We start from the raw sequence: 72,089 nt of genomic DNA on the forward strand, positions 1-72,089 counted from the left end.
TATGCTAAAAATATTACTTTTTATTGTGAATATCGGTAGAGTTGACCCGTCTCATAGATTAAGATCCGTGTGACTGTCTCACATAAAACCCACTCTTTTAAAAATATAAAGAGAGAGGATAATAATAAATTATAAAATAATTGTATGTTGGATAATTGGGTAATATATGTTAAATAAACCACGTTAAATTTAACATTTTGGCATGCTTTTTTACAAAATTATACTCATCAAATCTGTAACGTTCCGAAAATTTAAAGGTTCATATGAACCATATCCATGCAAGTTATCAAATTTCTTATATATTTTAATTAATTTATTTTAATTTATTTAGTAAATATGGTAGGCTCTTTTACATATTTAAAATAGAGTTTTCAACTAGAATGCATAAAACTGTGTTTTAAAGGTTATTCGAGATGCGATCGAGGAACGGAGACATGAGACTATATGAGGGAAAGATATTTCTATTAAATAATTATTTTAATTGTTTAATGTATAGTATATTTTAAATGATATTTTTGAAAATGGAAACTTTTGGGCTGTTTCTACATATCGAGTCGTATTTTAAATTGGTATTCGATTTTCGATCAAGATATGGACTTTTGAGAACTCAGCTAATATTTTCACAAAATTTTCTAAACAAAATATTTTAAATGTGTACAAATGTGCTTAATGAGCCTATTATACTAGACTAATGGGCTCAAGCTTTTGAGAGAAAAATCAACAAGGGTTCATCTCTGCCAACGTCCTTCGCATCGCAAGTCGTAATTCGAGCGTAATCTATGCAAAGGCACACCTTAACTTTCTTTCAAACATATTTCAGACCATATTACATGATTGAAGTATGTTTTCATGGAAAAATATGCGAGTCTTTTATTTATTTTCGTTTTTATGCCATATCATGCCAATAACTCAAGTTTTTGTGATCCAAACCTTAATGTATTATTGCTTGAAGGGATGCCACCTTAGGGTCAGCACAGGGATATTTCTAGGTGAAGGGTTGGGCTCGTTTGGGTCCTATCCTCGAGCCAAGACGGACCACACGAAGCTGGAAGGGGCTGGAGGAGAGTTGAACGCGGCTAGGACTCTTGAGATCCGCGACTGGGCGTTTGAAGATGAAACGTGCATGGGTAGCGTGGGCTGATCTAAGACGGTCCTAAATGGTTCGGTGAGGTTATAAGAGGGTCAACTAGGTTCTGGACTGAGTGGTTAAAGGCTGGAGTCGAAATAGCATAGGATTGAATCACACTAGAACTAGGACTCCATGTGCAGAAAAATTCAGTAGCTTCCTAGGTGTGTTCAAGGGACTTATTGGGCTTGAATGGGTTTTAATTATTTTTAGTTAGGTGTGTGAGGCTTGGGTTCAAGTTTGGTAAGTTTTGGTTAAGTTTCGAGTTTATACGAGTCAAAACCGAGATGTATGTCTAATTTAAAAAAAAACGTATTGAGAAATTAGTCAAGGAACTTAAGTTTATGACTAAGGAATATTTTAGGGATTTTTTTAAGATAATAGGTTAAGTTTGGAATGATTTGGGACGTCGTTTTGAGGTCTAGGGATAAATATAGAAAGTCATACTTCTGGGGTAAAACGGTCATTTTACACCTAAAAAATTGTTAGCATCCTGGTAGTGTCCTGAATGCTGTAAATAATGTTAATATGTTTATTTTAAATGTTTATGAAATTTTATGATGAAACGTTAACGCTAAAAGACTTGTTGCATGCTTGGTTTAAAAGAAAAATAATTTTTATATATATGCATGAATTTTTATAAGTGATGAAAATATGAAACGTTGGAGGAGGTGAATTGATTGTGACTAATACGATGATATGATTGGAGATATCCTGAGGGAAAAGGCATCAGAGGGAGCCCGTTGACAAAAGAAGGCCCCAGAGAACACCCGACAATCGTATTTCCATCGACATGATATGCTGATATGTAAGGCCAAGACTCAGTTGACGGGTGAGAGTGCCACTGAAGTCCCCGTCGTTCAGTACTGTGGTTATACGTAGATGGATCTATCGACCTTCAGTTGATACAAAAGTTACATTTAACGATCCGAATTCAATAAAAGGAAAACATATACGTATATGGTGAAAAAGAAAATATTTATGATGAAAAGAAAAATGTTTAAGCTATACATGTTCATGAAAAACTATTTTAAATAAAAGCATTTTCACTGTTGCGTGCGATTGTATATGTATGACTTGTTATATAAAATTAAACACAGAAAATGTTTAATAAAATTTAATAAAAACAGAACAACTTCTTAAAATATATTTATTTTACATAAATGTTTGTTGAGACACAAATTCTCGTACCCAAACACTGCAAAAGTTTAAAATTTTATGTTTAGACTTGCTTGAGACACGAATTCTCGTTCAGTTTAATTTATTTGTTGAGACACGAATTCTCGTTCAGTTTGTTTCTGTATACCCACTTTGTACCTATAATGGTTTTAGAAACTGGTCTTGGAACTAAGTTCCAGACATTGTTATGGGTAAACTGATTTAGCTCTTCTTGTATTGCATTTATCCAGTTAGGATCAGCAAGAGCTTCATCAGTTTTCTTAGGTTCCAGTTGGGAAACGAAAGCAGAATGAACAAATAAATTAAACATCTGCTTCCGAGTTCTTACCATATCATACGGATTACCTATCACCAATTCTAGTGGTTGTGATTTCTTCCATCTGTATTCAGTATTTGTTGCATCTATCTCAACAACTGCTTCAGTTGGCAAATGAATATTTTCTTTTGTTTCAGCAGTTGTTGTATCAGTTGGTAACTGATTTTTATCATTTTGCTTCACCAATTGATTATCAATAACAATTTCTTATTCAACTGATTGATCCAGCACTTCTGGTTATGATGTTTGAAGGATATTTCGATTGATCCTCCAAATTGATATCTGTAAAGTGATCAACTAGCTTAACTGGATCAATTGGCTTATCAGTTAGCACATATTCATCAAATACAACATGAATAGACTCGTCTACATTCAAAGTGCATTTGTTAAAAACTCTGTAGGCTTTACTAACTGAAGAATATCCCAAAAATATTTCCTCTGCATATTTAGCATCAAAAGCTTTTAAACGATTTTTGTCATTATCAAGAATAAAACATCTGCAGTCGAATATTTTGAAATAAGAAACCACATTTTTGCGTTCATTCCAGATCTCATACAGTGTTTTCATATGATTCTTATTAATTATTTATATGTTCTGAGTGTAACATGCAGTGTTTACAGCTTCTGACCAAAACCTTTGAGAAATACCAGAATCGGCAAGCATTGTCCTAGCAGCTTCTTTAAGGGTCCGATTTCTTCTCTAAGCTACACCATTTTGCTTTGGAGTTCTTGCTGCTGAGAGCTCATGCTTGATTCTAGCATTTTCCAAAATTGTGAAATATTTTGATTGATGAGTTCAGTCCCTCGATCAAACCTTATTCGATCAATCCAACTGATTTTTCATTTAATAGTCTTTTGAAAAGCTTAATCAGTTGTGCAGCAGTTTGGTCTTTGGATTTAAGAAAGATAACCCATGTAAATCTTGAAAAATCATCCACGAGTACTAAAGTGTATTTCATTTTCCCTAAGCTCATGACTGGTATAGGACCAAAAAGATCCATATGTAGCAGTTCTAAGTATCGGGAAGATGATTTACAACCCTTGTTTTTAAATGAAAATCTTATTTGCTTACCAAACTGGCATGCTAAACAAATTTTATCTTTTGAAAAATCTATTTTGGGCAAACCAGTTACAAGATCATGGTTACTCAGATAAGCAATAGATTTAAAGTTTAGGTGGTTCAATCTCTTATGCCACAACCGGTTTTTGGAAGCTTTAAGACAAATTGGTGCATAAGGTTGATCAGTCCAACTGACTTTGTAGGTATTTCCACAACGATTTTCAGTTAGGATGACCTCATCAGTTGAGTCTCTAACTGAACAAGTGTGTCTGTCGAACTGAACTGAGAATTTATTGTCCCATAACTGATTGATGTTAATCAAGTTATACTTCAAATTCTCAACTAGTAAAACATATTTAATAGTAAAGTTACCATGGATAATCTTAACCTTACTCAAAATTTTACCTTTGGAGTTGTCTCCAAAACCAATGTTTGGATAAGTGTATTTGATCAGTTGGGATAGCAAACTTGCATCTCCTATCATATGACGCGAACATCCACTGTCCAGATACCAGGTTGATTCTTTATTTGCACATGTCACCTGCAATCACACACAACATATAATCTTGGTACCCTCAACTATTTGGGTCCTAAACTGATTAGTTCTTTAGGAACCCAGACTTGGACTAGTCTAACTGACTTTTCAGTTGCTGTGTTCCAGATAGATTTTCTCGGATTGTGTGTGCTTGATGTGTAGTGCACAGATGAAGCAATATGAGTTTTATCCTTCTTGAACTGGTTGTTCAGCCGATATCTTTTCTGATTTGGCTTGCTGTTATAGTAATTGGAGTAGCCATTTGAATAGTTCAGGTAGTTATTGTTGAACATTTTTGATGACTGACTTTGTAGGTCAGTTGAAAATTTTGGGCTATAACCAATACCATACCTTCTAGTCTTGTTCTTATTTTCAATAGGTTGTATAACTGGTTTACTTTGCTCTGGTTGTTCTTGTACCATAACTGATTTTACAAAGTGAATATATTTCCCTTTGTTCATGTTCAGTTTTGGTTGAGTATCACTGGTGGAAGTTTCATCTATGTTGCTGAACCCTAAACCAGTTTTATCCGTAACTGATTTTTGCTTATCTTGTATTTTAGCTAGTGAAACAGATGATTTGTTCCATGCCTTAATAAGCTCCATTTTTCTTTGAATTCTCAAGCATCAACTGCTGAATCATAGATTGATTCTTGCTTCTTTCAGCATTCAGCTCAACAATCTCTCGTTTAAGACTCAACAGATCAACCGATTCATCAGTTTCAGCTTTATCGTCTTTGGGATCAGTTTTGCTTTGCTCTGGCCTTCTCAAAACATAGGGCAAGCTTGTGATACTCATTCACCATGTCATGAAGTGTAGAATAAGTTCATCTCGTGTGAAGTCAGTTGAACTAAAGTCAAATACATGTTGACTGGTTGACTCCAGTTCTGTGTCATCAGCCATTAGACACTTGACTTCTTCATCATCATCACTAGAGCAGCTCAAGCTCTCAGTTCTGAATCATCACTGTCAGATTCTGCCCATTTTGCTTTCCTCAACTAGAAGCACCTCATGCTTCTTCCTGTAAAATTTCTTTCATCTTTCGATCTTATCTTGTGCTCATAGGATTTCTTTCCATTTTCAGTTGAGCCTCGACTGTCCTTCTTAGGCTTGGGACAGTCAGCAATGAAATGACCAGTTTTGCCAGCATTAGGTTCTTTTTTGGAGTGATTTCTCTGATATTGTCTTTGAAAATTTCCTTTATTTCTTCTCATGAATCTTCCAAACTTTTTGACAAAAAATAACATAGCGTCATTACTTAACTGATTAGCATATTTGTCAACTGAACTAGTTGGTTTCAGTTTGACAGCAGTTAGGGAAGTTGTAGCAGCTGGTGTAGAAGGTTCCCCTTCTCTAGTTTGCAACTCAAACTCGTAGGCTTTTAAGTCAGCAAATAAATCATGAAGTTCGACCTTGTTCAGGTCCTTTGATTCTCGCACTGCCATGGTCTTAATGTCCCATTATTTGGGAAGGCCTCTGACTAGTTTCAGTGCTACCTCTTTATTTGAATACACCTTTCCGAGTGCATTCAGTTTGTTTACTATGCTGCTGATCTTTTCATCATATTCATGCATGGATTCTCCACTATTCATCTTAATATTTTCAAACTTTTTAACAGCAACAGATAGCTTATTCTCTTTGGTTTGCTCATTGCCTTCAAAGAACTGAATCAGTTTCTCCCAAATTTCCTTTGCAGTTTTGCACATTTTTATCTTGCTGAAAGTGACTTTATCCAGCAATTTGTATAATATGTCTTTAGCCACGTTGTCCAAGTTGGATTTTCTCTTGTCTTCAGCTGTCCATTCATCTCGGGGTTTTTCAATACGATGTGGTGCCCCATCAGTTATGGCAACAACAGTGTTTTCCTTCAATATCTTTCTGGGTCCGTCTGTAATAACATACCAAATGTCATCGTCTTGTGTAGCTAGATGATCCTGCATTCTGATATTCCAATCATCAAAATCTTCTCTGGTGAACATTGAAATTTTGTTGAATGAAGACATGTTGATTAGTTTGTATATAGAAATATTCAGGAACAAGATTCAACTACTATGATACCACTTGATAGGATCGGTTAAAGGTGAAAAAGTGTTTAGAAGGGGGGGTTGAATAAACATTTCCAATTTTCAAAATGTTTTCGACAGATGAGTTGGTTTAGTGATAAACTGATACTCGGGAATATTGTAAGTCAATATCAATCAGTTAACAAATAATATACGGAAATAAACTGACTGATAAATATAATAACAACTGAATAATAAGACACAAAATTTTATGGATATTCGGATATTTCAACCCTTCTATCTCAAGGATATGATATACACTAAAAGACTTTGATCGATACAAACAGTTGTACAGACCTACTTCATTTTTGGACTTAACAATTCCAAACTGAAACTCTTAGTTACAAACTTGTTTACAGTACTCAATAGAACTGAAGTAATCTAACACAACTGATCTCTTCAAAATCGAGTATTACAGTTTGTGCTTGAAGGCTCGAAGTATAGCGTGAAAGCTATGAATGTATACAACAATCGTGAGCTTTGATGTTTGCAATGATTTCAGGAGAGTAACTGAATAGTAAATCGATAGTTGTTCAGAGTTCAAAGATTCAAGAGTTTTTCAAAGTTTTTCTTCAGTTGCTCTTCTCTGCTATTTATAGGCTTCCCTCCAACGGTAATATTAAATACAATTTGAAGCTTTCTATTTGTTCCTTGCCACGTCCACATTCTTCTGACAGTAGTACACTGCAGCTTTTCTGAAATGCAGCGATTCCGCTACTTGTTGCAGTCAGCTTTTTTCGGTTAAATGTCCTTTTCTCTAACTGATGACGCGTAAAGCTAAGGGATCGGCTGATTGAATGTAGTTGATAAGCTCACAACTGTTTGTAGTAACTGATCAGTTCCAACTGATCAGTCAGTTGTCTGCGTAGTTCAGTTGCTGGTTCAGTTGCCTTCGAAAATCTGCGTATTATCCTTCAGTTATTGGCAACCAATAGTTTGCATATTTTATATCAGTTTCTATCATTCTTCTATATCAGTTAGACGCTCAATTTGTGAAACATCCGAAATTTAGTTTCCAACAGAACTAATCCTTCATGTATAACATTTAAATCTGAACTACTATCAGTCGTAGCAATAAAAATTTTCTTATAAGAATTATTAATTAATAAAGTAATATTAGCATACAATTTCTGATGTATAATCATACTTAAAACAGATAAATGTTTTTTATTAGGATCAGGAAATGAAATATCAAAACCTTCCGAAACTAGATCTTCTTTGTTATTTTTGATAACTGGAATACGATAATTTAAACTAGTATTATTTTGTTGTAAAATTTTTATTTGTTCTTTAAGATTATTAATCTCTTTAATTAGAGCTTGAATAGTAACTGGACTTTGGTTCCTATATTTTTTCTATAATATTTTTTTTACTTCTTTCATAGAATAAACTTGTTCTTGTTTAACAAGAGTATTATTAATATTGGTTGAAGCATTATTCTCCATTTGATCTATAATTGTATATTTTAAAATTGGATCCTTAATCATTTTAAGGAATTCTAGAATATTACTATTAGTTAAAACTTTGATATTAAATTCTGAAAATTGAGACATAAGTTCATAAAAATCATCAATTTTATCATCATTATTATCTATATGATTTATACAAGTTTTTCCTTGTATACAATTATCTCATTCTTCTTGATATGAGATATTTGATTCATTATCTAGAATTTCTTCTTAATCATATAATTTTGAAGAATTTTCAGATTCATTATTATAATCAGAATCCTTATTTGAATTCATTATTATTTTAAATAATGTTTCTTTAAAATTTTCATCTATATCTAATTTATTAATTTTTGTTTTAGCCCAACATTGATTATTATAATGTCCTGTCTTTTTTTGCTTTTTTTACAAATAATAAATTTATTTTTGTTATTATTATTATTTTTTTGCTTTCCATGATTAACAGCTTTCTTTTTCTTTTTTTTTTCTTTTTTCTATCAGAAAAATGTCTTTTTTTTTATTATAAAGTTTCTCTTTTTTTCCTTTAATTTTCTTTTTATTTTTATCAGGTAAATCCATATCAAATTGATCACAAAATTTTCCTAATTGTTTTTTTCTCAAGTAAGTTCTGTCTTTTAATTTAATTATTTAATTTTAATTCATTACAATGACCTAAACCTTCTTGTATACAAGTACTTATGAGATAGAAAAATATATTTATACCATCTAAAATCAGTCAGAGTTTTACATTTTAGATTACTTAATAAAATATGAATTTGTTCACCATTATCAGTGAATCTACTAGTTAAATGTTCAATCATTATCATTATAAGAGAATAAATTGTATTCTCTATAGGAATATTATTCTCAGTTTTAATTGAGTTTAAAATATAATATTTATGGGATTTATTTAAATAATTATCCCACCAACCTTTAAGTTGACCAGTAAAACCTGCTATAATCATTTTAGCAATATTTTTATCATTATTGCCTGAAGTTTTACACACAGTGCTATACATAAGAATTTTGTGAGTAGTATTATAAATTTTCTTATCACTAAACCATCAATAATTCATTCATAAATAAATTTCCCATTATACCTATTAGAGAAAATATATTCTTATAATCTTATTCTTAAAAAAGAACATCCATGAGAGTGGGTCTATCTTAATAATATTTAGTTTTTGTAGGTCTATATGCCCATTTTATTTTATTAATTTCTTCATCAAAAGAATTTTTACTATTTTCGAACTCTTCATTAAGGGTATTTAAATTGATATTTTTAAAATTTTCTTATAGTAATTTTTCTATATAAAAAACAGAAGACTTGAATTTAAAATCTTTTATTTCTGGAAGGGATTGAATAGAAGAAGATGTGAAGAATCGTGTGCTAGGCACCTTGAGGTGCTTTTAACACAATAAATTAATGAGCTGTAATAGGTCGTGTTCTGAGAATGTATTCACCGATGAATTAGCTTGAGTTTGGTTAGAAATCAAGCGGAAGACACTCGAAATAATCATTCCTTAAGAAAACTGATACATTTTTATAACTTGTGTAACTGAATAACTGAGAATTACATGGGATCAGTTCTGGCTTATACCAGTTCAGTTGTGGACAGAACTGAACTGATATCAGCTGAACTGATCAAATCAGTTAAGAAAACAGCAATTAAACAGAAATAACACAAGATATATTTATGGATGTTCGGAGACTTTGACTGCTCATACGTCACCCCCTTCTATTTCCTCGGATAAGATACACTATAAGACTGTGATTAATTACAACAAGTATAATAACCATACCCACTGCCTAACTGAACTCTTAGATTAGACTGAAAACATCATCTTTCAGCCAACACTTTTTTAACGTCTGTATGTCAAAGACTACATAGTTTATTGACTTTGTGAAAGACTGGTGGGGTGTGTGTGTGTGTGTGTGTGTGTGTGAGAGAGAGAACTGATATTTGAGTACAACACGAAAGTGTTCCCACACACTGAGGGAGTTGTGCTTGTGAGAACCCGGATTTTTCGAAGCAAAGCACCTCAAAAAGCTCGGAAAGTAGCTCAAAAAGAAGCCGAGGCGATGCAAAACCTTGAGAATTGAGGGTACGTCACTTGGAAAAGAAACCCTCAGCTCATAAGCTAAAACCCTCAGCTCAAGGAAACTCCAAGATTCTTGGAAAAGAAACCCTTAGCTCAAAATCTAAAACCCTTAGTTCAAGGAAGTTCATTCATTCTTGGGGAGTAAACCCCTAGCTCATGAGCTCGATCTTTCAGCTCGAAGAAGCTCATCCTTTCTTGTCCTAAAAGAACCAAAATGGAGCAAGGAGAAGAGCTAAAGGATTGGACAAGTTTAATGTGCAAGAAATGACCTTTGAGTTAACCAAGAAGAGGAGCTAAAGGTTTGGACAAATTAATTATGCAAGAAATAACCTTTGAGTAAACTCATGAAGGAGCTAAGGGAGGAGCTAAAGGACTAAGACATATTAATGATGCAGGAAATGACCCTTTAGAAAACCAAAGTGACAATTAAGGAATGCATGAGATTTTGAGCCATCATAATGATCACATTCAAACCTTTTGTTGGACCCCAAGTGTTGACCAAGGTGGCTAGGTGGAAAGCCTTTTTGGCACCTATAAATATGGCATCTAGGTTGAGAGAAAACACACCACCAAGCCTACAAGAAATTTCGGCTCTTTCCCCCTCACCCTAAACCATTCGGCCGAGCAAGCAAGAAGAAAGGAGGAAAGATTTTCATGCAGTTCAGAGTTGTTTTTCCGTGTCGAAATGCTGCTGAATCGAAGACATAAACTGCTCAAGTTTTACATCGAAGTGCTGCAGAAATTTCGAGGGACAAATTCGTGCCAAAGTTTGCATTTTCGAATCTACCTCCAAATCAGTAAGTGGGCTTTTGTTATATATTCGTTTGTATTTTTAAAACTTGAATATGTATTTCATGACATGCATGTATGAGTGTCTTCATTTTCGAAAATTTCTAAGCCATTCTGTTTAAAATTTCGATCGATTATGTGTTCTCTTCTATGCTTCGAAATTCGTTGATTCCGCTGTGTCCGTATGAAAACTCTGAAATCTGAAAATCTGAAAAGTTCTGTCTGTTACTTCTGAATTCTGTTTGCACTGTTACGATTCGAATTTGAAATGGGACGAGAATTGTGATTCTGTCTGGCCCCCATTGGTGGGTATAAAACCATGTTCTGTCTGGCCCCCATTGGTGGGTATAAAACCATGTTCTGGCCTCACCCCTTAGAGGACTAACATATTGGGGACAATTTGACCATGGAAATGAGATGAGTAACAGTGTTCTGTCTGTTCTGATATGTTCTGTTCCGAATATCTGTATTGCTTATGATTTGTTCTGAATCATTTGATAAGTCTATCCTTTGAATCGTTTCTGTCTAATTAAGTTAAAGATATTGATTTTGAAAGTTTGTTAAAGAAGAGTTCTAAGAAACTAAGTTCTATATGTATTTTTGGAATCGATCGACCCCCACTTGCTGAGTGTTTCCCAAAACACTCACCCCTTACAAATTTCAGATAAAAGTGAGGGACAACTGGATGAGGAAGAGCAAAACGCTTTCTGGGGATGGTGAATCGGAGATCAAGATCCGAACTCAACATTCTACTTTTCTTTCGTTTCCGCTAATTGAAACTCTGATGTATTTTATTCCTTTGTCATTGTAGGACAATATTTCATTTATGAAAAAGACTGGTTTGATTTGATACGAGGCTTTATTGTTTTCAATTTAATTGTTAAACAATGCCGGATGTCACCGATGCTTCGGACTCGGGGCGTGACATTTAAGTGGTATCAGAGCCGCCAGGTTCATAATCCAGCTGGGATTTTGACAGCCAAAATTTGACAAAGTCAAATTTTGGCAAAAGCCTAGTGCATTCCTATCTAAAGTAAACTCAACCATTGGATTCATTCATGTCTTATGTCGACGTCATTTCCTTCGAAATTCAAAGTCTAGCTCCTTCAATCATTCTGAAATTTCTAGTATAGAAAGTTCCACGAAAACTTTGTTTCAGTCCAAATTTTGTATCTTTCTATCCTTTACCTTGATACCATTCTGAAATTTTACCTCAATTTATGGTCCTGTACTCGTGCTCAAGCCGCACTTGGCATGCGTCAACTTACTAGAGGAAAACAAGATAAACAAGAACTCATGAAGATTAAGAATCTGATTCAAACTGATATACCGCATCTCAACCATCACCTTGATTGAGCAAAGAGCCAGCTCGCCCTAACACTACGTAACCCATCTCACGTGGTACGACTAGTTTCCCCTAATCTAAAGTTGATAGTAAGGATTGAAACTGAAAGAATCTTGCTAACCGCTCTCGTCATCAACATGAAGACCTTTCTAGCAAGCAAAAATGTTACATCGCCAATCTTCATGGCGTAATGGATAGACTGTGCACCTTGTCATGGAAAACGTGGAAAAGAAGAAGCACTTATGGAAGTAGTGGAAAAAAAAAGAACAGTGATGTTGAGATAGATAAGGTAGGCTAGACTGGTATTATGGTTATATGATATGAAAAGAAAGAAGTGTAATATTTCTTTGGGAATTCACAAAAATAAATTGAATTATATTTTTGGAATGTACCTATCAGATATAAGTTGATTATATTTTTGGGAATTTACCTATCGAAGATAAGCTTCCGACTTAAGATGAAATGTTTGATTCGGGGATAATAAATTATTTATTATTTATGAAAATATGAGATAATAAGTATATAAGTTTTGATATTCAGACGTAGAAGTTGATTTTTGTGTCAATAATTAACGGGTATGGACATAATTTGGGATGTTAAGCAATAAATTTAAATATGTAGGATTTTGGAATATTTAATGATGATAAGAAACAATAAGATAAGAAATTATGGTCATTACCTGAGGTAAATAAAGAGAGTTATGAGATATTGGTGGACATCGAGGAAAGTGTAACATGTATAATAAGTTCTGACTCTTCTTATAGTACAAAAAAAAAATATAGGAGGAAGATTTGAGGAGAAAGATATCCAACGAAACTTGTTTGTGTTAAAGCATGCTAGGCTCATAGTCTTGATTAAAGGAAGATTTAGTAAAAGAAGAATTGTTTGAGGAATCAGTTTCTTCCGTACAAGGTTGAAAGAAATTTTAACTAAGTTATTGGGACTTAAGTCAATAGGCTGAAAAGGAGTTATGTTCTAAGACTCTATATTGGTTTTCAGTTTTGAGATATTAATCGTGATAATTATAAGATAGAATAAAATAAGTATGGATACACATATATCCAGTGTCGATTTTATTTAGTGTACTATGGTAAATTTCAACGTCATTATGAGAATTGGTTGGTTGGACAAGAAATCATGCAATGGTAGATGGTCGATGTAAGAATGCCAAACTCCAATACAAGAATAAATCGTATTTCATGGCAAGGATAAAGAACATAAATATTGCCTTTCTGCATCTCAGACTTAGAAAGCCATGGAGTATGGCTAAGAAGTCTAAATAGCGATAATGAGAGAAGCAAAAGAAGTAATTAAGCTCAAGATATAAAATATTCCTGTGGTAGCAAACTTCGGAAAGGTTACTTTGAATTATCTCAGACTGAGAAGTAGAATTCGAAAGTAATTTGATAGCTCGTGCTACACTAAAATCTAAGGAACCCTAGCAAATGGCTTCAGTTGAACTCAAGAAGCTAAAAGATCAACTTCAAGATTTGTTAATCAAAAACAAATCAGACTAGGTACGTCGGGGAGCTTAAGTCTTATTGACACAAAAGAATGGTGAAAGCACAAGATAGTGTGTCGAGTTACAAAGAACTCAATAGGATCAAGAACAAATGTTATCTTTCAAGAATAGATGGCTTTCTCTATCAGTTAAAAGGAGCTAAGATCTTTTCGAAGCTCTATCTAAGGTCAGACTACAACAATTAAAGGCCAAGACAGAGAATATTTCTAAAACAACCTTAAAAAGAAAAGGGCATGGACACTATGAGTTCATAATAATTCCGTTTGACCAATGCTCCAACAACATTCATAGAACTCATGAACAGAGTGTTCCAGAAATTCCTCGACAAGTTTGTGGAAGCATGTATTGATGATATTCTTGAATATTCAGCAAGTAAGGAAGACCGCAAGGAAGATCTTCGTTCTGCTCTGCAGATGCTCAGAGAAGAATAACTATTTACTAAATTTGAATTTTGACTAAAAAGAGTCACATTCCTGAGTCATATAATCTCTGAAATGAGCATATCAGTGGGTCACAAGAAGGTGGAGACAATAAGGGATTGACCTTGATCGAATACTGGTGTTTAGCCCAAATATATGGGCCATTAACCCAACTTATAGTAATTTAGCCAAAGTCTTGGGAGCCCAGGAGATGCAGCCCAAACAGAGAAAAAGCCCAAGTAAAAATACAGTGGCCCAATGAAGAAACGTGATAGCAGTTCACTGCCACTGCCCGACGTGGAAGGAAGTGGAAGAACGTGGAATGACAGGGGAAGGGAAAACTGTCGTGCAGAATGGAACAAAAGTGAGTGAAGACAATCAGAAAAAGGCTCTCAACAAAATCAACACAACAAATCTACAGCAACTTCTCTGCAAAAATTCTCACATTTCCTTTGTCGCTATTTTTTATTTCCAGTAATCAATTTTCATAGATTTCAGCATGTTCATTCAAGTTTATTGTAAAAACTTCGTTCGAATTTATAAAAACATAACTAATGTTGATGTTGCTTATGAATTCCTCCTTTAGTTCATTATTTTCCTAGTTTCACGTTCTTATTTCTGGAGCCATTTCGAGGGAATTATAACAAACGATCGAATTGAGATTCACAACGTTTGAATAGAAGTCAGATTATTTAACAATTTTGGCACGAACACGTGCCTGGCACGCCAGCAAATTTTCGTGACAAACAACTGGAATAGTAAATTTAAAGTTTTTGGGATTAGTTGGCTATTAAGAAAATGTGTTGAAGGATTTTCTTCCACTCACCAAGCTCACTCAGAAGAACTCTAAATTTAATTAGCGTGAATAATGTGAGAAGAGTTTTTAGATCTTGAAAAAGAAAATCGTTTCTACGCTAATATTAGCACTTCCCGAAGAAGGCAAGAATTTCACAATGATACATCAAAAGAGAATTATGATGCGTTCTCATTCAAGAGGGCAAGTAATTGCCTATGCAACGATGAAATTAAAATCATGTGAGCAAAACTATCCAACACATGATAGTGAATTAGCCACAATTATATTTGAGCCAAAGATCCAGAGAATCAATTTCTTTGGTGGCAAAATGTGTGAAATTTATTAATCATCAAAGCCTCAAATACTGTTCACACAAAAGGAATCAAACATGAGGCAAAGATGGTGGATCAAACTATGGAAAGATTATGACCTAAGGCTGACAAGATAGCGGATGCGCTAAGCCAAAAGGACTACATAGTGTTACAACAAACATTTTGTCCAATATAAACTCAAAGTTCTTTCCGATTTTGGAAAATGTTTTCAGGAAACCATGAGTACCAAGATCACTCTTTGCACGGCTGGTCAATCCCAAACTGATGGCCAAACTGAGAATAAAAATACAGACTCTTGAAGATATTTTTAGGGCATGTGCCATGGACCTCGAAGGAATTAAATAAACACCTTCCTTTGATTGAATTTGCCGATAACAATAATTATCATGGAAGTATCGAAATCAGAGAGAAAGCTATCATGATACTTGAATTGTAGATAAAGTAGCTATTATCAAGGAAAAACGCAAGGCAGCTCATTATCAATAAAAGAGCTGGGCTAATTTAAAGTGAAAACCGTTGGAGTTTGAAAGTGGTGTGAAAGCTTATGTTAAAGTTTCCCCTATGAAAGGAGTGGTTCGATTCAGCAAATCTAGAAAGATAACTCCAAGATATGTCGGACCCTTCGAAATACTGAGGAAAATGGGAAACCTAGCTTATCCGCACGGGTTTTACCTCCAGACAGGTCAAGGATTGACAATGTCTTCCACATCTCACAGCTAAGGAAGTATGTCTCATATCCAAGTAGCATTCTGAAAGTTGAACCGCTACTAATCAAAGGAAATGTGAACGAGGAAATGAAATATGAAGAAGTCCCTATTCGAATAATGGATACCAAATACCAAGTGCTGAGATGACGAACAATTTCATATGTCAAGATACAATGGTCAAATCATATGGAACGAGAAGCAACTTGGAAATTTGAAGAACGTATGCGCACTCGGTATCCTCACCTCTTTAAAGATTTAGCTAACTCAAGTTTCGAGGATGAAACTTCCAATAAGGAGGGTAGGATGTGAGAACCCGGATTTTTCGAAGCAAAGCACCTCAAAAAGCTCGGAAAGTAGCTCAAAAAGAAGCCGAGGCGATGCAAAACCTTGAGAATTGAGGGTACGTCACTTGGAAAAGAAACCCTCAGCTCATAAGCTAAAACCCTCAGCTCAAGGAAACTCCAAGATTCTTGGAAAAGAAACCCTTAGCTCAAAATCTAAAACCCTTAGTTCAAGGAAGTTCATTCATTCTTGGGGAGTAAACCCCTAGCTCATGAGCTCGATCTTTCAGCTCGAAGAAGCTCATCCTTTCTTGTCCTAAAAGAACCAAAATGGAGCAAGGAGAAGAGCTAAAGGATTGGACAAGTTTAATGTGCAAGAAATGACCTTTGAGTTAACCAAGAAGAGGAGCTAAAGGTTTGGACAAATTAATTATGCAAGAAATAACCTTTGAGTAAACTCATGAAGGAGCTAAGGGAGGAGCTAAAGGACTAAGACATATTAATGATGCAGGAAATGACCCTTTAGAAAACCAAAGTGACAATTAAGGAATGCATGAGATTTTGAGCCATCATAATGATCACATTCAAACCTTTTCTTGGACCCCAAGTGTTGACCAAGGTGGCTAGGTGGAAAGCCTTTTTGGCACCTATAAATATGGCATCTAGGTTGAGAGAAAACACACCACCAAGCCTACAAGAAATTTCGGCTCTTTCCCCCTCACCCTAAACCATTCGGCCGAGCAAGCAAGAAGAAAGGAGGAAAGATTTTCATGCAGTTCAGAGTTGTTTTTCCGTGTCGAAATGCTGCTGAATCGAAGACATAAACTGCTCAAGTTTTACATCGAAGTGCTGCAGAAATTTCGAGGGACAAATTCGTGCCAAAGTTTGCATTTTCGAATCTACCTCCAAATCAGTAAGTGGGCTTTTGTTATATATTCGTTTGTATTTTTAAAACTTGAATATGTATTTCATGACATGCATGTATGAGTGTCTTCATTTTCGAAAATTTCTAAGCCATTCTGTTTAAAATTTCGATCGATTATGTGTTCTCTTCTATGCTTCGAAATTCGTTGATTCCGCTGTGTCCGTATGAAAACTCTGAAATCTGAAAATCTGAAAAGTTCTGTCTGTTACTTCTGAATTCTGTTTGCACTGTTACGATTCGAATTTGAAATGGGACGAGAATTGTGATTCTGTCTGGCCCCCATTGGTGGGTATAAAACCATGTTCTGTCTGGCCCCCATTGGTGGGTATAAAACCATGTTCTGGCCTCACCCCTTAGAGGACTAACATATTCGGGACAATTTGACCATGGAAATGAGATGAGTAACAGTGTTCTGTCTGTTCTGATATGTTCTGTTCCGAATATCTGTATTGCTTATGATTTGTTCTGAATCATTTGATAAGTCTATCCTTTGAATCGTTTCTGTCTAATTAAGTTAAAGATATTGATTTTGAAAGTTTGTTAAAGAAGAGTTCTAAGAAACTAAGTTCTATATGTATTTTTGGAATCGATCGACCCCCACTTGTTGAGTGTTTCCCAAAACACTCACCCCTTACAAATTTCAGATAAAAGTGATGGACAACTGGATGAGGAAGAGCAAAACACTCAGTTGGGCTCTTCATCAGTAGAGCACTTCAAATTCCGTCAGTCGAACTGATTTCACCCCTTACAAATTCACTCACCCCTTACAAATGCACTTCAAAACACTCACCCCTTACAAATTCCGTCAGTCGAACTGATTTCACTGATTCAGTTGCAATGATCAGTTGGGCTCTTCATCAGTAGAGCACTTCATCAATTGGCAGGGCTTTTAAAGGTCTTCTGGCTGGACAATCAGTTGAACTGCTCTTTCACTACAAAAAAACGGCTCGAATAGCGACGGTTTGACTCAATCCGTCTCTAAATTTGCGACGGTTTTTTTACACCCGTCGCTATATAGCGACGGTTTGACAAAAAACCGTCGCCAAATAAAAAGAGCGACGGTTTATTAATTCCAGTCGCGTTTTTAGCAATGGTATATAAATGGCGACCGTTTAACAAACCGTCGCCAATGATTGCGACGATGTTAAATACAACCGTCGCTATATAAAACAAGCGACGGTTTAACCAAGACTGTCCCTTTTTTAGCGACAGATTAAACTTACCCGTCGCTAATATAGCGACAGTTTAACATAAACGGTCGCTATTATTGCGACGGTTTATCTGCTAATCAAAATAAGCGACGGTGTTATAAAACCGTCGCTTCCCTAGCCACGGTTTATAGTCAACCGTCCCAATATAAGGCCAAGGTTAATTCTAAACCGTCCCAATACACGCGACGGTATTACAACCCGTGGCAAAATATTGCGACGGGTAATACTAAACCGTCGCCGATTGGAATCGGCGACGGTTAAATATCAACCGTCGCCGATTTAATTAGCGACGGTGTATAAGAAACCGTCGCCAATGATCGGCGACGGTTAAATAACAACTGTCGCCGATTTCTATCGGCGACGGTTTATTATAAACCGTCGCCGATTAGATCCGCGACGGTTAATGTGTATGCCGTCGCTATGATTCTACTATATATACCCAGGAGGTTCGTGAACATTATTCTCACTCGATTTTCGCCTATCTCTGGTAGTAACGAATCTCTATAAATTTTTGGAAGTTTCGGTTTTTAATTTTGTACTAACTATTTCGTATTTATTTTGTAGATTTGCTACTCGGTGTAATTTGTCATCGCGCAACATCAGGTTTTAAAGCTTGTTTTTTACAGAATTTAATACATGATTTTAATTTTTGCGTATAGTTTGTTTATTTGCGTAAATTTAATACATTATTTTTTCGTAAATTTTATATCATCGTGCACGTCAGGTGTGATTTTCATTAAATACCGTCGCTATATTAAGCGACGGTTTTTTTTAAAAACCGCCGATTAATATAGCGACGGTTTTTGTTATGCCGTCGCTTATTATAGCGACAGTTATTTATAAACCGTAGCTTATTATAGCGACGGTTTATAAGCTTATTATAGCGACGGTTTGTTATAAACCGTCGCTTAATATAGCGACGGTTGTTTATAAACACCGTCGCTTAATATAGCGACGGTATTTCATGAACCGTCGCTTGATATAGCGACGGTCTTGTTGAATAAAACCGTCGCTATAACAAGCGACGGTTTGTAAACTGTCGTTTTATGCATGCGACGGTGACTTTTGTTACGACGACCAAACCGTCGTTAAAACCGTCGTTTTAACCTTTTAGCGACGGTCAAATTTTTTTTTTTTTTTTGTAGTAGTTTGATATATCAGTTGATCTGATTTAGTTTGAGCAATCAGTTGGCACTTTTAGTTTGCGTCTCGATAGTTTAAGTTTTGGCTTGATAACTGATCAGTTCGAATCCTAATCAGTTCCAATTTCTGTGCACTTAGGTAAAATTATTAGAAACAAAATAACAAGTGTTGTTAACATCAAAATCAAGTGTGTGAACATGAAATGTTCCAACAAGATGCAATAGAAACAATATTAGCTTCTTTTTTATTTTGTATATGAACATCATGTTTGATTTGATTGATAGCTAAAGTAATTTTATCAATGCGATCTTTAAGAGAAACAATTTCTTCTTTTATTTTTGTAAGATACAGATTTGTAGAATTCTGTTTTTCAAGTATCTGATTAATATGCTTAACAGTTATGTCTAGCATATCATTCTCAAATAATTTTGAAAAAACAGTTAAATTTAAAACTTTATTATTTTTTCCTTTAATAAAATATTGCTGAGAAGGATAAACAGATTTTTAAATTTGTCAAGAATAAAGTTTATAATTTTTTCAAGAACAAAAATATAATCTATAATAAATATTTTAAAAAATTGAGGAACAAAATGTATTAATTTATTTTGGTTTTCACAATATTTTTATAAAATTCTGTAACAATATATTCAAATTCTTATTCAGAAAAACTTTTAAAATATCATTCTCTGAATGATTCCTATTTAGGTTGATAAAATTATGCATTGATCATCGCTCTAACACGAGATCCTTTAATAAAATTAATTTTTGATTTTTTATCCATTATATAGTAAAATTCATTTCTAAAACTGTATCAGTTTTTCTAATTTTTTGAAAATTACTTTGATGCACAATATTATTTTGATTGATAATTAAATCTTCTACTGTATCTTTTATAGTAGAATCTTTTATAGAAGATTTTATCTCTTCTCTTATTTGAGAAGTAGAGGCTCTAGAAATTTGTGGAATATCAATCATATAATCTAAAAGTGAAATAAAAGAATGACTAGATCTTGATCTGGCATAAACATAAGATGATAACAATCTTCTTTGTTAATTATTAAATTGTATTTAAACAGATCATTTATTAGTTTGTATAACTTGTTGTACATCTCAATTTATTATAGGATTTTAGGAATAACTTGTTCAATTATCCAATTTTTTGGAAATTCAATTTCTTCTCATTTTATAAATCTACGAGTTGTAATATTAGAACTATTGAAATTAGTTTCTATAAGAATATTTTCATTTAATTTTTTTATCTATTATTTTACACATATGATTCAGTGTAAATAATGGTTTATAATAAATACGATAACAAATACATATAACTTCTATTTCAGGAGTTTAATTATAATCATGTGTTTTAACCTTTAATGTTAAAGTATCTAATATATTTATGTCTGATAGAGATAAAGATAAATGGAGGTAAACATCAAAATATACTGGACCATAAGCCAGACTAGATTAAATTATTCTCATAAGAGATTGTTTCCAATTTAAATTTCTATCATCTCTTAAAGCTGCTCTAAAGCTTTATGATAAACCTTCATCAGTTAAAGGTCTAAAAGCAATTTGAATTAAATATGTATGAATAAATCTATAATTTTTCATATAAGGTAAGATATTTTTATTATTTAATAATCTAATAACTATTTATTTATTAAAAAAGATGATTCTGCATTTTTTTAACTAGTTTCTAATTTATAAACCCATTTGGATTCTATTCCATTTATTCGATAATAGTTTTTTAATATTAAATATATTCAAATGATTAGCAAGCTCTCCAGATAGGTTGTTGCCTTGGTAGGGTTTAGTTGAAGCAGCGCTGATGTGAAGACCCAATTGCTGAATTAAACCTCAATTTCTGATTCTCTCACTAGTGAATTAATTTTGCATTGGGCGCGACATGGCACGGAGGCAAATCCTGTTGTTGAATTCGCAGTTACTTTCAAACCCATTGAATTGCGCCTCCGGGTTCGCGAATTTTTCTTCCAAGTCGATCCGTTATATGGGTAATGATTCTATTGAAATGCGCAGTTTTAATTTAATGGCAAGTGGTGAATATGTTTACTCTCATTTTTCTGTTAAAAGTGCAGTGAAGGTGGGGATACCAGAGTTCTTGAATGGAGTGGGGAAAGGAGTTGAAAAGCACGTGGAGAAGCTGGAGTCTGAAATTGGGGACTTGAACAAACTTCTCGTCACTCGCACTATTAAGCTCAAGAGACTCGGCATTCCCTGCCAAGATGTAAGAACTATATGTGAAGTAAAAAGGTTATGCTTTATGGATTTTCATGTTTGCTTGGATGTATTTTTACGTTAGTACTGATATTTATTTGGGATTCGAGGTAGTGGGAGGTCTCGTGTGTTTCTTTAATTTACTTTGTGATTGATTGATTTTGCAAATTGCATGAGTGATTAACCTTGCTTATGCTTCGTGATTATTTACTCTATGCTTCTTATTTACGGTCTACTTCTATGATTTTGTTCACGGGCGTGCTTATAATTCGGATAGTAGTTTATTACGGCAGTAGGTGCACTAACGCATACATGTTTCCTGGATCCATAAGGTGCAAAGCGAGGCAACTGTTCCATCAAAGTAAGACACACTCAGCACATTGTATATATTGTGCTTGATGCTTTTAAAACGACTGGACAACGTTTAATCGATTTGATGTTCTTAAGTGATAAATGCAGATTGTGTCAAGTAACATATAACCGTGAATTAAATGTGAACAGACTAGTGATGTACTAAATCTTTTTTGTGGGTTTTGTTAAGATTAAGATGGTCAAAAGACTCATTGTAGAGTAGGATATCTCCAGCGCACTTGTGTTGATTTAAATTCATATCGTGATATGCTGGTTTAATAAACTTAGCACCTTCACTATAACCAGAAACACAATGTCATATAGGCGAAGGAACTCCAACATACATGTCACATTTTAAACATTAATGCTATCTATTTTCTTTATAACATACTAGGGACCGAAGCACACGCAACACGTGTGCAACGTGATATTGGATATTTGATAGGTTTCTTATTCAATTTATAAAATGAATGTTGGATATGTGTAATTTGATATGAATATTATAGTATGATATAAATCATACAACGAATTTTTAGCCCTTGCATCAATTTATACAATGACTTTTGGATATTATACATGAATGTTTAGGCAGTGTATTTATATGGAAACTTAGAAAATTGAGCGATTATTGAAAATGAACACCTAATACAAAAAAAAATAATTAATAACCTTGAATCATGTTTTCATTCCCTCACTTTCAGTTATTTGAGTCAATTGTTCAAAAATTTATGTAAATTTGGAGCAACATTAGACACATTCAAGGCTTGACTTCATAACTGAAGTCGACAAGTGTTATGTTATTTTCTCAATTCCTGTGCATATATATTTTTTTTTCGGAGAACATGAGCTAGGAATCTAACGAAAATTTATATTCTGCTTATCAATTGAAGTGGCCCTAGATTTCTTGGGTTTTGAAGAAAACCAAAGCCGTTATCCAGATATTCAATGTTTCTATGAAATTAACTAATTCACCTGTAATATGAGCAAAACAACTTCAGCTATTTAGTTCAAATAGTTCAATGGATTTGTACTCCAGTGCCAAATGTTTTCCCTGCCATGGTTGTGATTCATATTCTAGTCATATTTGACATCAAGGAGAAGGTTGATATTGTGAGTGCATTAGAAAATTTGGAAAATCTGACAAGTTAGGTCGTTGTCATGATAGTAGCCGATCTTTATGGCTTGCCTGATGTAAATTGTGTCTGAACAGTTACTTACACGAAGGTCCATATACTAGAAAAATAAAAATGTTTGATTGCTGAGTAAAATAAAGTTGAATTTAAAATTTTACTAGATAAATGATGAGGAACTTTGACAAATACTTTCTTCCTTATATATTTTTTTCGAGTTTGGGGTTGTTGAGGAACTTTACGAATATTATTCGTCTCCTAATTATTTTTGGGATTTGGTTGGATTTTTGAAAAAGGTGGACAAGGAACCACTAGAAATGTCTAATTTTTTACTAGTGACTGAACTTCTTTCTTGTTTTACTTTCAATTCTAGAAACTTTTCTGCTTATTTATCATTTTCAATTGCCGTGGATGTGTCAAGTCTTGATGCATCATCCTTGTAGAGACAACAATGCCAATTGCATTTATCAATTTTCTACCTATTTAACGCCAAGAATGAGGGATCTGTTTGTTAACACTGATATTTTATTATTTGAAATAACATTGTCTAGTCATCTAACTTTTTCATCAAGGTTCGTGACCCTTTGTCCATGTGATCTGACGTGAAAGTTGATTCATCTGTGGCTCTCTCTTATGTTTTATCAGAAGTTTAGGTTCTCTTTTGACTACTTTAGGATAAAGCTATTTCTATAGGGATACTATCTTGTTCATTATCCTACAAAATTTGGAAATATGAAAGATTTTTACCCTTGTTATTAGTTGGATTTTATTTTCTGATTGGGGGAGCTCTGAACATGAAATTGCATTCAATGACAAACATTTATTAAACCTTTTGATGTCTTCTAATGTCGTGGTATTAATAATCTGTGTTGTGCAATTCTATAAATTTTGCAGAGAAAGTTGATATTGAAGTTTGCCCACAAGTATCGACTTGGACTATGGAGGCCAAGGGCCGACCTTTTGAAGTCTTAAGGAGCAGCCATGGTCGCTGAACTTACCTTTTGTAATCCAAAACTAAAGATCTTGATATAAAAAAAAAAAAAAAAGCGATCCTTGAGACTCGAGTGCTGCACTTGTCTAATCTGAAATAATCATTTCCAAAGATCATGAACAACTTCAAGATATCTACTACCTCCTGTTAACATTTTGTTTGGATCATTTTAATTTGGATCTGCATTCTGTTTTTGCAAAACCAGATCCTTGCACCTTTTGTTTTGAGTTCGACCGACACTGCCAACGTGACACAAGCTTACTATTATACAGATACTATGATTTTAAATCAAGTTATGAAATAAATGCACTTGAGACATTTAGATTGGGCTTCAGTAGTTATCAGCTTCTCAAGTGCTTCCGGAAAATGTTGCGAATTTTACCTTCAATTCAGTGAGAAATTGTTAAATGTTCAGCTTGATGTGTGTAATAGCTGGTGTTGTGTATTTAGTTTTAACATGGTTCCCAGAACAAGTGTTAGAAAAATTAAGATCCCCAATATATATCATTGTGTTGCCTAACATTTTTTTTTTATAAAACGAAATTTTACAACCAAAAAAATTCACTCAATCGCCCGTTTTATCCATTCTACCATTTTTAGTAGAAAAAGATATAACAAATATTAAGATAGTTGCTCTTACTATGCCTGTAGGCAGTAGGATGGAAAAGGTATGCTTCTATAAATTGAGTCGATCATTAAACAACGCATGGGAAGGAGCACATTGTAAACTACGAGTAAAGAAAGTTGCGCAAAAAAAACTTAAACAGTATCTAATCCGGAAACACACGAGATCATCAGACTCGTTAAACGCTGGTCTAAAAACAACATAAAGGCGATTTTAGTTACAACTAACCAACACACGAGATCATCGGACTCGTTAAACGCTATTCTAAAAACAACATAAAGGCGATTTTAATTACAAGTAACCAATATTAGACTTGTTAAACGCTAGTCTAAGCTCCCCCAGATCCTTCATCAATTCATCTATGCAAAACTGTTGTACATAAAACAGATGTTAGTTTCACCGGTATCCTTTTATGGTGCGACTCTTCCAACTCTGTGAGCATTCTGACCATGTCCTCAGATCAATACAGCCTAAAAAGACAAAAACACCTATTGGAAAGTAATAAAACACCAAACACTTGCAAGCTTCCAAACAATATGATCAACAATTTATACACTAGTGCACTAAAAAAGTTGGATACACACACGAGAAAGAAATGGTGGACTATGGAGGCCTAAAAATGGGCAACTATCGTCGTTGATAGAAAGTGTCACCACATGAGGTGGTACGTGGTTGTGAGTTTATATCTCGAGGCAGCATTTAGCATTAAGGATTACAGCTTGATAGTTTTGTAATCTTGCCATATCACATGCCCAGTTTCCAAAATGCAACACCGTCACCGATGAGAAACCTTTGGTGTACAATAACACACTGGTTCTATCTGGTTATGAATCCCTTCAGTTTGAAGTGATTTCTATTCCCAATTTGAGCAGTTTCTCTAAGAATGTAAAATGACAAGCCAGCCATATCTTCATTATTCGTCTTTAACTGTTTGAGCTACACAGATGTTGGCATAATGATCATTTTACTTCACAAACATAACATACTCACACTCAATCATTTACACCAAAACTTCACGAATTATCCAATTCCACTTTTCCAGTTATGTTATGAGCACAAGGCCCAACAATATGTGAAACTATTCCAGTTATCTGGAAAGGCGTTGGCAAGAAAAAATCTGCACAAAGTCCATAGATGTTAACATTCATCAGAACACTGTCCAGATATATTAGTAAAGTAAGGTTGGTGAAAGCAAGAGATGGAGTGGGATCAGAGTCCTCTCGGACAAAATCAGATTTTACTTCATGTTTTTTGTTTTTTTTTACTTCATGTTAAATGTTTTGAGCACTCTTCTTTTCTCCACAAGGTAAATCAATAAATGAGATGTGATATCGGTATTACGTTGTTTTTGTTTCCATGGTTTATGCCATATCATAAGTCACTTTTGATCGAACACCAATTTACTATTCTCCTATATGCGTCTGTTCATGAATACTAGTAATTTGTATGTAAATCCATGCATGGGCCAGTAGCCCTTAACCCAAAAGATATCTGCCAACCTCTCATCGTTAAGTCCATGCCATTCAAATTTAAATATCTAAAGTTAAAAGAGAACGATCAAGAACTTACTCGGGAATTTGGTGAGGCAGTAAAATTGGCATCATGCACGTGAGCCCAGGAGACCTGAAAATCAACAATGGGAGATTACATCATGTCAAAAATACTAGACTAACAATAGTTCATCTGATATGTCAACATGTATAATATCAAACCTTCACAGGTTTCATCAAGTCCCTACCATCTTACCACCTTTTCTACCACTCCTCTTTCTTTATTCTTTGGGTTATGGAAACAACCTTGATATTGAACAATACAAAGAATTTGGATGTAATTGAATTGAAAAAAGACGAAGAGAATAGAGCGAATCCTAACTATACCGCAACACAACTCACTCCTAACCCAATTGGGACACTTGACTCCTAATTCTACTGCGACTCTTAAGCTAGATTTTCACAGTTATCCATGTTGCAACATATTTCATCTTGATCTGTCCGCGTGCTTCCTTTTGTTCCAACAAAATGTAAGTCAACTCTTAACACTTTGCAATTTTCATAAATGACAGTTCACATGGTTACCGCTTGAAACATGCAACAAGGCAAAATCAAAATTAAGTTGAAACAAAAAAATTAAAGAGTTTGCCGCTTCATGAATAAATAGTTGCAGGCCCATTACAACACCCTTAAACGGCACAATTGACCAGCCTTCTAGAGAGATTAAAGATTTAAACATATTCTCCTCATCTTATCCATGACTGAACGCTCTGGTTCATCCCGCAATATATATATATATATATATATATATATATATATATATATATATATATTGTTTTCTTTGCCTTCCAAATTTAACTTAGTTAATTCATTAAATTTAACAAGCTTCAAATATTTTTCCTTCTCACATAGGTATTTTGATTGACATCAAAACAATAAACATCAATAAAGACCCAATATAATTGTTTTATAGCTTAACATAGCAATGTGGAGAGGGGAAGAACTATGCAAATTTTCTTCAGAGGTTTTCTCAGTCATAAGTAAAGCTTAGCCTGATGCGGATAAGCATAATATGTGATTCTCAGATACATGCATTTTGATTCCAGACTTCTTAACTGAAAGTGATGTAAAGATGGATAAGATGTAGTCTTGTCAGCTATATGTACTCTCCAGCATTATGAGCTGGATGTCCTTTTGATTGAGTGGTTTATTGACTAATGTTTCTCGACTTCGAAAGCAAAACAAAATGAAGGGATAGAGTATCTAAATTCAGACATTATCCATATATTCAAGTATAAAGACTGAATGCAGGTGTGATGCAGTTTCACATAAGGCATCAGAAAATATGGAGTTTCCAATGTAGAGAAGAAAACTAAAAAAAAAAAAGAAATCAGTGTCAACGTTGTACCTTGAAATACAATCACCAAAAGGAAGATCACAGTAACCAACAAGGCAAAAAGATTACTAATCGAAGAAGATGCCTTCTCCTTTTTCATTTTCTTTAAGGTCCTGATTCTTTCCATCCTTTTACGTTTTAAGTTAAGCTCAGAGATTTCTTTCAGCAACTTCATATCAGAAGCATCCAATGAGGGGCCTCTAGGAGGTCTTGGTGGCTTTGGAGGCTTTGCAGGATTCTTCTTCTTTGACTTTTCCTTATCCAAAGTCTTGTCTTCCCTAAACCTACAGCAATGTGCCTCTTCCCCGTTGGCAGAAATCTCATCTGAATTTAATAACTTGTCATAGGAACTAGAACTATCACTACAGTTAGTAGATCCATAAGGCGATTCCACTCTAAGATTCTCGCACCTCATCCTCCCTGTCAGATTCTTCACATCTTGATCAATCATAACATTTTCTTTACGCACATCTTCCTCACTTGTTGTTTCTCCACTCTCCAAATCAATGTCCAGGTCTAAATCACTCCCACTCGAGTTCATCCCGTCCATACTCTCAAAACTCTTTCCTAGCTCAGAGGTCCAGAAAGCCTATAGATAGTTTTTCCCAAAGAAAAAAAAAAGGCAGAAGCTTTCACATTAGCCTAACAAACACCATACATTCCACTAAATTCTAATTCTACATCGAATCACGATCTCTGGGTTCTAAACACCACCCTGGATCAGAAGCATGAAACAAAACAAGAATAATTAACTCACAATACGGTAAAAAAAGCATCAAAATCAAATGTATGCCAAGTTCCTCACAGAGATAATTTCCTATCTTGAGACCAAATTATTTTTTGGGGAAATTCGAATTTAAACAAGAATCATGACAGGAACCAAAAAATTTACAGAAAATAAAATGAAGAAAAAAGTTCTTGGTAAATGCCGGCACATTTATCACCATTAGAATTTTTTTCCCAAGTCCCAAGATCAAAATTATAATCCAATTAAACAAGACACCGATTTGGGAAATTTCTTAAACCAACAAGCGGACAGAGGGGGGAAACACAATAAAAGACGCATCAATCAACAAAAAGTAGACCCTTTTCAACACTGATACAGATAAACTTCAAACTGGAAGAAATTACCGACCATATATTGATTTATACAAGCAGAATTCTTTCAATTTGCAATATTACATATTTCCTGCATGAACTTCTGCCTATGCGCGTCAATAATTGGAAAGGGACAAAAAAAAAAGACAGAGTAAACTATTCGACATACATGGATTCGCCGAGGAATGGAATAGATCCCAAAATTTTGAATGCTTGGATTTTGATGTGTCATGTTCTTGGATCTTTTCATTGTGTTTGCGACAAAGAGCTTGTGTCAGGATCGGGGCAAAGCCGTCCCAAAAAAAGACAGTTTAAATTTTGAATAGGTTTAGTCTATCGGATTGACCCAACCAACAATACAAAAAAATGGTTAGTTCGATTATGGGTGTGTGGGCAGTGCCCACACCCCATATGGGGTGGTTGAGATTCCACCTCATGGGGAAAAAAAAATTAAAAAAAAATAAAATTGGGCTAGAAAAAATTCTGGCCCTTGGATATAACCCTGCAGGCACTGCCTGCAGGGGTAGGATGAAATAATCCCAAAAAAATGGGTTGTGTTTTGGATTTAGACATTTAGAAGTTGGTCAAAATAAGTTAACCCGTGTTGAGCTTGTTTTGCAAATTCTACAAAGCTTATTGTGAAGTCCATCTAACGTGAAAGTTCAATTCTCCTGCCCATGAAGAAATCAGTTGATATACACGATTGGAGGAGTTGGTGCATGACCCATGGTGATGATCGTGGAAGATTACTAGAACTGCTCAGAGGTTTTGAACAAAACAGAAAGGAAGAATCTGAAGGCTCTGGCAAACTCATCAACAAAAAACTACAGCAAATTCTCTCGGCTATTAGTTTAGAGTTTCGCTTATTTCAATTTTTCAGTAGTTGAAGTTCTTTACTTTTCAACATGTTTTTAAGGCCCGAGGTCGAAGAGGGCGGGGGTGATCGATGGTGCCATGAGGTTGCACGGACAATAAACGGCTTCTGGCAAGCTTCTAAGTAACAATAAGCGGCTCCTGGCAAGCTTCTAGGCGAAGGGAACATCAATGAACTGATCTTACAACGGAAAGAGAGGGATTCCGAAAACTGTTCAGATATGGGACTGTACAGTTGAAGAGTGCTTAAAAGATTTGATAGGTACTACTCATATCATGCAAATGCATCTTATTTTCGGTAGCTCGTCATATAAAAACTTCAAAATTAAGCGTGTTTGACTTGTGGCAATTCTGGGCTGGGTGACCTCCTAGATTCCTAGGATGTGTGTGAGTGAGGACATAATCACGCTAGAAAGACTCGTCTTGTTACAGTGAGGACAGTCGTCAAATCTAGGACGTTACAGTTGGTATCAGAGCCAACCTCTCTTAGTACGGTATGGTTTCACGAACGAACCAAGCGGAAGCTGGTGGGCATGTGAGGCCCAGGGCTGAAGAGGGCGGGGGTGATCGACGGTGCCATGAGGTTGCACGAACAATGAGTAGCTCCTGGCAGGCTTCTACGTGAAGGGAACATGAATGGACCCATCTTACACCGGAAGGAGAGGGATTCCAAAAACTGTTCAAGTATGGGGCTGTACAGTTGAGAAGTGCTTAAAATTTTTGATAGGTACTACTCATATCATGAAGTTGCATCTTTTTTTGGTAGCTCATCTCATAAGAGCTCCAAAGTTAAGCGTGCTTGACTTGTGGCAATTCTGGGATGGTTGACCTCCTGGAAGTTTCCTAGGGTGCGTGTGAGTGAGGACATAAGCACGTTGAAAAGACTCGTGTTGGTACATGAGGATAGTCGTGAAATCTGAGACGTTACAATGTTCCTCCAAATTTCTTGTAAAAATGTGGCTCAAGTTCATAAAAACATAATTAAAGTTGATATTATTCATAGGTTATCTCGGTAATTTCATCATATTCCTCATTTTATTTTTTTTTCTTTAAAGTCATATTGTGAGAATTATAATGAACAATGAAATCGGGAAACACAACGCTTGATAAAAGAAGCCAGATTAATAACAAACTTGGCACGTTCACGTGCCTTACACGCTTGTAATTTTCTAAGTAAACAGAATTTGGACATGCTCGGTGGGACACATGCCTCTAAGCATACTGAAAAGCATGAAGAAATTCCACATGCTCAGGGAAGGACCATCATTCACAAGTAGAAGATACTGATTGTGGCGGAAGATCAATGAAACAACTTGTACACAAGTTCGAGTAGGAAACTGTTAAAGAAGGAGTTTCATCTTCTATTGACCAGAAAATTCTCGTGAACATTACGATGTCTCTGGAGGAAAACATATGCAGTGAACTCAGAGAAATGATTGATGCTTTTACTACTGTAATGATAAAATTTTATGGCAGAAATGAGAGAGTGGAGAAGATCTCCAAAGGAAGAGGATAAATCATCAGTGGATGAAAAACTCAAATACACTGAGACTAAGCAGTTCGTGGATAAGGGCCAAGGGGTCGGGGAAGTCTTAAGCAGGCGAAGCTTGCCGCTTAGAGGAATCGCCGATTTTTGTGTCTCCAGGGGAAAGCAAGTATACTCCTCACAAGAGAGAGGATGATTCGTGGACAAGGCACCAAAACCACATTAAAGATAAAAAAAACGGTCAATCAAGTTTTTGCTATGGCATCTCCTAATGTCCAGACTAAAATGTATGAAGATGGAAGAATGCAAGGAATTGTCAGTACCGAATTCGGGGATTCATGCTCGAGGGGCAAGGTATTTTTCACATCCACTAAGGTAGACTTGAGACGTTTGTCCTTTTTATTGCTTTAAAAGTATTAGAATTTTTTTTAAACACTCGATTTTTCGGCCATGCACATTTACTATATGAAAATATTTTTATAGAATATTTTACCCCTTAAAATAAAATACCAACCATCTAGCATTTTAAAATCAAGTGCAATAGTCATAAAATGAAGTCGTCAATTGTTTTACCAAACCTAAAAAAAATACGTTTGAAAAGTATAGCCCATACTAAACCTCTCAAAATATCTCAAAAATCATAATAAATAGTCTTAAAAATCTTTAACGTAAATCATGAGTCGTAATTCATAATGCGGAAAAAGTAGAAGCGCTGGTCCTCGAGTTGTGTGCGCCATCAGTCCAGTCTAATCATCCGTCAAGTCCTCCCTCAACCTCACCTGCACCTATCACATCTAGTGAGTCTAAAGACTCAACACACCATAATCTTTATAACAAATAATACTTTATAAAACCACATGCAACAGTGAAAATACTTGTAAGTAAAAATAACTTTTCATGACATGCAAACATGAATTTCCTTTTTCCTCAACATGGCATGACATAAAACCTTTTACATGATCATGAACATTTTCCTTTTCCATTTCCTTTTCTTTTGTTGAATTCAGATCGTTAATTGTGACTTTCCTGACATGAAATTAACATGAAAAATCGATGGATCCATCTACATGAAACCACAGTACTGGGCGGCGAGGACATCAGAGACACTCTCACCGGTCAACTGAGCCTTGGTCTATAATGATTCGAATAGAAATACGATCGTCGGGGTTCCCTCTAGGGCTTTTTCTCACCAATGGGTTCCCTCGGGGGTCTTTTCCCCTCACGATATTTCCATTCTTACCGTTACCACAAAACCGTTACCATATATTCGTAATGATGAAAATACGATCGTCAGGCTCCCACTGGGACCATCACCCTCACGATATCTCCAACATTATCGAATTAGTCACAATTACTTCACTTCCTTCAACGTTTACATTCTCATCACTTTATGAAATCATGCATAACATAAAATTTTTGTTTTTGAAACTAAGCATACAACATGTCTTTTAAATGTCTTCCTTAAATCATAAAAATCTCTTAGACATTTAAAAAAAAATCATATTTTAATCATGAACATTTAAAAGTAATCATAATATAATAAAAATAGCATTTAGGGCACTGCCATGACGTTTACTAATTTTTAGGTGTAAAAAGATCGTTTTACTCTTGAACTTGACGTTTTAAGATTTTGACTTTTTTCTTGATTTCTTGACTCTAACATGTCCCAAATAATTATTTAAGCCTACATGAATTTTCTCATATTTTTATTTAGCTTAAATCGATGACTTTTTAATTAATCTTTAAATAAGACGTATTAACACGTTTTAATCACGAATTAAACCAAACCTTAATATAAAATTCTCAAATTAAAAACTTAGACTTTTAATAAATATTTAAGCTTAACCCTAATTTTTCATAATTTTATACAGCTTAAAACTAAGCGTTTCAATTAACTCGTTAATTATCGTTTTGTGAGGCGATTAAATCCCGATTAAACCCAAAACTCGTTATTTTGATCCCAAATTTTAAACATAACATTTTTAAGATTTATTCTACCCTTCCAAGTCATGATCCACCCCCGTGGACCCATGGATTCAATTTTAGTCTAATTAAATTCTAAATTGACACCTTATCAAACACACCGAGCCATCTCCTAATTTACTCTATCCTCGCCTGAGCCACCTTGAGCCAAAACCTAGCCAACCCATGTAGGCACCCTCTTGGACAATTAGAACCCATTGGACCTCAACTTAACTCCTAAAACCGAAGCCCTACAGAAGCTGTAAAACAGCCAAGAAACCCTCCTAGACTACCCTTGAGCCAACTTGAATTTTCATCGAGCCATGCTCGAACCACCATGAGCCAACCTCGACCCACACCCCCTATAGACCCTACTAGACCCTTAGCACACCTAGGAACCGACCACAAGCTCGGACCAAAGCCATACCAGCTGATGCAAGCCATGGCCGAGACTCCTACTTGGATAGGACTCCACCCACACCAGCAGATGCAAACCATGGCCGAGACTCCAACTTGGATTGGACTCCACGTTTCTGTTGCTAGGACCTATCCAACCAAACCAGGCCCTGTACCAACCCCTCTAGCACCCTTCTAAGACCATAAGGACCTGACCTAGCCGAGCTCAAGTGTAGAACCCGTAACTTAGACTACGTATAAGCCATGCATAATTCTAGTATTTAAATTAAAATGATTTTATTGCATGAGTATTTAAATTTAATTATTTTCCGTAGCAGTTTAAATTTTATCATTTCAGTTAATTCAGTGAGGCCGCACTGGAGTTGGAGTTTTGAGATAGAATTTAAGATTAAGAAATCATTTCCAGAATTTATTTTAGCTAGCAAGTAAGTTAATTTAAATAATAATGAGGTTTAAGGATTTATTTAAACAACTTGAGGTGAGTAGCAAATAAGTTCATTTAAGTTCCAATAATTAAGGGGTTAATTCACTAAATTATTTAAATGATATGTAAGGCTTTAAAGGGTTATAAATTTACTAAATAATCAACATTTCCCCTTCATTTTATTGTGTAAATTTCGGCCCCTAGATGATTAAGCAATGCCTTGCCAACTCATCATCTTTGACCCATTCTTTGTTAAGTTTAGCATGCAAACCTTTTTAATTATTGATCAACCTTAATTAATTAATATTAGAGCTTATCCTAACCTAGTCTATCATGAGAGAATCGGCCACCTCACCTCCATTAACACCGCAACAAATATTTGATATCAAACCATAATTCAAATTTCAAATTTGTAGACTTGGTCTTGCTTTGTTCCCTATATTTTGCACCCATCTCCCTCACTCCCCTAACCAATATTCTCCTCCCCTATCCAACGAAATCAGAGAGAATTTTAAGAGTGTAAACCGTGGGATTCAGAGCTAAAACAAGAGAGGAAAAATTCAGTAGCAAGCTAGGTAGAAAGCGCTCCACCTCCTCCGCGCCGAATCGTCTCATTCTTTCGTTTTTCTTTCAAACGAAACCAAGCATGCATATTTCTTCCTTGAATCTTCAATAAAGTCCTACTGGCATTATTTAACATTACATGATCATGTTTTGATAGCCAAAAACCGAAATATATCAAGCAATTTTCAGAAAAACAAACATGCTGTTTTCGGATTTCATTGTGCTCCTCACGGGTTTCATTTGTTTTGATGGTTTCAGGTATTGGTTCGATTCCAAGATCCCAAGGAAACATCTAAGCATGTAATAGGATGCATTAGGACCATGTTGGTCCATTCATGTCACCCCATGAACGCTGAAAGTCGAGAAAACGACAACAACTCCCCATTTGTGTCCATTTGAGTTTCGAAAATTCAGTTTGCTGTCAGAGGGAAAAGTTTCTGATCATGGCTGCCCAAAAGGCCTATATCCATGGTTAGAACACTTCCTTAGCATGTCTAAGACATGAATAAGTCGCCCTTTTGGAGGCTTGGTCCATGGTGAATCGGTTTTTACAATAAAACACAAGAACAACCCCTCCACACTTTCGGCTTTCTCTTGGTACAGCATGTGTGTTTCGAAAATGGTGGAATGGTGTGGATCTTGGTTGGCCTATGGCCCCTAGCCATGGTTCATACCAGGCCCCTAGATGTCTAGATCGTGCCATGGTCAATCAAATGGCCACTAGAACGACATGAGACAGCAAACGAAGCACAACACCACACACGTATGCAAGGGTGTTCTCGGTTGGAGCTTTCGGTTGTCTGCTGGTGTGATGCGAATTGTGGCTGGCCTAGGGCACTTAGCCATGGTTCAAATCATTCCTTGGGATGTTGGTAAGAGTATCTGGTCGGTGGTTCAAGCCCCAATGGCCGGTAGTCTCGAAAAAGACGCAAGAAACCAAAGCACAGCTGCTGTATTTTGTGGACAGAAACTTGCTGTGATGGTTCAGTGTCTCGTTTGATTTCTTGGTTGGATTTTAGCCTATGTCCTTGGACTGGACGGTGCCGCATAGAGTTAGGAAGGTCATGTTTTTGGCCGTTTGTGATTCGGATCATTTTTGAGGTCGTACAAGAATTTACGGTGCGATGTGCCAAATTGACTCTCGAAAGAGCGTTTCATGTTTTGGCCTCCATTCACCTAGATTTCGGCCCTCGCTATTTTAGGAGCATTATTTCATCATTTTAGGCGTATTTTAATAATGAATACTTGATGGTTCGGTGTTGGTTCGGGATGGGACGGAGTCATGATTAAATACGAAGTCGTTAGGCGCAATTGGCTCAGTTTTCGGATTTAATTGCATAGTTTGGTCAAGTAAAAGTTATTGCATCTTTTTCATGGCATATTTAGGTTGCAGCGAGCCTGGGAGCGGTCCAATCCAGTCAGTAAAATTATTACAGGATATTTAATTATGTGAATTAATTATATTACGTGCAAAAGTATTCATTTTTGAGATTTATGCGATATTGCTTGTGGTCACTTTACTATCATTATTAAACCCGATCGCCAGTTACCGGTCCGATCGTCAGTTATCGGTCAGTTCAGTTGTTTCACCCAGTATACTGTGGCAGTAGTCTAATCAGACGTACATTACTAAACCCGGTCGCCAGTTACCGGTCCGGTCGCCAGTTACCGGTCAGTTCAGTTCAGTGCAGGGACCACTTGCGTAGACCATAATCTCACCAGAAAATTATTACAAGTTATTTCATGACAGGGCTCCAACGAGCATTTATTTATGATTTCCCAGTTCAGTGATGCACGTGTTATAATAAATCATGACACGACATTTTTACGATATGCCTCATGACATGATATTTTTACTTGCATGCAACTTTACTATTTATTTACTTGTTATTTACGATATATGCATGTTGAGTCTTTAGACTCACTAGACTTGATTGTTGTAGGTACTGATGATGTCGGGGCCGAGGGCTGGGACCAGTGAGCTAGCTTGGGTCGGCAGTAGTGGAACCCGAGGACCTCATTTACAGCACTTGCCATTTTTATGCTCAAACATTTTTTTATCAGTTGTTGAATACTTTAACTTGTTATTTTGGCGAGTAATAATTTCTTCCGCTGCTATTTTGAACATTTAAACTTGATCTATCAGTTGATTTTGTGAATGAGGCAATTTTGATTATTTTAAAAAGAAAATTTTTAATTTTCCGTAAATTTTCAAACACGAATTTTCGGGCCGTTATAGCTGGTATCAGTGCAATGATTCTGTAAAGGGTTGTACTACTATTGACCACGAGAAGCTCACGAAGTCACGTCTTCGGTCTGTAAGTTTTACCTTTACGCATTTTATTTAAAGCATGAATTATTTAACAGCATGTTTTCATGAAATGTTTTACGTCCAGATTTATTTTATTGTTCAGTATTTAAATTTAAATAAATTATGAAATTATGCATGTTAGTTACGTATGGTTTATGTATGGAACAGTATGCCCCCTAGACGCATTCTCGAGCTCACTAGAAATGACGAGCCTCGCCAAGATGACAGGGAGGAGCAGAGGCAGGAAAGAGACCTACCACCTCCACCTGACATGAGTGCCCAGATGCTAGCTGGGATGACTCAGTTCTTCGCACAGTTTGCGGGGAACCATGCTGTGGCGACCAGGCCGGCAGGGCCCGAGGCTGTATATGAGAGATTTATGAAGATGCGTCCGAAGGAGTTTTCAGGGATTTCGGACCCCATGGTTGCTGAGGGCTGGATTAAGTCCCTCGAGATTATCTTCGAGTTCATGGAGCTTTGAGATTCGGATCGAGTTCGTTGTGCTTCTTATCTTTTTGGAGGAGATGCCCGCTTATGGTGGGAAGGAGCTTCAATAGCCCTTAACTTGGCTACACTGTCTTGGGTGCGCTTCACAGAAGTATTCTACTCCAAATATTTCACTGAGGAGGTGCGTACCAGGTTGACCACCGAGTTCATGAGCCTGAGACAGGGAGATATGACTGTTACGGAGTTCATCCGTAAGTTTGAGAGGGGTTGTCATTTTGTGCCCCTGATCGCGAATGATGCTAAAGCCAAGTTGATGCATTTCTTGGTGGGTCTACGGCCAATCTTGCTCCGTGATGTTAGGGTATCTGACCCTACTTCTTATGAGGTCGCTGTCTCCAAAGCTCTAGCTGCAGAGCAGGATCAGCGTGATATCGAGAGAGACCGCCAGGGCAAGCGCCCAGTCCAGGTACCACACCGCCCTCCTCCTCAGCAGCATCAACATCAGCATAAGAGGCCTTTTCACGGCCCGCACAGAAACATAGGAGGACCTCAGCAGCAGCAGCAGTAGGGACGCGCAGTCCCGAGGCCATTTGAGCACCCAGTCTGTCCCAAGTGCTCACGCCGCCATCCTGGAGCATGTATGTTTGGCTCAGGGAAATGTTACAATTGTGGTAGCCCAGACCACATGCTGCCGTATTGCCCTCGGAAGAACCTGCCTACCCAAGGCAGAGTTTTTGCTCTCCATGCCACGGAGACGAACCCCGATACCATGCTGATGACAGGTACCTTACAGCTTTAAGTTTACATTTGCATTCCAATGTTTTGGGAATCGGGATTAAGATTTTGAACTTAGAATTGCAATAGGATTGCATGCTCTACTCAATATTATTTTCGGGATTTAGTTATGAGAACTGTGACCTTTGCTAGTCTATAAGCTTATCTCTTGTGATTATTTGGGTTCAGCTTAGTGTTCCGAACTTTCAGGGAGAATTTTCATAGCTGGCTCAGCTACCAAAGCCCTGATAGATTCAGGGGCTACCCATTTATTTATTTCAGAGGTCTTTGATATGTGTGATTTTTACGTGTTTTATTGCATTAGTTTGCATGTGTTTGCATTGTGCATGCGTACATTTCGTTTACATTTTGTTCATTTTAGAGTAAACATTTGCATGTGATCGTGTCTCACTTGGATGTGACGAATTTGCAGGAAAAATGGCCGGAAAAACGGAACTCGGGGCCAAGTGCTAAGCCAACAAGATTGTGTACAGAAACGTTGGCGCCCATTATTCAGCCACCACGAGCCTTAGAGAGCACTTGGAGCTTGGATTGAAGATTTGAAGATTTCCGGGCATCGTTCTTCGCATTTTTCGTCACTTCTAGTATTTCGTATTTAGTTTTTGTCACTTGAACTTAATTTTGTTGAATTCAATCATGAATTCTAGTAGCTAAACTTTATTATTTGTTAGGATTTAGGGGATCCTACCCCAAACTTTTATTTGAATTAATTTATATTCGATTGTTGCGTTATTCTTGATTATTCTATTGTTTTATTGTGTCATTAAAGCGTAGCTAATTTTAACAACGTTTTTATATTGAGAGTGAGTTCGATAGAATAACTTGTGATAGGAACGAGTAGTATAATCCGTGGATCTACAATTTACATAGATATATGAAATTGGATACACGTCGATAGTCATAGTCCTTAGGGTCGAAGTCGAATTAGTTTGGCATAGCTCGAGAGAGAGAGAGAGTGTTCAATTAAATAGGAAATCATGTCGGAGGCATACAATTACTATCGAACGAATTAATTAATTAGCGAGGGGTAGGTGAACCGATATTCCCAACAAATTCATTTCTCATTGAATTTTACTCAACCATTTTAGATATTAATTCTCATTCGTTATTCATTGAATTGTTTTATTTGCATATTTATTTGAGCATAGTAGTGTTAAAACAATCAAATCCATTTTCGTCGCTAAATGTTCAATAACTGAAAATAACAATTGTTAAATACAGTCCTCAGTAGAACGATACTCGTACTCACGTACACTATACTATTACTTGACATCGTGCACTTGCGATTAATTTTGAGCATACAAAATCATATTTTTATTGAGGATTCCATAGTGCAAGTTTTGCTCGATCAGTCTTTGCGAACTTTCTCAAAGTTAAGACCATCGGGCTAGATGTAGCCTATTTAGTATCATTGCCTTCTGGAGAGGAGATCACAGCCACCAATGTGATCCGAGACATAGACCTTGAGCTGCATGGAAATCTTGTCTATGCGGATCTTATCTTATTGCCAATGCTAGAGTTTGACATCATTCTGGGGATGGACTGGCTATTGTGGAAAAGAGTTTTGATCGACTTTCAGCGGAGATCTATTATAGTCCGACCGCCTGGAATGACGCAGTTCTTATTTGAACCGGACATGTATTTTCCTTTACCGCGCATTATTCCTTATGTCCAGGCTAGGAAGCTCATGCATAGAGGGTGTCGGGCATTTCTAGCGACCTTTGTATCTGTCCCCGAGGCACCCAGTCAGTCAGCCGCAGATGTTCCGATTGTTAGAGACTTCTTAGACGTTTTTCCTGAGGACGTCTCTGGTATGCCACCTGAGAGAGAGGTGGAGTTTTCTATCGAGCTTATGTTAGGTACGGCTCCGATCTCAAAAGAACTGTACCGACTTGCACCGACAGAGATGGCAGAGCTTAAGAAGCAGATTCAGGAACTTCTTGACAAGGAGTTCATTCGCCCTAGTTTCTCACCTTGGGGCGCGCCAGTCTTGTTTGTTAAGAAGAAAGATGGCACGATGAGGCTTTGTATTGACTATCGGGAGTTGAATAGGGTTACAGTGAAGAATAAATACCCACTTCCGAGGATTGAGGATCTGTTTGACCAGTTGCAGGGAGCTTCGATTTTCTCTAAGATTGATCTGCGTTCAGGTTATCACCAGTTGAAGGGGAGAGACGCCGATGTTTCGAAGACAGCTTTCAAGACTCGTTTTGGTCACTACGAGTTCCTTGTGATGCCGTTCGGTTTGACGAATGTGCCAGCGATCTTCATGGATCTCATGAATCGCGTATTTCAGCCGTATCTCGATCAATTTGTGATAGTATTCATAGATGACATTCTCGTCTACTCTAAGAATCGGGAGGATCACATCCGGCATCTGACCACAGTGTTGCAGACATTGCAGAAGCACAAATTATTCGCAAAGTTCGGTAAATGCGAATTCTGGTTAGAGAAGGTGGCGTTCTTAGGCCACATTGTTTCCAGCAGTGGCATTGAGGTAGACCCAGCGAAAGTTGCAGCAGTCAGAGATTGGGTTGTGCCGCAGAATGCATCAGAGATCCGCAGTTTTCTTGGCCTAGCAGGATATTTTCGGAAGTTAATTAAGGGATTCTCCTCGATTGCAGTTCCACTCACAGCACTGACAAAGAAAAATGTGAAATTTGTTTGGAGCGAGGAGTGTCAGAAGAGTTTCGATACTTTGAAGCAAGCTCTTATCTCAGCACCAGTTTTGGCCATGCCGTTAGGGCCCGGTGAGTTTGTTCTGTATACCGATGCTTCGAAGCTCGGTCTTGGCGCAGTATTGATCCAGCATGAGAAGGTGATAGCTTATGCTTCTAGACAGTTGAAGACTCATGAGAAGAATTACCCTACCCATGACCTAGAGTTGGCCGCAGTAGTTTTTGTCTTGAAGATTTGGAGGCACTATCTGTATGGAGAGAAGTGCCAGATCTTTACCGACCACAAGAGCCTCAAGTATTTCTTTACGCAGAAGGAGCTGAATATGCGTGAAAGGCGTTGGTTGGAGCTTGTGAAGGACTATGATTGTGACATTAGCTACCACCCGGGTAAGGCTAATGTATTTGCGGATGCATTGAGCAGGAAAGTTGCAGCGATGGCCCATTTGACAGTTTCAAAACCTCTTCAGTTTGAGAACCTTGACCATTCAGTCTTCCCTTCTGGACCGTATTCGCAGTGGTCAGTCAGCAGATGAGAAGTTGGTCAAGTGGAAGCAGAGAGATTAGGCCAAGGGCAGTGTCTTGTATTCAATCAACGATGGTATTGTGAGATACCGAGACAGGATATGGGTCCCTAGCAGTGATTCTATCTGAGCAGATATCTTATCAGAAGCCCATATGTCTCCGTAATCTATTCATCCAGGGAGTACGAAGATGTACAAAGATCTGCAGCTATTGTATTGGTGGTCTGGTATAAAGAAAGACATCAGAAAGTTTGTATCCGAGTGTCTGACTTGCCAGTTAGTGAAGGCCGAGCATCAGAGACCAGCAGGTTTGCTCAAGCCTCTTCCTATTCCTGAGTGGAAGTGGGAGAATGTTACCATGGATTTTGTGACCGGATTGCCGAAGTCAGCCAGAGGATCGAATGCTATTTGGGTGATTGTAGATCATCTAACCAAATCAGCGCACTTCTTGCCTATTAAGATAACTTTCACCATGGTTCAGTATGCAGAGTTGTACATTCGGGAGATAGTCCGACTTCATGGTATTCCAGTTTCTATGGTATTTGACAGAGACCCCAGATTCACTTCCTCATTTTGGAAGAGTTTGCATTCGACCATGGGTACGAAGTTGCTGTTTAGCACAGCTTTCCATCCGCAGATAGATGGGCGGTCAGAGCGAGTTATTCAGATTTTGGAGGATCTTCTTCGTGCTTGCATCATTGATTTCTCAGGGAGTTGGGAGTCGAACTTGCCATTGGTTGAGTTCACCTACAACAACAGCTTCCAGTTTTCTATTGTTATGGCTCCGTGTGAAGCACTATATGGCCGTAAGTGTAGATCTCCTGTTCATTGGGATGAAGTGGGAGAGAGAGCAGAGTTGGGTCCAGAGATTATTCAGCAGACTGCCGATGTAGTAGTCAAGATCCGTGATAGGATGAGGACTGCTCAGAGTCGACAGAAGAGTTATGCAGATCAGAGGAGGAGAGATTTAGAGTTTGCTGTCGGCGACCATGTCTTTGTGAAGGTGGCACCTATGAAGGGTGTCATGAGATTTGGGAAGAAAGGGAAGCTCAGTCTGAGATTCATTGGACCATTTGAGATCCTCGACAGAGTTGGGATGCTAGCTTATCGTGTGGCTCTTCCGCCGAATCTGGCCGGAGTACACAATGTCTTCCACGTCTCTATGCTGAGGAAGTACATGGCGAATCCTTCGCATGTCTTGAACTTTGAGCCGTTGCAGCTTACTCCGAACCTATCTTATGAGGAGAGACCAGTGCAGATCTTAGATAGACCAGAGAAGAAGCTTCGGAACAAGCTGGTTAAGCAAGTGAAAGTCAAATGGCTTAACCATTCAGAGGAGGAAGCTACATGGGAGTCTGAGCCAGAGATGAGGAGTCGGTACCCAGAGTTATTCTGAGTTTTAATTTCGAGGACGAAATTTCTTTTAAGGGGGGGGGGGGAGGATTGTAGAACCCGTAACTTTGACTATGTATAAGCAATGCATAATTCTAGTATTTAAATTAAAATGATTTTATTGCATGAGTATTTAAATTTAATTATTTTCCGTAGCAGTTTAAATTTTATCATTTCAGTTAATTCAGTGAGGCCGCACTGGAGTTGGAGTTTTGAGATAGAATTTAAGATTAAGAAATCATTTCCAGAATTTATTTTAGCTAGCAAGTAAGTTAATTTAAGTAATAAGGAGGTTTAGGGATTTATTTAAACAACTTGATGTGAGTAGAAAATAAGTTCATTTAAGTTCCAATAATTAAGGGGTTAATTCAGTAAATTATTTAAAGGATATGTAAGGCTTTAAAGGGTTATAAATTTACTAAATAATCAACATTTCCCCTTCATTTTATTGTGTAAATTTCGGCCCCTAGATGATTAAGCAATGTCTTGCCAACTCATCATCTTTGACCCATTCTTTGTTCAGTTTAGCATGCAAACCTTTTTAATTATTGATCAACCTTAATTAATTAATATTAGAGCTTATCCTAACGTAGTCTAGCATGAGAGAATCGGCCACCTCACCTCCATTAACACCCTAACAAATATTTGATATCAAACCATAATTCAAATTTCAAATTTGTAGACTTGGTCATGCTTTGTTCCCTATATTTTGCACCCATCTCCCTCACTCCCCTAACCAATATTCTCCTCCCCTATCCACCGAAATCAGAGAGCATTTTTAGAGTGTAAATCGTGGGATTCAGAGCTAAAACAAGAGAGGAAAAATTCAGCAGCAAGCTAGGTAGAAAGCGCTCCACCTTCTCCGCGCCGAATCGTCTCATTCTTTCGTTTTTCTTTCAAACGAAACCAGTCATGCATATATTCTTCCTTGACTCTTCAATCAAGTCCTACTAGCATTATTTAACATTACATGATCATGTTTTGATAGCCAAAAACAGAAATATATCAAGCAATTTTCAGAAAAACAAACATTCAGTTTTCGGATTTCATTGTGCTCCTCACGGGTTTCATTTGTTTTGATGGTTTCAGGTATTGGTTCGATTCCAGGCTCCCAAGAAAACATCTAGACATGTAATAGGATGCATTAGGACCATGTTGGTCCATTCATGTCACCCCATGAACGCTGGAAGTCGAGAAAATGTCAGCAACTCCCCATTTGTGTCCATTTGAGTTTCGAAAATTCAGTTTGCTGTCAAAGGGAAAAGTTTCTGATCATGGCTGCCCAAAAGGCCTATAGCCATGGTTAGAACACTTCCCTAGCATGTCTAAGACGTGAATAAGTCACCCTTTTAGAGGCTTGGTGCATGGTGAATCGGTTTTTACAATAAAACACAAGAACAGCCCCTCCCCACTTTCGGATTTCTCTTGGTACAGCATGTGTGTTTCGAAAATGGTGGAATGGTGTGGATCTTGGTTGGCCTATGGCCCCTAGCCACGGTTCATACCAGGCCCCTAGATGTCTAGATCGTGCCATGGTCAATCAAATGACCACTGGAACGACACGAGACAACAAACGAAGCACAACACCACACACGTATGCAAGGGTGTTCTCGGTTGGAGCTTTCGGTTGTCTGCTGGTGTGATGCGAATTGTGGCTGGCCTAGGGCCCTTAGCCATGGTTCAAATCATTCCTTGGGATGTTGGTAAGAGTCTCTGGTCGGTGGTTCAAGCCCCAATGGCCGTAGTCTCGAAAACGACGCAAGAAACCAAAGCACAGCTGCTGTATTTTGTGGACAGCAACTTGCTGTGACGGTTCAGTGGCTCGTTCGAGTTCTTGGTTGGATTTTAACCTATGGACTTGGACTGGACAGTGCATCATCGAGTTAGGAAGGTCATGTTTTTGGCCGTTTGTGATTCGGATCATTTTTGAGGTCGTACAAGAATTTACGGTGCGATGTGCCAAATTGACTCTCGAAAGAGCGTTTCATGTTTTGGCCTCCATTCACCTAGATTTCGGCCCTCGCTATTTTAGGAGCATTATTTCATCATTTTAGGCGTATTTTAATCATGAATACTTGATGGTTCAGTGTTGGTTCGGGTTGTAACGGAGTCATGATTAAATACGAAGTCGTTAGGCGCAATTGTCTCAGTTTTCGGATTAAATTGCATAGTTTGGTCAAGTAAAAGTTATTGCATCTTTTTCATGGCATATTTAGGTTGCAGCGAGCCTGGGAGCGGTCCAATCCAATCAGTAAAATTATTACAGGATATTTAATTATGTGAATTAATTATATTACGTGTAAAAATATTCATTTTTTTGATTTATGCGATATTGCTTGTGGTCACTTTACTATCATTATTAAACCCGGTCGCCAGTTACCAGTCCGGTCGTCAGTTATCGGTAAGTTCAGTTGTTTCACCCAGTATACTGTGGCAGTAGTCTGATCAGACGTACATTACTAAACCCGGTCGCCAGTTACCGGTCCGGTCGCCAGTTACCGGTCAGTTCAGTTCAGTGCAGGGACCACTTGCGTAGACCATAATCTCACCAGAAAATTATTACAAGTTATTTCATGACAGGGCTCCAACGAGCATTTATTTATGATTTCCCAGTTCAGTGATGCACGTATTATAATAAATCATGACACGATATTTTTACGATATGCCTCATGACATGATATTTTTACTTGCATGCAACTTTACTATTTATTTACTTGTTATCTACGATATATGCATGTTGAGTCTTTAGACTCACTAGACTTGATTGTTGTAGGTACTGATGATGTCGGGGCCGAGGGCGGGGACCAGTGAGTTAGCTTGGGTCAGTAGTAGTGGAACCCGAGGACCTCATTTACAGCACTTGCCAGTTTTATGCTCAAACATTTTTTTATCAGTTGTTGGATACTTTAACTTGTTATTTTGGCGAGTAATAATTTTTTCCGCTGCTATTTTGAACATTTAAACTTGATCTATCAGTTGATTTTGTGAATGAGGCAATTTTGATTATTTTAAAAAGAAAATTTTTAATTTTCCACAAATTTTCAAACACGAATTTTCGGGCCGTTATACCAAGCCGTCTGGCCGAGCTCCTTAACCATCAGCGCACTGCTGCACCCAAGAGTGCAGCATGTCCTGCTGTGCGCGGGTGGAGTCCTAGCTTTCTAGGACTCCTCCCCAGCCCCTTGACTCGAGTCGTAGCATGGCTAGGACTCTACCCTTGACCCCTCACCGACACTAGCAAAGCCTTGGTCCCAGTCAATCCCAAGCCCAATAGCAAATCCCATGAGCCGAGCCCCCTTTGATCATATGACAGAAATTAGGCACCAGCTTGTTCTATTCTTATGTGCAGTCCGTGCATGCGTTTTCTAGGATATTAGAACGTGTGTAAACCTTCCCTTTTCAATCTACCAGACCCTAGACTGGCCCCTTGCCAAGCCCCAGCCTTTAATTCCTTTAAACCGAAACCTCCTCCCACCATGACAGCAACTTGCTACCAACTTCTTTTCTTTTGTTCTACCAGCATGTGTGGTGTGTTCTAGGCCTTCAAACCCATGTAAAACAACGTGTGATCATAACCTAAATCATGGCAGCCCTTTAACACATACAAAACATGATTTTTGAAGGAAAATACAAGCCAAAATATTGACCTTTGCCATGAAAACGAAAATTGTTTCATGATGCACTTGTTTTTCATGCAAATTCAATTAAATAAAATACTATGATGTGATATATGTTTGAAAGAAAGAATATGGCATGCCTTTGCGTTATATACGCACGAAAAACCGTTGGCGACGAGAAACGGGACGCAACCTTGGCTTGTTTTACCTTGAGCCCCTTCGAAAATCCCTTCAAAAGCTAGTGTATAGTGTCGTGTCTGATGTATCTTATGGGGAGAGTTTTCTGAATGCTGAAGTGTGGCCGTGTATTATTGGTGGTGGGGAGAAGAGTTTTGAATTCATTAAAAGTGTGTGGCCGTGTGTTGTGTGGGTGGGGGAAGGATTTGATATAATAAATATTCATTTAATTATTAATCAAGGCTTAGGCCTAATAAGCCACTAAATTATGCCCATTAATCTTAATTAGGATTTAATTAAATATTAACAAGGTTTTTTTTGTTTAAATAAATTTGTGAATTTAATAGCCGGGTTGCCAACAAGCTCGTATTTTAGTTGAAAAACCAACCACGATAAAATTTACGTCCTGACGTATAAAATTACCTTAAAACCCCCCTTTATTTTCAAAAATATGAAAAACCATCAACCATATTTTAAATAATTAAAAACAATTATTTAATAAAATTATTTTCTATTTTTCAGCCCTCGGTTTCCGTTCCTCGATCGCAACTCGAATAACCTTTTAAAAATATATTTTAATGGAATCATGTAGAAGAATATATTTTTAAACATGCAAATATGCACAACATAATTAATTCATGCAATTAAAATATTTAATTAAAATACAAAGGAATTTAATAATTGCATGCATGTGGTTTGCGTTGACCTTTAAATTTCCGGGGCGTTACAATCTTCCCCCCTTAAATTGAATTTCGTCCTCGAAATTTGCTTATTCCTTAATAACTCAAAGTTTAGATTCAGTAATAATATCCCCAAAAAAAAAACTCACGCTTCTGTTGCGCTGCTCTGTTAAAATTTAAGTTCTAGAATGACCTTACGTCTCCTTGATCCCAATTAATTTTATCTTCTAAATCCTTATTTTCAAATCGCAACTTAAAAAGACCCAAATGATTTAGTGCTATTACTATTATAACCTCGAATTTCAATTTTTCTTACGATTCCCAATATTAAAAGATGGATGACCATACTTATCGTATATTATTTCTTATTTTATTCCCAAAATATTCATCAACTTATCATGTTTCAATCTTAAAATCTCAAACGCATCCGCTAACGCTTAGCTTTTCAAGCCTAATATCGATTCATTCTTAAAAACCCTTGATTAACTGTAACGTCTCAGATTCGACGAATGTCCTCACTGTACCAAGACGTGTCTTTCCAGCGTGCTTATGTCCTCACTCACACGCACCCTGAGAAAATTCCCAGGAGGTCACCCATCCCAAAATTGCCCCAAGTCAAGCACGCTTAACTTTGGAGTTCTTATGTGATGAGCTACCGAAAAGAAGATGCACCTTCGTGATATGAGTAGTACCAATCAAATCTTTTAAGCCCTCTTCAACTTTACAGTCCATTACATTAAACAGTCTCGGAATCCCTCTCCTTCCGGTGTAAGAACGGTTCATTCATGTTCCCTCCACCTAGAAGCCTGCCAGGAGCCGCTCATTGTCCGAGCCACCTCATGGCACCGGCGATCACCCCCCGCCTTCTTCGGCCCCGGGCCTCACATGCCCACCAGCTTCCGCTTGGTTCGTCCCAGAACCACACCGTACTCGGAGAGGTCGGCTCTGATACCAACTCTGATCTCTTCTGAAAATCTATCAGGACTCTGTTCTTAGTCAGCCAGTCCATGCCCAAGATAATGTCGAATTCTGGCATCGGCAATAGGATTAAATCTGCATATACCAGGTGACCATGCAGTTCTAGATCAATGTCTCTGATCACACTGGTAGCCAACAGCTCTTCCCCTGACGGGACTGTCACCGAAAAGTTCACGTCTAGTCCAATGGACTTGAGGTCCAAATGTTCAGAAAAAGTCTCCGATATGAAGGAGTGAGTGGCTCCTGAGTCTATCAGTGCAGTAGTGGATAGTCTCTTAATAAAAATGTTTCCTGAGATGCGTTAGCACAACACAAAACTTATACCCCCAAAATTATTAACATACCTCAAGCATACTAGAACTCAATATCTCTAGGCACACAAAACACCACTAGCACGCTAATAATTCCAAGTAAAAAAATTCCACATACAAGGCAAATTAATACTGAGCTTAGGTAGAAAAGTTTACCAGTCAGTAAAGTGGTGTCTGGGTCCGCCTCCTGCGCATGCATGGCGAATACCCTGCCCTGGGTTGGCTGCTTCCACTGCGGGCACTCTTTCAGTATGTGGTCGCTAGATCCACACTTGAAGCACTTTCCTGATCCATATAAGCACTGCCCCGGGTGCTGGCGGTTGCATTTAGGACACAATGGTTAAGCAACGGGCTTCTGAGGCGCCCCCTGCTGCTGAATTGGACCCTTGCCATTTGGCGGTCCATGATACGGCTTCTTCCCTGGCGGCCTCTGATACGGTTTCATGAACTGGGACCTCTGATGCTGCTGCTGCTGGTGTTGCGGCACTTGATAGGGCCTCTTGCCCTGTCTGTCCGCCTCTATATCCCTCAGATCCTGTTCTGCCGCCAATGCTCTAGATACGGCGACCGCATAGCTAGTAGGGCCAGCTACTCTCACATCGCGGCGCAAGATCGGCCGCAACCCATTCAGAAAATGCCTCAACTTTGCCTGTACATCATTTGCAATGAGGGGCACGAAGTGACACCCTCTCTCAAACTTCCTAACAAATTCTGCCACGCTACTGTCTCCTTGTCGCAGCGTCATAAACTCGCTGGTGAGTTTGGATCATACCTCCTCAGTGAAGTACTTAGAGTAAAATACCTCCTTGAAACCATTCCATGGCAGTACCTGCAAGTTAACTGCCACTGACGCAATCTCCCACCATAATCTGGCGTCCCCTGTCAGAAGGAACGTGGCACATCTGACCCTATCTGCGTCGGTCAGCTCCATAAAGTCAAAGATTATCTCTATGGACTTAATCCATCCCTCTGCTACCATCGGGTCAGTGGTACCCGAAAACTCCTTAGGACTCATCCTCCTAAACCTTTCATATACTGCCTCTAGTTGGGGCCTCGCCCCTGTAACTACCGCTGCAGCCTGGTTCCCCGCAAACTATGTGAAGAACTGCGTCATACCCGCAAGCATTTACGCCTGCATATCTGGAGGTGGTGGTGGTGGAGGATTGGCCCTCTCCTCAACTCGAGGCTCTCTGTCCTCCTCCCTTGTTTCACGGTCGATCACACGTCTAGGAGGCATACTGTTCCAATAAATTACCCAACACGTAAACCCAATATGCATGAACATATATCAATATTTTATGATGCACGTAAATCAAACTTAAAACATGCACATACTGAAATCATAACTTGATGCTTACTACAGAACATAATGCAAAACTTTAAACTTACAAACTTGAGGTGTGACTTCGTGAGCTTCTTGCGACTGGCAGTAGGCGTAACCCTGTACAAGAACACGGCTCTGATACCAACTGATCTGTCTTAGATTCGACGATTGTCCTCACTGTACCAAGACGTGTCTTTCCAGCGTGCTTATGTCCTCACTCACATGCACCCTGAGAAACTTCCCAGGAGGTCACCCATCCCAAAATTACCCCAAGTCAAACACGCTTAACTTTGGAGTTCTTATGTGATGAGCTATCGAAAAGAAGATGCACCTTCGTGATATGAGTAGTACCAATCAAATCTTTTAAGCCATTTTCAACTGTACAGTCCATTACATTAAACAGTCTCGGAATCCCTCTCCTTCCGGTGTAAGAACGGTTCATTCATGTTCCCTCCACCTAGAAGCCTGCCAGGAGCCGCTCATTGTCCGAGCCAACTCATGGCACCGGCGATCAACCCCCGCCCTCTTCGGCCCCGGGCCTCACATTAACATTCCTTATAACACTATAACCAAGATGTCCCAAGGTTTCAAATATCCTTAAAAGTCTAAATCATCGAAAACTCTTATCAATTAACCCATTCAATTCCCACTTATGGTTAGACTAGTTCCCAAATTCCGTAATAATTGCAAAATAAATTCTTAATTTCCTCGAAAATTATCTTAATTGGTCCTTAATTTTGAAAATCTTACGATTAACCCATAAGTTCTTGACATTCTTAATTCTTTTCTACGGGTTTCCCATAACATAATTTCGATAAATTATACTTATTTACCCAAAAATCAATTCTTATAACCAATATTACCTTTTCATTAAACTTAAAGTCCCAATTTAATTATTTTCTTACTCCCAAGTCGTTGCAAATCCTCGAATCCTTATTACTTATGAGTAATTCCAAAAATTAATTCAACTAGTAACCACGAATCATAAATATTTTCGTAGAAAATCTACGTGTCCCAAGGAACTTCATAATATTCACGATTAACTTACGGCCCAAAAATAACACGTCAATACTAAACCCAAAAATCAACATCGTCCAATTCCACCACGAAGCCAACATGCGTTGAAATCAAATAATTTCTTAATTCATATCGTATCACATATAAAAATTCTAAAGCATATAAAACATATATTACCATAAAGCTGTTAAACATTAGACGTAAACATATAAGTCATGTACTTATGCAGGTAACATCATAAAATAATATAAAGCATGTAAACTTACAAATTGAGACTTGACGACTGATTTTTCCGGCGCTGACGGTGGCAAAACCCTTTACAGAACCATTGCTCTGATACCAACTGAGACGTCTATCCTTTTTATTGCTTTAAAAGTACTAGAAATTTTTTTTACTATATGATAATATAAAATATTTTACCCCTTAAAATAAAATATCAACCATCTAGCATTTTAAAATCAAGTGCAATAGTCATAAAATGAAGTCCTCAACTGTTTTACCAAACCTAAAAAGCAATACGTTTGAAAAGTATAGCCCATACTAAACCTCTCAAAATCTCTCAAAAAGCATAATAAATAGTCTTAAAAATCTTTAACGTAAATCATGAGTCGTAATTCATAATGCGGAAAAAGTAGAAGCGCTGGTCCTCGGGTTGTGTGCGCCATCAGTCCAGTCTAATCATCCGTCAAGTCCTCCCTCAACCTCACCTGCACCCATCACACCTAGTGAGTCTAAAGACTCAACACACCATAATCTTTATAACAAATAGTACTTTATAAAACCACATGCAACAGTGAAAATACTTATAAGTAAAATAACTTTTCATGACATGAAAACATGAATTTCTTTTTTCCTCAACATGACATGACATAAAACCTTTTACATGATCATGAACATTTTCCTTTTCCATTTCCTTTTCTTTTATTGAATTCAGATCGTTAATTGTGACTTTCCTGACATGACATGAACATGAAAAATCGATGGATCCATCTACATGAAACCACAATACTCGGCGACGGGGACATCAGCGACACTCTCACCGGTCAACTGAGACTTGGCCTATCATGATTGGAATAGAAATACGATTGTCGGGGTTCCCTCTGGGGCCTTTTCCCACCAATGGGTTCCCTCGGGGGCCTTTTCCCCTCACGATATTTCCATTCTTACCGTTACCACATATTCGTAATGATAAAATACGATCGTCGGGCTCCCACTGGGACCATCACCCTCACGATATCTCTAACATTATCGAATTAGTCACAATTACTTCACTTCCTTCAACTTTTACATTCTCATCACTTTATGAAATCATGCATAACATAACATTTTTGTTTTTGAAACCAAGCATGCAACATGTCTTTTAAATGTCTTCCTTAAATCATAAAAATCCCTTAGAATTTTTTAAAAAAATCATATTTTTAATCATGAACATTTCATAACATTTAAAAAGAATCATAATATAATAAAATAGCATTTAGGGCACTGCCATGACGCTTACTAATTTTTAGGTGTAAAAAGATCGTTTTACCCCTGAACTTGACATTTTAAGATTTTGACTTTTTTCTTGATTTCTTGACTCTAACATGTCCAAAATAATTATTTAAGCCTACATGAATTTTCTTATATTTTTATTTAGCTTAAATCGAGGACTTTTTAATTAATCTTTAAATAAGATGTATTAACACGTTTTAATCCCGAATTAAACCAAACCTTAATATAAAATTCTCAAATTAAAAACTTAGACTTTTAATAATTATTTAAGCTTAACCCTAATTTTTCATAATTTTATACAGCTTAAAACTAGGCGTTTCAATTAACTCGTTAATTAGCGTTTTTTGAGGCGATTAAATCCCGATTAAACCCAAAACTCGTTATTTTGATCCCAAATTTTAAACATAACATTTTTAAGATTTATTCTACCCTTCCAAGTCATGATCCACCTCGTGGACCCATGGATTCAATTTTAGTCTAATTAAATTCGAAATTGACACCTTATCGAACACACCGAACCATCTCCTAATTTACTCGAGTCTCGCCCGAGCCACCTTGAGCCAAAACCTAGCCAAACCATGTATGCACCTTATTGGACCATTAGAACCCATTGGACCTGAACTTAACTCCTAAAACCGAAGCCCTACAGAAGCTGTAAAACAGCCAAGAAACCATCCTAGACTACCCTTGAGCCAACTTGAATTTTCATCGAGCCATGCTCAAACCATCATGAGACAACCTTGACCCAGACCCCTATAGACCTTACTGGACCCTTATCACACCTAGGAACCGACCACAAGCTCGGACCAAAGCCACACCAGCAGATGCAAGCCATGGCCGAGACTCCTACTTGGATAGGACTCCACGTTTCTGTTACTAGGACCTAGCCAACCCAACCAGGCCCTGAACCAACCCCTCTAGAACCCTTCTAGGACCCTAAGGACCAGACCTAGCCGAGCCCAAGCTCCTTAACCATCTGCGCGCTGCTGCACCCAAGAGTGCAGCATGTGCTGCTGTGCGCGGGTGGAGTCCTAGCTTGCTAGGACTCCTCCCCAGCCCCTTGAATCGAGTCCTAGCATGGCTAGGACTCTTCCCTTGACCCATCACCGACACTAGCCAAGCCCTAGTCCCAGCCAATCCCAAGCCTAGTAGAAAGTCCCATGAGCCAAGCCCCCTTTGATCACATGACAGAAATTAGGCACTAGCTTGTTCTATTTTTATGTGCAGTATGTGCGTGCGTTTTCAAGGATATTATAACGTGTGTAAACCTTTCCTTTTCAATCTACCAGACCCTAGACTGGCCCCTTGCCAAGCCCCAGCCTTTAATTCCTTTAAACCGAAACCTCCTCCCACCATGACAGAAACTTGCTACCAACTTGTTTTCTTTTGTTCTACCAGCGTCTTTGGTGTGTTCTAGGCCTTCAAACCCATGTAAAACAACGTGTGATCATAACCTAAATCGTGGCAGCCCTTTAACACATACAAAACATGATTTTTGAAGGAAAATACAAGCCAAAATATTGACCTTTGCCATAAAAACGAAAATTGTTTCATGATGCACTTGTTTTTCATGCAAATTCAATTAAATAAAATACTATGATGTGACATATGTTTGAAAGAAAGAATATGGCGTTCCTTTGCGTTATATACGCACGAAGAACCGTTGGCGACGAGAAACGAGACACAACCTTGGCTTGTTTTTCCTTGAGCCCCTTCGAAAATCCCTTCAAAAGCTAGTGTATAGTGCCGTGTGTGATGTATCTTATGGGGAGAGTTTTCTGAATTCTGAAGTGTGGCCGTATATTATTGGTGGTGGGGAGAAGAGTTTTGAATTCATTAAAGTGTGGCCGTGTGTTGTGTGGGTGGGGAAAAGGGTTTGATATATTATTAATCAAGGCTTAGGCCTAATAAGCCACTAAATTAGGTCCATTAGTCTTAATTAGGATTAAATAAATTATTAACAAGGTTTTTTTTTGTTTAAATAAATTTGTGAATTTAATAGCCGGGTTGCCAAGAAGCTCGTATTTTAGTTGAAAAACAACACCGATAAAATTTACGTCCTGACGTATAAAATCACCTCAAAACCCCCCTTATTTTCAAAAATATGAAAAACCATCAACCATATTTTAAATAACAATTATTTAATAAAATTATTTTCTATTTTTCAGCCCTCGGTCTCCGTTCCTCGATCGCAACTCGAATAACCTTTTAAAAATATATTTTAATGCAATCATGTAGAAGAATATATTTTTAAACATTCAAATATTGACAACATAATTAATTCATGCAATTAAAACATTTAATAAAAATACAAAAGGAATTTAATAATTGCATGCATGTGGTTTGCGTGGACCTTTAAATTTCCGGGGTGTTACAAGGCTCATGTCTTATATTTTGAAATTGTACATGACGTCATTCAATAATTGTATGGCCCAGTGGTGAGACCAATCAACCGACTAGAGTTTCACAAACCGTACCCTGATGTGGTTGATTGAGACAATACTTATCCATGAGGATACCACATTCCAAAATACACTTTATATCGGGGGGTAAGATGGTCAGTCTAGCGTGGAACATTTGGCACGGTAAATACTATAAAGTGCAGTGAATTAGCAAACTTGGATAACTTTTCCAACTACAAGCTACAGTTTTTCCCCAATTCCTTTACTAGCACTGATTACATGGTATGCAACACTACCTCAAAATTGAATTATGACTTTGCATGACATAGAAAGCCATTTCCATATACAATTTTTCAAAATAATGTCTGAGATTAGTGTAGAAAAATTATAAAGGATGATCCAAAAACCGAGAGAATATGCTAATGATTTCATACGTAAGTTCAAGGAAATTAGGAGTAGGTGCAGAGTGTTCCTTCCTGAATCAAAGTATATGAAGATGGAACACCGAGGACTAGATTTTGAACTTAAAAAAAATTCCAAAGGATGGAATTCCATGATTTTATGAGCTTGTTGCCAAAGTGTCATAATATGTAGAATTATTGCGTGAGAAAAGTTATCAAACAATCCACTGTAGGCTCTTACTTCTAGGAAGTTGAAAAAATTCTGTTGGCAAAAGTGGCTAATTATGGATCACACACAATCTCTTTATTGAAGCACAAGAGTGAAGAATTTTCAAAGAAAAATGATCCTCCGGTTCAAATGCCTTATACTTTTGATGCGTTAAAGATAGAATAAAGTTTTGATCACTTGATGAAGGAAAAATTTATTAATTTCTCCTAAATCATAAGTTACCAACTAGAGAGGATAAAATGGAAGATACTACATAAGTATGATATTTTATTCAACCATAATACTAATGCTTGTTGGGCATTTAAAAATTTTCTATAGGAAAAAATCAATAAGGGAATTCTAAAATTCCCCAAGAAAAAAGAAACAATGATAGTGGGTGGAGAACTTTTTCCCTCGATAACCAACTTGAATGTGAATAACACTGACTTGCGGTTTTTAATCAATGAAAGGAGGATAGAGTGAGGTAGAAAATAGATTTGTTAGGCCGAGAGGTGTTATAAGGAAATTCTTGGTACATAGTAAGATGATATTTGAGGTTAAGAACAAAAGAAATTAACTTTCCATGAAAATATCGTCATTACATTAAGGGCAATGTACTTTACAGAAGGAGAAATACAAGGTATAATGGGGGATCCATGGCCAAAAGCCTCGTGAACCTGTACCTTGGAAGAAGCTCGTTTACTAAGGTCATGAATGATGAAAGAAAAAATGACCAATAGTCATTCCAAAAGGTAATTCAGAGGTCACCACTCCTGAATAGTCATAAAAATTATGAAAAGAATCCCTTTTTTTGCTCCTCCTATAACAAACCCAAATAGGCAATGGAGGCGTGCTACCTTCAAGGTGGTGCATATTCTTGTTCATTTGAGTGTGTCACATGTTCTTTGATGTTACTGGATGAGTTCAAATGCAAAAAGATGTTTGAATTCGATGTTTCCATGGAAAATAAAATTGTCACAAGATCCATTCAAAATGATATTTTGAAGGATGTTGATGAAGAAAAAATAGTGATTATGAAGAAAACTATCAGTGAGATGACTAAACATATCAAACCACTTTACATCATGACAATATCAATGAAAATTCGGTGTAGTATTGATAGATAATGGATCTGTTGTCAATATTATATCATATAGGATTCTTCAAAAGTTGGGGATGAGTATAGAAGCCTCGATTCTTATAGAAGTTTATGTGGTAGCTTTTACTGCAGAGTCTACAAAGACTTTGGGGGTCTTACCAGCAAATGTCACTGTAGGGTCTCGATCCTCTCCATCAGCTTTCTACGTGTTCAATTCCAGTACTAGCTTCCATGCTTTGTTAGGGAGAAATTGGATTCATATCAATCATTGTGTGACATCATCCATGCACCAATTATTGTTAGTGTAAGGCCCGAGAATTTGTTTACCGTAATCTAAAATGATTTGGTGATACTTGATGTGATTACAGACGGAATGGATCAGACCGAGATAGCCGAAAAGAAGATCGAAATATGAGCGAGGAACAGACCCCTCGCGCATATACGCGATCGGAGAGGGCGCATATGCGCGAGGCAGGAAAAACACCTCGTGCATATGCACGACGTGTATTCGCGCATGTGCACGAGGGTACCCGAGAGTTGCGAAGAAAGTTGAAGGACCTCGCGCATATGCGCCGAATGAGGGCGCGCATATGCGCGAGGCGCTGTGCATAGTACGCGCCGAGACTTTGTGTCTCGCGCATATGCGCGACACGTGCAGCGCATGGATCACGTCACCTAGCCTTCTCATGCACCGTGTATATATATATATATATATATATATATATATATATATATATATATATATATATATATATATATATATTTATATATATATACACACACAACTTGATTTCATTATTACGAAAGAAAAATGGAATCGAGGGAAACTTCAGATTCTGATTTTCAAATTTGACCTGGTGACAATCCGTCCGTCTGATTTTGAATCTGAGTACAACACCGTGTTTCTATCGACGAGAGCTTCAACTGGACGTAAGTTTCTTACGTTTTTTATATGATTTGAAATTATGACATTGACAGAATCAGATATGGTTGATATATGTTGTTCTTGCGATATCAGACATCGTATAATCGAAACCTGATCAAAGAACAGATACCGTATGAAATTATTATGAATTTTCAGAGTTGATTTGATTGTGATTAGATTGTATTGATATCATATTTGTGTTGTTATTGATTATGAGGTGTTGGGATTGATATCTTATTGATATATTGTGTTCTGGGTATACTGATCAGTATATAATTGAAGTCAGATCGAAGAACAGACTGATTATATAATTGTTATGATTTTTTAGAGTTGATATGATCGAGATTATACAGATTTGCGATTTTTATATGTTATTATTGAAGATTATGATTCGTATTGATATCGATTATGAGTTGTGATATTATATCTGTGATGTTGAGATTGAAGGGGTTATTGAGATTATATTGTTATGCCGTCGAAACATCAGTAGATTGGTATTGAGCAGATTCAGTATTGATAAATTGTATCGTTATATCGTTGACATTGATCAGATTATGTCTTGAATTGAGTATTGATCAGAACAGGTCTTGAATGAGTTGTATATTGATATTGTGTCTATTCGATATTGTCATGTCAGATTGGATATGGACAGATTTGACTTCGAAACTTCGACTTCGTCAGACCGAGAAGATAAAGGTATAAATAAATGTTGATTAGGGATTGCACAACTCGAGTTAGATTTGACTGGAGTTTCCCAAAATCACATACTGAATGATTATTGCATTTGATATTTGAAATACTTGATATTTATATGCTTACTCTATCGATTTATAGCAAAGCATAAGTTAGAGTTGGGCAGATCCGCCTAGTCTTTAGCAGAACCGCTATGGCAGAACCGCCAAGTCACTGGACTTTTGGATATATATTGATGGACTGAGGAGAAGACCGACTCCTATTGCAGATCTTCAATATAGACCGCCAAAGTTTGGGACTAAGAACGTACCACCTTCTAGCTGGGGTAAAGTAGATGGGAGAACGTTGCGTTCTTATTCAGATCGAAATCCCTAGATTAGAAATGAGTCGAGTCTGAGATGATGAGTCTAGAGTTTGATTTACAGTTTTATATCGATTCATGTCTTTCAGATTTGATACATGTTATTGATATGTGTTTCATGCTTTGATATATGCTTATATGACTGCATGCTTACATTGTTTATACTAGGAATATATTTCTCACCGGAGTTATCCGGCTGTTGTCTTGTTTGTATGTGTGCTTGACAACAGGTGGGACAAGATCAGGAAGAGGATGAGAGATTATAGTTAGCGTGGAGATCCGGGCCCAGAAGCAGAATAGGATTCAACACTTGCTTATTAGCTGTTGAACCTAGTTGAGATAGAGACATGTAATACATGATTTGTACCTTTATACTGACATGTATATGAGATAGATTACATTACGTTTCCGCATCTGTATTTAAAAAAAAAAATTAGTCCCACTTATCTTAATTGTTATATTTGACATTAATAATGATTAAGACATGAATTAGCGTCCGGGTCCCCACAGCAGGTGGTATCAGAGCAATAGGTCTAGAACAGTAGGTTCCTTAGACTGAGATAGGAGCTAGTGAGCGTGGTAGATTGAGTTTTCTTCCTTGCTTTTGATTGCTAGCATGTTTTACTGCTTTGAAATACATGTTTACTTGATTATCTGATTTGATTAATCACATGTATTATTGAGAATGAATCAGAATCGATTCTTGATCAGCAGTAAGATGATCAGAGGAGGACTGAAACAGGTTTGTTGTATTTGGTTACTAATTCTTTTGGTAATCAGATATACCTCTTCGAAGAATTAAAGAATCGGGTGGTACTTCGGTTTATCAGATAGATGTGTCTGAAACTCTGATGGAAACAATGTTGAAAAGGTTTCAGTCATTTCAACCGCCGATTCTGAGGGGTACTGAGACGTCTGACGATTGTGAGAGTTGGCTGAAGAATATTGAAGTGCTGTTTGATTCACTTGATTACCCAGATGGACGCCGAATTAGATTGATTGGGCATCAGTTGCATGAGGTCGCAAAGAGTTGGTGGATTGCAACCAAGGAAGCATTAGAATAACAAGGTACCGTGATTACGTGGGAAATCTTTAAAGTTGAGTTTCATAAAAGATTTCTTTCAGTATCGTACCGACAAGATAAGAGTACAGATTTTGCCAATCTGAAACAGGGCCAGTTGAATATTAATGAATATGTGACAAAATTCTCTACATTATTACGTTTTGCTCCTCAGGTGGCTGGGGATGATAAAGTTGTAGTTGAGCAGTTCATCAGAGGATTCAATCTGAAATATCTACATTGGTGAATGTGGAACGACCCCATTATTTTGCTGATGCCTTGAACATGGCAAAGAGAGCTGAGGCAAGTTTGATACAACAAAGAGAAATTTTGTATGTTGCTCACCCCCAGAGACAACAACCTCCAGCTCAATTCTTGCAATCACCGTCTAGATTTGATAGGGCAAATATTAGTGGAGGAAAGAAAGATTTCTTGAAAACTCACAAGAAACAGTTTAAGAAGTTAGGGAGTGGTTCGTCGAGCTCCAGTGGTTCTATCCAGAGTTATACGGGAGTTTATTGCAGAACTTGTGGAGGAATACATTCCACAGAGCAATGCCAAGGAGTACTTGGTAGTTGCCGCATCTGCAGACAGTCGGGACATTTTGCTAGAGTTTGTCCACAGAGGGGTTTCCGACGATCTCAGGGAGCAGAACCATCTGGATCAGTGGCACTGCCTGATAGACAACCATCGGTTGTTCACTCTTTCCAACCATCGACGACTCCTCAATCACAACCAAGGCCAGGACACACTTGATGAGGTAGTGGCAGGTACTTAATTACTGTATGGTTATTTTGCATATGTATTGATAAATACTAATGCATCCCATACGATTATCTTTGAATGAATTGCATTGATATATGCGTTGTTTATTGAGTTATTATCTACTGTAGTATTAATCTCTTCTCTGTTTGGGAGAGGTTTTGTACCGGTGATGTATATTAGACATGGTGTGCTACAGTATGACAGATATGAGATTGAGTTAGATTATATTGTATTTGGGTTGTCCGATTTCGATTTTATTATCGGTACTGATATGTTGACCAAGTACAAAGCTACCGTTGATTATTTCCAGAAGATTGTGAGATTCAAACCAGATATGGTTGATGAATGGAAATTTACGGCAAGGATTCTAGATCTAGAATTCCTTTGATATTTGCGATGTTTATGACTCGATTGCTACGGAAAGGAACGGAGGGATTCCTTATGTTTTCAGTTGATTTAATGAAATCGAGCCTATTTTTTGGCTGATTGGCCAGTGATATATGAAAATTGATGATGTTTTCTCATATGGGATTTCGGAGTTGCTTCCAGTTAGAGAGAGAGATTTTATCATTGAATGAATGCCATGTACTGTTCTTATTTATAGAACTATGTACATAACGACATTGATTGAATTGAAAGAAATGAAAGATCAGTTAGAAGATTTACTGTCTAAGAGTCACATCTGATTGAGTGTTTCTCTTTGGGATGTTTCAGTTATGTTTATGAGCTGATAAACTCTGTGTTCAAAATATTTTTATGATTCTCTGATTTGTTGATCTATGATATTCTGGTATACTCAAAGAATATGACTGAGTCTGTTAAATAGCTGAGTACTGTATTGAATATTCTGAGAACTGGAAAATTGTATATAGAAACTGTTGAAATGTGCATCTTGACTAAGACAGATTGTATTCAGTGTTTGTTATATCTGAAGATGATATATCTGTTGATCTAGCATAGTGAAGCCCTGATTAGTTGGCTGAGATTGATATTAGTATCAGAAATTGGTAGTTGCATGAGTTAGCAGGCTACTGTATCTGATTGTTATTTTGAATTTCTTGAGAATGATTATTTTTTGGAGCAATATTTGATACAGATTGTATACAGTTGAGACTCGATCCCGTTCAAGCTGAATCAGAGCTGATTTTAAAAAATTAAAGCGGTTCAGAAATTTAATCAGAATGTTCAGAACTTGATATCGATAGTCAGAGTAGGGCATCGATCAGAATATCAGGTTTGTGACAGTGGGTTATATGCGAGTAACCGTTTTATTGTGATGAATATTTCAGATTTGAAACGACCGATATTGTCAGAAGTGTACAGTAGTCGATTCCGTAATTATCCTGATGGTAGAAAAAGGTACAACGATTTTAAAAGACAGTTTTTGAAAAAAATAGATGACATCAGATATTACAGAATTTGTATTGAAATGTCTGAACTGCCAGCAGGTAAAGACAGAAAGATAGAAACCCGGGGAATTATTATAGAGCTTGTTTATTCCTGAATGGAAAAGGGGATCACAATTCCCTGGATTTTGTGACGAAGCTACCAAAATTTTCTCGAGGTAGTGATGTGATTGGGTCGTGAGGGACAGATTGACCGAATCCGCATGTTTTAATTGTACAAGATGATGTATAGATATGATCAGATGACAGAGATTTATGTCAGACAGCGACCAGATTGCACGGAGTGTCGAAGTCGATGGTTTCCGACTGTAATCTTCGGATACTTCACACTTTGGGGCAGAGTTGCAACAGGCTCTAGGTATGAGATTATACCTGAGTACCACATATCATCCACAGACTGACGGACAGTCAGAGCGGGCTATCCAGACATTGGAGGATATGCTTAGAGCGATAGTACTTCATGTTAGCACTAATTGGCAGAATTCATTGCCATATGATGAATTTTCGTACAACCACAATTATTCGATGAGTATAGTGATGGCACTAGTTGAGAAGTTGTACGATAAGAAGTGCAGATTCACTCTTTATCGAGATGATATCTCTGAGGTTCTGGAGATTGAACCTAATATGATTAGAGATGTGATTGAAAAACGAAGCTGATTTAAAAGAAATGAAGACAGTTCAGAATAGACAGATTTAATATGCCAACTTCAGATGATGACCATTGTTATTTGAGACAGAAGTCTGAATATTGAATTAACTGGAATTAAACAAATTTGACAACAGCTGTTGATGTTGATTTATTATGAGCTGTTGATGGGTATATACGGATGTTGTATAGCCAGTATCTCGAGATTGATTTTATCAGAGTTACGTCGAGTGGTATTATGATATTATACTTTTTAAATGATTATTCCAAATTGGAATCAGAATCAGTAGAAGAAAGATAATTCAGAATGAAGACTATTTTGCTGTTAAAAGTTCAATAGAATTGGTAGAATATCGAAGAAGCTAGTTGAAAGACAGAATCCGAAATGAAACAGCGATTCCAGAATTGTTTCATAGAGGTGAGTTTTCTTTTAGTCTCTGTATATATCTCCTTCTTGTATATGATTCAGTATCTGATATGATTACTTGTGATATACGAGTTGATTGAATGTGATTTCGGGGACAAAATCATATCTTAGGGGGGGAGAAATGTAAGGCCCGAGAATTTGATTACCGTAATCTGAAATGATTTGGTGATACTTGATGTGATTATAAATGGAACGGATCAAACCGGGATAGCCGAAAAGAAGATCGAAATATGTGCGAGGAACAGACCCCTCGCGCATATGCGCGATCGGAGAGGGCGTATATGCGCGAGGAAGGCTAAACACCTCGCGCATATGCGCGACGTGTATTCGCGCATGTGCGCGAGGGTACCCGAGAGTTGCGAAGAAATTTGAAGGACCTCGCACATATGCGCCAAATGAGGGCGCGCATATGCGCGAGGCGCTGTGCATACTACGCGCCAAGACTTTGTGTCTCGCGCATATGCGCCAATGGTAGTCACGCATATGCGCGAGATGTGCAGCGCATGGATCACGCCACCTAGCCTTCTCATGCACCGTGTATGTATGTATGTATATATATATATATACACACACACACACACACACAACTTGATTTCATTATTCAGACAGAAAGATGGAACCGAGGGAAACTTCAGATTCTGATTTTGAAATTTGACCTGGTGACAATCCGTCCGTCTGATTTTGAATCTGAGTACAACACCGTGTTTCTATCGACGAGAGCTTCAACTGGACGTAAGTTTCTTACGTTTTTTATATGATTTGAAATTATGACATTGCCAGAATCAGATACGGTTGATATATGTTGTTCTTGCGATATCAGACATCGTATAATCGAAACCTGATCCAAGAACAGATACCGTATGAAATTATTATGAATTTTCAGAGTTAGTTTGATTTTGATTTGATTGTATTGATATCAGATTTGTGTTGTTATTGATTATGAGGTGTTGGGATTGATATCTGATTGATATATTGTGTTCTGGGTATACTGATCAGTATATAATTGAAGTCAGATCGAAGAACGGACTGATTATATAACTGTTATGATTTTTTATAGTTGATATGATCGAGTACAGATTTGATATTTTTATCTGTTATTATTGAAGATTATGATTCGTATTGATATCGATTAGCGTCCAGGTCCCCACAGCTAGTGTGGAAATGAGATGATGTAGAGGTGGTACATGATGATTCTCAGCCGTATCAATCTAACTCCAATGATGTAGAGGCAAGATATTACGACGAAGCTTTTGGTACCATTAAGTTTCATAACTACAAGGTGAATGGACAACTAAAGGCAGTGTACATGGATACTCAGAATATTAAAGAAGCAGCTGAAAAAGTTCTCAAGCCTACAACCATCTTCTTTCCTAGACCCATGGTTGGACCAATTATTGAGGAGATCGATGATTAATTTCACCAAAAAAGATATGGAATTGGCTCCAAATTCCACGTGGAAAGCAACATTGAAGCATTTGGTGAATGCAGTTCAATCTCAGGAATTATGGGACATTGATGGAGATGAAATAATATTTCAAGAGAATGTGGAGGTAATGAGGAAACAAAGTTTCAAATGGAGGATATAATTTTAGCTCTGGCTTAAATAGGATATCGACAGTCGAAGACTCAAGATCCCTTGAAAGAAATGAATTTGGGAACAATGGGATGCCTAAACCTATATATCTCAGTAGTTTGTTGGGGGAGGAGGTGAAGAGACAAATCGTGGAACTTCTCAAAGAATTCAATGATTTATTTGTGTGGGAGTACGTAGATATTCTATGCTTAGAGCATAAATTGATAGAGCATCAACTGCCAACTAAAAATGGTTTAAAACCACCAACAACTGGCGAGAAGGATGTACAAAGCAATTAAATCAAGAGTAAAAGAATATTGAAAAATTACTCAAAGCTAAGTTCATCCGTCCAGTGAGGTACATGGAATGGATTGCAAACATAGTCATATCATGACAAAGAATGGAAAATTTCGAGTTTGTATAGATTTCAAAGACTTGAATAGGGTCATACCGAAATATGTTTATGTCATGCCAGTAGCTGATATGTTTGTTGATGCTGTGGCAAAAACGAGTTGTTATCATTTGTGAATGGACTTTTGGGATACAATCAAATAAAATTAACAGAGGAAGATGTATCCAAAATAACTTTTAGATGTCCTAGGGAGATTGACACATTCGAATGGCTTTTCATGCCATTTGGTCTAGAAAATGTAGGAGCAACATATCAAAGAGACATTAATGCAATCTTCCACAACATGATAGGTAGTGTTTGGAGATGTATATAGATGATATTGTTGAGAAGTGAAAAATAGCAAAAGATCAACTTTCCCCATTTAAGGAAGAGTTTTATAAGGATGTGGCTGTGGGGACCCGGACGCTAATCATCTTCTTAATCGTCATTGGGACTAATTTAATCAATTAGAATAAACAGGGTCTAAATTTTTTTTTTTAAAATGCGGAAGGTAATGGAATCATTCTATTATACAAACCAGTATAATAATACAAATCCTGTATAACATGCATTTGGTTCAAAACTAAGGTTCAACTACTACAATCAAGTAATAAAACCTAACTATATCCAAGTCCGGAATCACACTCTAATCTCGATCTTTCTTCACCTCTGTGACCCTGAACCTGTCCCACCTGTTGTCATGCACACATACAGACAAGACAACAGTCGGATAACTCCGATGAGATATAAATATCCCAGTATAAACAATGTATCAATGCAATCATATAAAAAAATATATATAAAAGCATAAACAATCATTAAAACATGTATTCAATCTGACTACATGAATCAATACAAAATCTGTATTTAAGTCAATGACTTGTTATCTTATCTCAACTTATTTCTAACCTAGGGATCCCGATCTAATTTAGACTTCGGCATGCTGTATTGAATGTCTACATAAGAATTCGATCTACATCTAAGCTCATCGATACACCGTAAGTCTAGAGTCTTCGCAGTTCTGACAAAGACTCGGCGGTTCTGCCCTAACTAGGCTGATCTGCCCTAGAATCAAACTCTGGCTCTGCTATAATTAAATAGACTAAACATATCAATCTGATAATCTGCAAATATCAATGCAATAAAATAAAGTATGTGATTTTGGGAAACTCCAGTCAAACCTAACTCGAGTTGGGCAATCCCGAATCAACATTTATTTATACCTTTCGTTCTGTCGCTCTGATACAATCGAAGTCTCGACTCAAAGTTTGTCAATGTTCAATCTGGCAATGACAATACCAATATACTGTATCAATATTCTATTCAATTCAAAATATCTCTGTCTTATTAAATTCTGACGGTACAACAGTACAATCTTGCGATATCTGTGATGCCACACCAGTATATACTAATTTCAATAACTTATAATCAACCTCAGTGCAAATCTGACATCACATCTCAGTCAATTTAACTCTGAAATTCATAACAATTCCATACTCAATCTGTTTCTCAATCTGACTTCGATTCGATGATGTCTACTATGTCAAGAACAATATATATGAATCGTATCTGATTCTGGACATAGCATAATTTCAAGACATATTAAAACTTAACAAAACTTACGTCCAGTTGAAGCCTGCGTCGATAGAAACAAAGTACTGTAGTCAGATTCAAAATCGGACGGACGGATCGAAATATAAAGGCGTAAGGATTTTCTTAAGACTTCTCTGAAGTTTCTCCTCGATTTCTTTCCTTTCTCTTTAAGGTTTTCTGAAGGAATAACTTATATATATATATATATATATATATATATATATCTACATGCATGTAAAAGCTACGTGGCTTATTTTTCTTGAACTTCTCTGAAGTTTCTCCTCGATTTCTTTCCTTTCTCTTTAAGGTTTTCTGAAGGAATAACTTATATATATATATATATATATATCTACATGCATGTAAAAGCTACGTGGCTTATTTTTCTTGAACTTGGGTCAGCGCTCGAGCGGTGCTAAACTACCGCTCGAGCGCGGCATTCTCTGTCCCAGTCCTTTTTTATTACACATTGGCGCTCGAGCGGTCATAAACTACCGCTCGGGCGCCGCACCTTCTTCGCGAAACGTATCTTTAATGAACACTGGCGCTCGGGCGGTCAAAAACTACCGCTCGGGCGCCAGACTCTCTGTCCCCAAGTTGTGTAATTCATATGCTTGGCTCGATTTGGTCTCGTAATGGCCCGGCCATAATCACATTAGCTCAACTTCAATAATCTCAGGTTAATATAATCAAAATCTCATATTAACATAATCAAGATCTTGGCCCTTACATTTCTCCCCCCCTCCCCCAACATACGATTTCGTCCCCGAAATCACAGTCAATTAATCGTATCAATAAGGAGTATATACATAAACTGTATAAAACATTTACATTATCGAAATAACTTTGGGAACTCTTGTCTCATATCTGATTCGGTTTCCCAGGTGTCTTCTTCAATGCCATGACGAGTCCATTGAACTTTCACAAGTGGAATGGTCTTCGTTCTGAGTTGTTTTTCTTTTCGATCGAGGATCAGGATCGGTTTTTCAACATAGCTCAACGTCTCGTCCAGTTCAGCCTCGTTTGGTTGAGTAGCATGTGAAGCATCGGGAAGATATTTCCTTAATAACGATACATGAAAGACATCATGTATCCCAGATAATGAAGACGGTAAGGCGAGTCGATAGGCACGATCTCCTATCTTCTCGAGGATCTCATAAGGCCCAATGTATCGTGGAGACAGTTTTCCTTTCTTGCCAAATCTGACAACTCCTCTGAAAGGTGAAATCTTCAACAATACTCGGTCTCCTACTTCAAATACCAATGACCAACGGCGAACATTGGCGTATTTGGCCTGTCTGTCTTGTGCTGCCTTCATTTTCTTTCGAATTAGCTTCACTTTTTCTGTCATATCTCTGATCATATCTGGTCCAATCTCAGGAACTTCAGAGATATCATCCCAATAGAGAGGGGATCTACACTTCTTTCCGTACAACGCTTCGAATGGTGCCATCTCAATACTTGTTTGATAGCTGTTGTTGTACGAAAATTCACAAAGCGGCAATGCATCTTGCCAATTAGTGATAAAATCAAGCACTACTGCTCTCAGCATATCTTCCAGTGTCTGGATAGTCCGCTCTGACTGTCCGTCGGTCTGTGGATGATATGCGGTACTCAGATGTAACTTCGTATCGAGAGCCTGCTGCAAACTCTGCCAGAAGTGCAAAGTAAATCGAGGATCACGATCTGATACAATTGACTTCGGCACTCCGTGCAATCTGACCACCTCTCTGACATAGATATCTGCCATCTGGTAAAATCTGTACGTCATCTTGTACGGAATAAAACATGCGGATTTGGTCAATCTGTCAATCACGACCCAAATCGCATCACAACCTCGGGAGGAACGCGGCAATTGTGTCACAAAATCCATGGAAACGTGATTCTATTTCCATTCAGGAATGGACAAACTCTGTAATAACCCTCCTGGTTTCTTTCTTTCTCTGTATATTCTGATCAACTTTCTGAGCTGCCTTAGTTCTTAAAATCAGCTCTGGTTCTACTTTGACCGTATAAAGTCTCAACGGTTTATAATCTGTTTCAAATGCTAATCCAGACAAACAGCAGTCTTCTATCAAATTTGAAACACCGATCGTCGACAAGGATAAAGAACATACCTTTCGACTTAGTGCATCAGCTGCTGCATTAGATTTTCCTTGATGGTATTTGATTTCACAATCAAAGTCTTTAAGCAAATCCAGCCATCTTCGCTGTCTCATATTCAATTCAGATTGTGAAAACAGATATTTCAAACTTTTATGATCAGAATATATCTCAAACTTCTCCCCGTAAAGGTAATGTAGCCATATCTTTAATGCAAAGACAATGGCTGCCAATTCAAGGTCATGAATTGGATAACGGGTCTCATGTGGTTTAAGTTGTCTTGATGCATAAGCAATAACATGCCCTCGCTGCATCAGCACACATCCCAACCCTCTGTGAGAAGCGTCGCAATAAACCACAAAATCACCAGCACCGGATGGAATAGTCAACATCGGGGCACTGGTCAACCTCTTCTTCAATTCCAGAAAACTGGTCTCGCATTCTTCAGACCAAACAAATGGAGAATTCTTCTGAGTCAGCTGAGTAATTGGTTTAGCTATACTTGAGAAATCTTTAATGAAACGACGGTAATATCCCGCCAAACACATAAAACTGCGAATTTCGGGCAGTGACGTCGGTCTTGGCCAAGAAATCACAGCTTCCACTTTACTAGGATCCACTGATATCCCATCTCCGGATATAATATGACTCATAAATACTACCTGTCTTAACCAAAACTCACATTTCGACAATTTAGCATATAATTTCCCAGCCCTTAAAATTCGCAACACAATTCTTAAATGCTCAGCATGCTCTCTCATATTCTTTGAATAAATCAAAATATCATCGATGAAAATAATCACAAAATCATCGAGATATTTCTGGAATATACGGTTCATCAATCCCATAAACACAGCTGGAGCATTCGTCAAACCAAACGGCATGACAATAAATTCATAGTGTCCATACCTGGTTCTGAATGCAATCTTTGAGATATCAGAATCTCTGACTCTCAGCTGATGATATCCCGATCTTAAATCAATTTTGGATTATACGGAAGAACCCTGAAACTGATCGAATAAATCATCAATACGAGGCAAAGGATATTTATTCTTTATCGTTGCCTTGTTCAGTTGTCGATAGTCGATGCAGAGTCTCATCGAACCGTCTTGCTTTCTTACAAACAATATTGGAGCACCCCAAGGAGAAACACTCGGTCTGATGTACCCCTTGGCCAGTAAATCTTCCAGCTGATCTTTCAATTCAATTGGTGCCATTATGTACGGAGCTCTAGAAATCGGCACTGTACCTGGCATCAATTCAATGCTGAAGTCTATCTCTCGGACTAGAGGTAATCCCGGGATTTCATCTGGGAAGACGTCAGCAAACTCACGTACCACTGGCAGGTCTGCCAATGCTGGACTCCACTTCAGTAAATCTACTGAATATACAAGGAACCCCTCTGCTCCCTTCTGTAACAATCGAGTCATAGATAATACGGATATTAAAGGAATTCTCGATCTAGAAACCTTACCGTAAAATTTCCACTCTTCAGCCATATCTGGTCTGAATCTCACAATCTTGTGGAAACAATCAACAGTCGCTTTGTACTTGGTCAGCATATCAATACCGATAATACAATCAAAGTCGGACAACCCAAGTACGATGCAATCTAATTCAATCTCATGCCCGTCATACTGTAGTACACAATGTTTAACAGAGTTTACTGATATCAAACCTGTCCCCAAAGGAGAAGAGACAGACACTACAGTAGCTAAAGACTCTACAGGCAATGCATGACTTAATGCAAATCGTTCTGAAATAAATGTATGTGAAGCACATGTATCAATCAATACATAAGTAGGGTAACCACATAAAGAACAGTTACCTGCCACAACGTCATCTGGTGCTTCTTGGGCCTGCTCCTCTGTCAAAGCAAATACTCTGGTCTGCTGTCTAGGAGGCTGGCTAACAGTCTGGCTACCTCCTGACCTCTGCTGTGACTGAGCTGGCGCTGGCTGGAATGTGTGAACCGCAGTGATCGTCTCTCAGTCTGTGCTGCTGATCTCGATGACTCGGCCCCCTGAGTTCTCTGCGAACCTCTCTGTGGACACACTTTAGCAAAGTGTCCCGGCTTTTTACAAATTTTGCAACTACCAGTCACTCCCTGGCATTGCTCAGTTGCATGTCTTCCTCCGCAAGTCCTACAATAAACTCCAGTGTAACTCTGGCTCTGTCTGGACCCACCGGAGCTGGAAGAACTACTGCCCGATTTCTTGAATTGCTTTCCTTTGGCTTTCAAAATTCCTTCTTCCCTCCACTGCTGCTGCCACCCTCGAATCTGGGAGGTGGTTGCTGTGGTCTCGGTGCTGGAGGCACAAATGAAGCCCCTTTCTGTCTCATAAGACCGGCTTCTGCTCCATTAGCTCTGTTCAGGGCGTCAGTAAAATTATTCGGTCGCCCTGTGTTCACCAATGTGAAAATATCGGGGTTCAGGCCATTGATGAACTGGTCAGCAGTAGCTTCCTCGCTGTCAGCCACATGTGGAGCAAATTTCAGCAAGGAGGAGAACTTTGACACGTACTCTTCTATGTTCATCTGTCCCTGCTTTAAATTGGCAAACTCCGCCCCCTTGTCCTTTCGGTACGACACTGGAAAGAAACGTTGGTAGAATTAAGTTTTAAATATATTCCAGGTAATAGTCGTACCTCTATGCTCCCATGCTCTCTTTCTCGTAATCCACCAGTCCTTTGCAACATCGTGTAACTGGTGTCCAATCAATTTCACTCTCCTCTCATCGGTATACTCCAAGGATTCGAACAACATCTCTATATCATCAAGCCAACTCTCGCACTCTACAGCGTTCTCTGTTCCTTTCAAAGTCGGCGGATGAAATGACTGAAATCGTTTCAGTAATGTTTCCATTGGAGTCGGGGTGACATCCATTGGAGGATTTGATGTACTTCTCTGTTCTGGTACTCGTCTCGGAGGCATATCTGATAATCAAATAGATTAGTAACAAATACCTCAATTCTGTTTCAATCCTCCTCTGATCATCTTACTGTTGATCTAGAATCGGTGCTGATCCAATATCAATAAAACATATTACTATATCAAATCAGTTAAGCAAGTAACATGTATTAAAGCAGTAAGACATGCTAGCATTCAAAAGCAGGAAAGAAAACCTCAATCTACCCCGCTCACTAGCTCTTCTATCTCAATCTAAAAGATCTATCGCTCTGATACCACCTGTTGTGGGGACCCGGACGCTAATCATCTTCTTAATCGTCATTGAGACTAATTTAATCAATTAGAATAAACAGGGTCTAAATTTTTTTTTTTAAAATGCGGAAGGTAATGGAATCATTCTATTATACAAACCAGTATAATAATACAAATCCTGTATAACATGCATTTGGTTCAAAACTAAGGTTCAACTACTACAATCAAGTAATAAAACCTAACTATATCCAAGTCCGGAATCACACTCTAATCTCGATCTTTCTTCACCTCTGTGACCCTGAACCTGTCCCACCTGTTGTCATGCACACATACAGACAAGACAACAGTCGGATAACTCCGGTGAGATATAAATATCCCAGTATAAACAATGTATCAATGCAATCATATAAAAAATATATATATAAAAGCATAAACAATCATTAAAACATGTATTCAATCTGACTACATGAATCAATACAAAATCTGTATTTAAGTCAATGACTTGTTATCTTATCTCAACTTATTTCTAACCTAGGGATCCCGATCTAATTTAGACTTCGGCATGCTGTATTGAATGTCTACATAAGAAGTCGATCTACATCTAAGCTCATCGATACACCGTAAGTCTAGAGTCTTCGTAGTTCTGACAAAGACTCGGCGGTTCTGCCCTAACTAGGCTGATCTGCCCTAGAATCAAACTCTGGCTCTGCTATAATTAAATAGACTAAACATATCAATCTGATAATCTGCAAATATCAATGCAATAAAATAAAGTATGTGATTTTGGGAAACT

The 72,089-nt window shown here is 37.5% G+C and overlaps 3 protein-coding genes across 6 annotated transcripts; 1 reads left to right on the plus strand and 2 right to left on the minus strand.

The window, feature by feature from the left end:
* Positions 1–5,676: 5,676 nt before the first annotated feature.
* On the minus strand, positions 5,677–6,219 carry LOC140810286 (uncharacterized). Its single transcript, XM_073168158.1, has one exon. The coding sequence runs from the start codon at positions 6,217–6,219 to the stop codon at positions 5,677–5,679; it is 543 nt and encodes a 180-aa protein (XP_073024259.1).
* A 12,410-nt stretch (positions 6,220–18,629) lies between these two features.
* On the plus strand, positions 18,630–24,329 carry LOC140810058 (uncharacterized). 2 transcript variants are annotated; one of them, XM_073167867.1, is made up of 5 exons: positions 18,630–18,644; positions 18,722–18,760; positions 21,108–21,312; positions 21,397–21,545; positions 23,911–24,329. In XM_073167867.1, the coding sequence occupies exons 3-5, from the start codon at positions 21,207–21,209 to the stop codon at positions 23,986–23,988; spliced, it is 333 nt and encodes a 110-aa protein (XP_073023968.1). In that variant the 5' UTR covers positions 18,630–18,644; positions 18,722–18,760; positions 21,108–21,206; the 3' UTR covers positions 23,989–24,329. The 2 variants fall into 2 exon arrangements, with proteins under 2 accessions (XP_073023968.1, XP_073023969.1); XM_073167868.1 differs by lacking the exon at positions 18,630–18,644 and having other exon boundaries at positions 21,181–21,312.
* Positions 24,330–24,723: 394 nt separating this feature from the next.
* Positions 24,724–28,934, minus strand: LOC140810089 (uncharacterized). Of its 3 annotated transcripts, none has more exons than XM_073167897.1 (4): positions 28,786–28,934; positions 27,531–28,233; positions 26,202–26,255; positions 24,724–25,120 (listed from the first exon to the last, which is right to left on the minus strand). In XM_073167897.1, exons 2-3 carry the CDS (start codon positions 28,066–28,068, stop codon positions 26,233–26,235), a joined length of 561 nt encoding a protein of 186 aa, XP_073023998.1. In that variant the 5' UTR covers positions 28,069–28,233; positions 28,786–28,934; the 3' UTR covers positions 24,724–25,120; positions 26,202–26,232. The 3 variants fall into 3 exon arrangements, with proteins under 3 accessions (XP_073023998.1, XP_073023999.1, XP_073023997.1); XM_073167898.1 differs by having other exon boundaries at positions 24,726–25,102; positions 28,654–28,789; XM_073167896.1 differs by having other exon boundaries at positions 24,727–25,102.
* Between the last annotated feature and the right edge of the window lie 43,155 nt (positions 28,935–72,089).

This window comes from Primulina eburnea, chromosome 13 (genome assembly GCF_022965805.1).
Source record: "Primulina eburnea isolate SZY01 chromosome 13, ASM2296580v1, whole genome shotgun sequence".
NCBI lineage: Eukaryota > Viridiplantae > Streptophyta > Magnoliopsida > Lamiales > Gesneriaceae > Primulina > Primulina eburnea.

Excerpts from the sequence above, each read along its gene's own strand:
- LOC140810286 (XM_073168158.1), bottom strand. The coding sequence starts at position 6,219 with ATGTCTTCATTCAACAAAATTTCAATGTTCACCAGAGAAGATTTTGAT.
- LOC140810058 (XM_073167867.1), top strand. The coding sequence starts at position 21,207 with ATGGCACGGAGGCAAATCCTGTTGTTGAATTCGCAGTTACTTTCAAAC. Across the intron at positions 21,313-21,396 it reads CAAGTCGATCCGTTATATGG|TGAAGGTGGGGATACCAGAG; the intron begins GTAATGATTCTA and ends TTAAAAGTGCAG. Across the intron at positions 21,546-23,910 it reads TCGGCATTCCCTGCCAAGAT|AGAAAGTTGATATTGAAGTT; the intron begins GTAAGAACTATA and ends TAAATTTTGCAG.
- LOC140810089 (XM_073167897.1), bottom strand. The coding sequence starts at position 28,068 with ATGGACGGGATGAACTCGAGTGGGAGTGATTTAGACCTGGACATTGAT. Across the intron at positions 26,256-27,530 it reads TTTGGTGATTGTATTTCAAG|GTCTCCTGGGCTCACGTGCA; the intron begins GTACAACGTTGA and ends GTTGATTTTCAG.